The 60,955-nt window shown below is 42.8% G+C and overlaps 1 protein-coding gene across 3 annotated transcripts; it reads left to right on the forward strand.

The window, feature by feature from the left end:
* The first annotated feature begins 29,126 nt into the window (after window positions 1-29,126).
* On the forward strand, window positions 29,127-51,263 carry MCM3 (minichromosome maintenance complex component 3). 3 transcript variants are annotated; one of them, XM_036317729.1, is made up of 17 exons: window positions 29,127-29,381; window positions 30,591-30,729; window positions 31,316-31,524; window positions 32,246-32,376; window positions 34,267-34,505; window positions 34,970-35,078; window positions 35,871-36,024; window positions 36,286-36,417; window positions 36,907-37,115; window positions 39,900-40,074; window positions 40,418-40,544; window positions 41,364-41,514; window positions 46,138-46,278; window positions 47,185-47,288; window positions 48,245-48,333; window positions 48,762-48,831; window positions 50,510-51,263. In XM_036317729.1, exons 2-17 carry the CDS (start codon window positions 30,596-30,598, stop codon window positions 50,706-50,708), a joined length of 2,373 nt encoding a protein of 790 aa, XP_036173622.1. In that variant the 5' UTR covers window positions 29,127-29,381; window positions 30,591-30,595; the 3' UTR covers window positions 50,709-51,263. The 3 variants fall into 3 exon arrangements, with proteins under 3 accessions (XP_036173622.1, XP_036173621.1, XP_036173623.1); XM_036317728.1 differs by having other exon boundaries at window positions 30,617-30,729; XM_036317730.1 differs by lacking the exon at window positions 30,591-30,729.
* Window positions 51,264-60,955: the final 9,692 nt, after the last annotated feature.

The raw sequence follows: 60,955 nt of genomic DNA on the forward strand, positions 1-60,955 counted from the left end.
GTACCCTCCTAAACTGTATAATTGAATGAGGCAAAATAGACTATAAGTAAACAAACAAAATAAACAGAAAGTAATTTCAAGTGATAAGTGTTGCAGAGACAAAACATGGAAAAACATTAGAAAGCTATGAAAGAACAACAGAGGGACCTAAATTAGATAGAGTGGAGGGTGGGGGCAGGGTGTACTCAAGGAAAGTCTCTGAGGAAGGGACATTTAAACAGATAAATGTCTGTTTGATAAGTGGATAGGAGTTAGGGAGCCAGGATAAGATGGCAGGAAGAACATTATAAGGAACAGCATCTATAAAGGCCCCAAGGTAGGAAGGAAGGAGCTCAGTGAATATGAGGGCCTGAAAGAACTGAAAGAAACCAGGGAGGCAAAGGAGAGTTGGGAAAGATGAGCCCCTTCTAACCAACTAGACCTTGGATGCCTTACGCCTGGGGTTTTTCCCATTTTATCATTTGTGTATCATTTTATCTTTTTTATATTAGACTTAAATGGTTTGAGGACTGAGCATAGTACTTAGCATACAGTAGATACATCAGTAGGTTGAAGGATTTGACCACTTGTCACAACTAAAGTGACATAGGAAATTAGAATAAAATATGAAATAATGCATAATCAAGCAAAGCTGTCTGAAGACTCTGGAAGATCCTGGGCACTCTCACTCTCAGATGCCCTTCTACTCCCACACAATTAAAAAATGGACCTAGGGTGGACTGGAAGGGGTCGAGGGGGGACAAAGTGGGATATATGTAATACTTTCAACAATAAAGAATTATTAAAAACAAAACAAAACAAAAAAAATAGAAAACAATAAACCTAGATCAAACATTAATTGTATGTTATCACCTCAGAATAGAGTTGAGTTGAAGTTAATTGCTTTCCATAATATTAAATTTATGAACATTTAAAGATACAAACATTAACTTTTATTTTGTAAAGTTTGTTTTAAGTCCATTTTTTTTTCACCTCTCAAACACCCTTTTAGACTTTAAAGAACCATAGATCCTGAGCACTTTGCCTAATGGGCAAAGGCCCTGTAATCAAGGGCTGAATTCAGCAGAACAAACAACAAATGCTACAGGAGTCAGGGAAGAGAGACATCAACAGGAGCAGGAAGGCTCACGGGCTGTCTATCTAGCTGATTTGCCTGGCCAACAACTGCAGCTCCTAGAAAACAGAGGAAGTAAGAGGCCCTGTTAGTCTGGGCCTAACCTGGACCCTAAAGCAGAGATTAGTAGGTCAATTTGAAGCACTAGGGGTCTTGGGAAGAAGTAACCATGTCTTTTAAAAGTATGCGGTACCCGACAACGGGCAGATTTTATGAAGGCAAACGTCAAACCATTCAGGAAAAAAGCATAGGTCTGCTTACCTGGCCTGAGACACTGCACAAGAAGAGAACTATCCAACCATAACACTGAGGAGACAATGGACAATGGGAAGGTGGGCAGCTGAGTAGGTCGAAAAGCAAATTCAGTAATGAGGTCAGAGTTGAAAAGGCCACACTGGGAAACGGAGGGCATAGATAGAAAGAGTCTTAGTCTGTTCAGACTGCCAGAACAAGATGCCACAGACTGGGTGGCTCAAACAACAGACATTATTTCTCACAGTTGTGGAGGCTGAGAAGTCCAAGATCAAGGTGCCGACAAGTTGGGTTTCATTCTGAGGCCTCTTTTCTTGGCTTTACTGTAGGTGGCTGTCATCTCACTGTGTGTTCACATGACCACTTTGTGGGCACAGGAGAGAAAGAGAGGAGAGTGCACATGCTAGCTCTCTGGTACATCTTCTTTTAAGGGCACACATCCCAGCATGAGGCACCCACTATCAAGACCTCATCTAACCTTAACTCCCAAAGGCCCAATCCCCAAATACTGTCGTACTGGTGTTTAGGGCTTCAACACGTGAATTTTGAGGGAACATAATTCATGTCTATAGCTGAAGGATACACCTCAAAGAGAAACAAGGGACTGAGCCAAGGGTTGAGAAAAATAAACACAATCCTTTTTTTTTTAAAGGTGCTGTAATAGAGTAGGATCTTCCTAGACAGTGCTGGGCTAAATCCCAGCCTTGGACATGTTACTTAATATCTCTGAGCCTCAGTTTCCACCGCTGTAAAATGCGAATAGAAATGCTCGTGTTCTAGGGTTGTTGTAAAACTTAACAGGACAGAGGGTTTAAGGTAGCTGGCACAGAGAAAAGACCTTTCAAAGGTTTTGATGGAGCATGGAAGGTACAGGTATGTTGCTCAGGAGCAGAAGTTGTGATGGTAACTTGTGACGGAAAAAAACTGTTGCATGCTGAACGCACTGTTTCATGGGTACTGGTCTCACTGAGTGGGGGGTGGAACCCAGTAACTTCTCCAGTACCTTCCAGCTTCTGTAAATCCACATATCTATGAGGAACCAGATCTATTCATCTCATCTGCTTTGTTGTTACTATCAATTTCTGCTCAGCACTCTTACAAACATTATCTCCTTTAATCTTCACTACACTCTGACAACCAAATAATAATAATCATAGCTGTTATTATTCCAATTTTATAGATGTGCAAACTGAAGCTCAAAGAATTGGATAACATAGTCCAAGGTCAGACTGCTAGAGAATGACAGAATCTGGGTTTGCATCCAGGACTTCCTGGCTTCCAGCTCAGAACACCAGCTTCCCTGCTCCCACTTCAGTGGAGCTGCGTGTGGGTCATACAAATACCAGGAGGAAGATGGTAAGAGAACACTAGGCATTGAATGAGCTTGTGTCTCCAAGCTTGGACAAATCCTGGCTGGGCTATCAATAGAATTTATATACGAGAAGACTGTTGGCAGTTTTTCAGGGACTATGGAGCCAGGGGGAGATGCCAGAAGACTGTAGATGGTACACACTGTTCCAATTTGTGAAAAGGGGACGAAAGTTGATTCTGTAAACCGTTGATGCCAGTCCTGGGCAGAGTTCTTGAAGGGCAATTTGTGAACATAAAAAAGAGAAGGAAATAGAAGTTATTAGGCTCTAACAAATATTCACTGAGAAGACATTGTTCCAGATGAACCTCACTCTCCTTTTGGATAAGGTATAAGACTGGCGTGTTTTTATTTAGACGATGCATTTTGCTCATTATGATGAGCAAGTTAGAAACGTGTAGACCGGAGGTGTATAGACGGATGGGTTCATAACGAGTTGAACATTTATTTTTTCAAATTAAGAAACAATTTTAAATTTTGTTTCCATAAATGTATCAATTTTTGGTTATTCACTTTTTAAAAATGAGACAACTGTGGATTTACATACAGTTGCAAGAAGTAAATGAGAGAGAAATCCTCTGTCCAGTTTGACCAACTTTCCTTACTAGTTATATTTTGCAAAACTATAGTATAATGGTACAATCAGGATAGCCATATTGATATAATCCACTGATTTTATTCAGATTTCCTCAGTTTTACTTGTACTCACTGTGTGTGAATTAAATTCCATACGGTTTTATCAACTAAGTAGAACTGCCTATTCGTCCACCACATCAAGGTACTAAACAGCTCCAACTGAAAGATCATTTTTAATGTAGGAGATAAAAGTTTAACTAAGCCTTGAAGGACAAAGGAGGGGGAAAATATTTCAGGTGAGAGAAGAGCAAAATGAGAATCAGCGGCATGAATGAATATTGGATGTGGGGAGGGCATCAGTGCTATTAAAGGGAAGGACTGTTAAATTATAGAAGAGGTAATTAGGTTAGGTAGGTAAGATGTATAGCCATATTATAAAAGGCCTTGACCATCAGGGACCTTATCACTCATATTAAAAATAGTATACCACCTAACTCTTAGAAGGCACTCAGAAAGTCATCCCTGCGCCCAATGGTACCAAGAGGCATCGTGTCTTGTGCTTGTTGTTCTTTCCACCTAAAAACTCTTCTCTGGATACTCAGGTCTGGATCCATCTCATTAGTCAAGTCTAGCTTAAAGGTCGCCTCCGCAGGGAAGCCTGTCCTGCTCACCCATCCTAGGGTGCCCACCCTGCTCTCTCTATCCCAGGTCCTGTTTTATTTCTTTCATAGCCCTTATTATTTTGTTAAACTTAGGTTTACTCGTTCATTGTTTCTTCCCCCCCACATACATTTTATGAGAAAAGAGATCTTGACTGTTTTGCTTACTGCTGTATCCCTCTGCTGAGAAAAGCACTAGCACACAGTAGGTGCTTACTAATTGTTGAATGAAGAAACAGGTTGCCTGCAGAAGTTATGGCATATACCGTTTTTTGAAGCGTCCTTAGGCTTGTCATCCTTCTTCCTATTTTTCCTTCCTATTCTCTCTTACCTTGTGGATTCAGAACAAGCAAATATGAAATGGGGGAGATTTCATCATTACTACTGTGTATGTTTCCTGAATTTCACTTCAAACCATACGAAAATCAGATGCTGAGTAGTGAAAGGATAGAAGGTTATTCTTTGTTAATATGTGATCAGGCTAAAAAACAAACAAACAAACAAAACCAGACCATTCACTGATTTAAAGATTTGTGCCCATCTTAAGTATCAGGCAGCCATCAAGAGACCCTATCTTCAAAGAACTTAGAGCTTAGTGTGGGAGACAGGGATGCAAAATTATAGTAAGTGCAAAAAGCACCATGATGGAGGCATGGACTGGGTGCCACTCTGAGAGCCATTTAACATCTGAGTCAGGAAGGGATTAATAGAGGAGAGACCATTGAGATTGGGACTGGAAACAAGAGTGGGTATTTACCAGGTAATCAATCAGAACTAGAAAAACACCGGGCAGCTTCACATATTCTGGAAGATACCTCTCCGCAGCAGTTTTTCCCTCCACCCCTCCTTTTCTTCCTAAAATTCAATAGTTTTTTTTGAGATACCTAAGGGAAGATTCACCTTCCTGACCTCAAGGTGTTCTAAGGTACAGACACCAGAGCTCCCACTATGGAATCAGACCCTGGGTTCAAATCCCAGTTCCGCCAGCTCATTAGCTTTGTGAACTGTAAAAGCAACTCAACCTCTCTATTCTCTCAGCTTTCTCATCCATAATTTGGGGATAAGAACAGTACTGTACTAACCTCGTAGGATTGCCTTGTATACAGTAAGTACTCAATAAATATGGCTGTTATTATTTGTAACAAACTATTAAGAGTTATGGGCCTAGGGAAGAGGGAAAGAAAAAAGCACAGGATCCCAATGCTAATCACAACCATATTCTTTCCTAAGTGTTTTGATATTCTCTTATTAGGTCCTTCTCATTCATACCGAAGTAATATAATTTTCTGTGGCCAGATTCATTTATTTTTCTGGTTAATCAATTTGTATAGGTTTTATATCAATTGAAGGCTTCATCTTGGTTTCCCAAAACATTTTCTCATGCTTGGGAGAGGCAGATCAAGGTCCCAAGGAGTCCCTATGAAGTATGAGGGTGAAAATGAAGATCACCTGCTGGGAAGTGGTGCCCCCAGGTGGTTAGACCTGGGGTAGCAGAGGCCCTCACACAAATGCCTGCAGGGAACGGGCAGGAAGCAATGTGTGAACCTTGCTCAGTAAAAACTTTATCTACTGTGTCTAATAACTGTCTTTTGCTGATATGTGGAAAATATAGGTTCAGTGTTTATGGCAACTATGAATCTTTTTCTTTTTAAAAAAATATTTTTATTGATTTCAGAGAGGAAGAAAGAGGAAGAGAGATAGAAACATCAATGATGAGAGAGAATCATTGATTGGCTGCCTCCTGCACGTCCCCCGCCCCCACTGGGGCTCGAGTCCACAACCCAGGCATGCGCCCTGACTGGGAATCGAACTGTGAACTCCTGATTCATGGGTCCACACTCAAACACTGAGCCATACCAGCAGGTCTCTCTTCATTTTTAATTTTTTTTATTTTTAATTTTTTTTTTAATTAAATCTTTATTGTTCATATTACATTTGTTCCTCTTTTTCCCCCCCCATAACTCCCCTCCTCCCAGTTCCCACCCCACCCTCCGCCCTCACTCCCCACCCACTGTCCTCATCCATAGGTGCACGATTTTTGTCCAGTCTCTTCCCGCATCTCCCACACCCCTTTCCCCCCCAGGAATAGTCAGTCCATTCCCTTTCTATGTCCCTGATTCTATTATAATCACCAGTTCATTCTGTTCATCAGATTATTTATTCACTTGATTCTTAGATTCACTTGTTGATAGATGCATATTTGTTGTTCATAATTTGTATCTTTACCTTTTTCTTCCTCTTCCTCTTCTTAAAGGATACCTTTCAGCATTTCATATAATCCTGGTTTGGTGGTGATGAACTCCTTTAGCTTTTCCTTATCTGTGAAGCTCTTTATCTGACCTTCAATTCTGAATGATAGCTTTGCTGGATAAAGTAATCTTGGTTGTAGGTTCTTGGTATTCATCACTTTGAATATTTCTTGCCACTCCCTTCTGGCCTGCAAAGTTTCTGTTGAGAAATCAGCTGACAGTCGTATGGGTATTCCCTTGTAGGTAACTGAGTTTCTTTCTCTTGCTGTTTTTAAGATTTTAAGATTCTCTCTTTATCTTTTGCTCTTGGCATTTTAATGATGATGTGTCTTGGTGTGGTCCTCTTTGGATTCCTTTTGTTTGGGGTTCTCCGTGCTTCTTGGAGAACCTGTAAGTCCATTTCTTTCACCAGGTGGGGGAAGTTTTCTGTCATTATTTCTTCAAATAGGTTTTCAATATCTTGCTCTCTCTCATCTTCTGGCACCCCTATAATTCTGATGTTGGTACGCTTGAAGCTGTCCCAGAGGCTCCTTACACTATCCTCGCATTTTTGGATTCTTTTTTCATTTTGCTTTTCCGGTTGGGTGTTTTTTGCTTCCTCGCATTTCAAATCATTGACTTGATTCTTGCGCTCCTCTGGTCTGCTGTCGGGAGTCTGTATAATATTCGTTATTTCAGTCCGTGTATGCTTAATTTCTAGTTGGTTCCCCAATATAAGATCGAGGGTCTCATTAGTTTTCTTGTAGATCTCATTAAGTTTATCGGCGGCTTCTAAACAGTTCTTGAGAGACCTTAAAAGTGTGGTTCTGAACTCTATATCTTCCATTGACAATTTTGTCCTGTATCTTTGTCTCCGCATTTTGTTATGCTTCCTTGGTGCACCCCCTAGTGGTCTTTGTTCGCAGTCTTATAGTTAAATCTTGATTGTTGTAGCTAATTCCAGGGAGGGTTTGACCTCCAGGCCAAGTGGCTATGAGAATCAGCTGTGTCAGCAGTGAGAGAACTTCTGTCCTCTAGGGAGGTGCTAATCTAGCCTTTGCCTGAGGCTATCTGGCAAATGCCTCTGTGCAGGGCTTGGGCGGGGCGGGTCGCACAGGATCAACAGGGTGGGCCGGAGAGAGCAGTTATGGCGGCTCTCAGTCCTGTCCCCAGGGGCTCTGCCTCTCTGAGTCCCAGCACCCGCTGCAAACCTCGGAGAGAAAGCTGCACTCGCTCTGACCGAAGCCAGACAGTCCCGCTTCTCCCGTTTGAGTCTGGGTCCCTAAAGACTCGCCCGGATCTGGAGCTCAGAGTCTGCGACTCCCTCCCGATTGAAAACGCCAACCGCGCCCTCCGCCGCCAGCCCGCTCCGCGCACTCCGCACCTCAGAATTTGACTTCAGCACTGCGCCTCCTCTGAGTGTCCGTATGCGTTTCTCTTTCCTCCTAGTTGTAGGACTTCCACTCAGCCAGCGTTCCTGTGGTTCTGGGTGATGTCCCTTCCGTTTTTTGGTTTCACTTTTGAAGTAGTTGTTCAAAGCAGCAAACTCCGGCGTTAACCTATGTCGCCATCTTGGTTCTCTCTCTCTTCATTTTTTAAAGGTGTATGTTGGAGGATGGTGTTAGCTAGGAGCCCTCATTTTTTATAGAAAGTGACTCATTGGCAGCAGAAGGACTTCCTCATAGGTAGGCAATGGGATGGGGAGAAAAAAAGCTGGAAACTCCCTTCACCTCTATCTCTCCTCATGGGGTCCAAGGTGACCAGACTGTAACCACTTAGAAAAACTTTAAATGATTTGTGAAAAGACCTGACATCTCAGATGGTAACTTGAGTTAATAACTAAGGAGGAAGTGGACTCCCTAGGCAATGAATTATGAATATGTTAGGAGGACATATTACTCAAGAGTTATCATGAAGATGTCTTCTGTCAAAGGAAGCCATAAGGCAAAGAAAGCAGAAGAGACACTCATGGTTTCTCTTGATCAGTGGGGGTTGGCTAAGTTGTCATTTCCAAGTGGAAGATGCTGAATAGTTCAGTAAGAGGATTTTTCCAGACAGATGGGTGGGGAATATACTCTTACTGTAGGTCCGGTACATGAAAATTCATGCACTGGAGGGGGGGGTCCCTCAGCCCAGCCTGCCCCCTCTCACAGTCCGGGAGCCCTCAGGGTCGGGAGGCTACCTGGCAATCAGGGGAAGGTGACGCCCCTGCTGCTGCCACTGCCGGCAACCCAAGCCTTGGCCGGCCCTGGTTACCTGAGCCTTGGGCGGCCCTGGGTGGCTGGGCAGCTGCCATCTGAGGCTTGCCTGTGCCTCGGGCTGGCCCTGCGCGGCTGGGGGGCTGAGGGGATTGGGGGACTCCGGAGACAGGTGCACAGCTGAGGGGACTGGGCACTGCCATCTTGTGGCTGTGGGCACTGCTATCTTTGAAGGCGTGGCAGTCAATTAGTATATCCCTTCTTATTGGCTGTTGGTGCCACCATCTTTGAGGGCGTGGCAGTCAATTAGCATATTCCCTCCTTATTGGCTGTAAGCGCTGCCATATTTGAGGGCAGGGAAGTCAAATAGCATATTCCCTCCTTGTTAGCTGTGGGCGCCACCATGTTTGCGATGGCGCGAGGGTCAATTAGCATATCCCCTCTTTATTAGATAGGATAATGAGGCCACAGTAAGCCCCAATGTGTAACAGTAACTAATAAACTCTTTCCAACCCAGATAGAGTTTTAGAAAATACGTTTAATTACTACATGAAAGGAATCATCTAAATCATTAAAGTGCCAAAGTGTTTAGTCCTGCCTAAGTCAAGAATCAGCTACCAATGGCAAGCACAGACTTTTCAGTTAGAAACAGCTACCTAGGGAGGAATGACTAAATACCACTTATTCTTTCTCCAAGATCCTGATCTAACCCACACGGCATTCAGTGTCTCTCATGGCTGTCTCATTTTATACCCATGCCTATCACAATTCCTAGCACATAAGATTCAGTAAATACTGGTGGAATGCACTGGTGAGTTCATAATGTTTACCATGTTAAATTTATGAGCCCACCTTAAAAACAAGCTCTGGGATGCAGTTTCAGCCACCTTGGCTAACATCTTGTGGGATTTGGCATCTAAATTAACCTCAGGAAGTTAGATCAGCAAGGGACCTTTAGGCTCAGTGCAATCTATTTGTTTAACAAGGAGAACACTTGAGACACAGCATTCTCTTAGGACAGTAACTTTCCTAAGGTTACATGATCTATGCAGCCAGGATATGAACACTCCTAGTCCTGCCTAGGATACACACCAGCTCTTAAAGAGAAGCCAAAGGGCACATGAAATTATAGAAGTAGATTTTCATTAAGGAAAAAAAGTTAGGAAAGGCATTGCAGTGGTGTGTGGAGAAGTTCTTTGCAGCCTCTTAGTTCTAGCATCAGGCAACTTGTAAGGGCATTCTAAGTGACTTGGCCATGTCGAACTCTGAGGTCTAGAACTATCCAGTGCTAATGATGAATCTATTTTGCCTTATGGTTGTTCATTCTGAAAACTCTAAGGAACAACTAATCTTTCCTTTTTTTTTTTAACTTTTGTAAGGTAGGTCCTTCTTCATAATAAAGAAGTTGAAATCCAGAGTGAATTTTTTAACTGAAAGCCAGGTGCCTGAAATTGAAAAGCATCTTGTCTTTTGTCAACAACAAAACAAAACAAAACAAAACACCAACTAACCATCTCTTTACGTGCTTCCTTGTGAGGGCAGCACATGATCACGGCAAGTAAAATTGACTGGTGAAGTAGTTTGGTTTCTCTGGGCACTCCATGATTTTAGTGCGTGGGAGGGGACTTCCAGTAGAATTTCACCGATGTGTGTGCTGGTGAGGAGAGAAAGCCAGGGGAAATTAAAAGTCCTCTAGAAGGAGTCATTAAGGAGAGGAAGGCAATCATGGAGAAAAGAAGGCAAACTAATACCACACTAAGAACCTAGTCTTGTTTGCTCTGAGCCATTTCATCCTGACTCTTGTGCTGTAGACTGAATCTGTAAGAAAACGGACAGAAGTTGCTGATGTGTGGTTTACACAGATGTAATTACATTCGTATCCTTGGCCAATTCATAATGGTAGGCATGATATTCATCAGCTAACTCAACCCCGAGCTTCCTGGTGCTCACACCTGCCTGGGAGATAAGTATTTCATTGACCATCATTGGGAAAGGCATATATACCCACACATCACTCTGCCCAACTCTGCTTAATGGCACCCTTGACTCTCAACGCATGCCCCATGGATCCAGCTTGGAAGTGGGGGGGCTGCAGCTTCTTGCACAAACCACTGTGCAAATGGGAGCCACAAGCTGAGAAAGCGGCTGCCCTGGTCTGGGCCATGTGGGGGCACATGAATCTATCTGTCCTCCATACCTAAGAACCCAGAGGGTCATCCAATTTCTGCTTATTCAGCCACAAATGTCTGCCCACAGGACCTGGGCTCTCCCTATACCATCTCATCTTTGGCAGGCCCTCTGAGAGGGTAGACTTCACCCCACAGATGAAAGCAAGCTTTCTGGATGTCTCAGGAGACATTTTACTCTATCTACAAAAAGCTGGGCCCGCAACTTCAAAGGAAAGTCACCCACATGAAATTGGTTCTCTGTGCCTCAGAAAGTGGCCAATGGACTGGACCAGCCGGCCTCCGCCTTCCGTGAGGTATGGATGCCATCTGTGCTATATTTCAGCACCTCCAGGAAAACCAGCCTGACAAAGAAGGGGTCATGAAGAGGTTCTGGACCAAATGTGGCTTCCCAGTGAGTGCTGGGGCTGCTGGAGACACACACATTGAGGTGCCCAGCCCTAAAAGTCAGGAAAAGAACTATCCAAATGGGTGTCAGTATTTTTCAGTAATTCCTCAAGCCATGGCTGGTCCTGACCTTCATTTCATCCAAATGCTTGTCAGCTTCCCAGGATTCGGCCATAATCCACATGAATTGGAGGCAAGTCGGCTTGGCCATAGGGGAGATACAAGCACTCTCTCACCCCCATCCAAAAAAAAACCAATAGGGGCCCTGTCCTCATCGGTGAGGGAGCATACCCCCTCCACCAGTGGCTGACAGCCCCAGTCCACCAACCCCTCACTGCTGAGGAGCTGCAGTTCAACCAGAGGCTCTCGACTGTGGGGGCACCGCTGAGCAGGCCTTCAGGCAGTTGAGAGGCCAGTGGCAGTGTCTCTAGGACAAAGCACTATGTTGGGCAAAGCGCATCTGTGAGGTGGCCACTGGCTGCTGCTTGCTCCACTAACGGTGTGTCGACTGAGGTGAGGCCTTTTGCCTGGAGTGGGCCCAGAGCTTCCAACCTTGCTGTGGCATGGAGCAGAACCAGCCTGCCGAGCGGCAGGAGGTGCGAAGGCAGCTGGGGTTGTGGGTGGGCCAAGCCATCATCAGTTGGCACCTGTCATTCCAGGCCCAGCCAACTGGGGATGATGACTATCCATCCTGCTTTTTCACTTGAATTTCTCCTTCAGGCGTTCTTTCTTCTTTCCATGTTAACCCTTCCTTCTCCCCTCCAGAGAATAAAGCACTGAGGTTAATGTTTCTAACATTTTAAGCTTGCTGTATCTTTCTATAAAGTGTCTGAAAAGGGCACGCAAGCTGGCCATCCTCAACAGAAGGGGAACAAATTGTCTGGATCCGTGGTCGGCAAACTGCGGCTCTTTGGTCCCTTGAGTGTGGCTCTTCCACAAAATACCACGTGGGGGTGCGCACAAACAGTGCGATTGAAACTTCGTGGCCCATGCACAGAAGTCGGTATTTTGTGGAAGAGCCACACTCAAGGGGCCAAAGAGCCACATGTGGCTCGCGAGCCGCAGTTTTCCGAGGCTCAGTTTGCTGACCACTGATCTGGATGGTCAGAGAGGCCTGTAAGAAACGGACTACAGGTGTGTGGCTGCTTTACAGTCCGAACATTTTATAGTGGCAGATCTAAGCATCTTAGTTCTATTTTAAGTATCTTGAGTGCCAATTTTATCACCCATAAAGTCATATGCATTTTCATAAACATCTACATTTACACTTGTGTACACACACACACACACACACACACACACACAAACACGTCTGTCCTTCTCTGAACTAACCCTGTTCAAATACTAATAACCTGTATTAGTTTCCTATTGCTACTGTAACAAATTGCCACAAAATTAGTGGCTTTGCCCGGAGGATGTGGCTCAGTGATTGAGTGGCGACCCATGAACCAAGAGGTCACAGTTCGATTCCCGGTCAGGGTACATGCCTGGATTGCAGGCTCAATCCCCAGTTGAGTTGTGCAGGCGGCAGCTGATCAATGATTCTCTTTCTCATCATTGATGTTTCTCTCTCCCTCTCCCTTCTTCTCTCTCTCAAACCAATAAAAACATATTTTTAAAAATTTATTATCTTGAAGTTTTGGAGGTCTCAAATCCGTTTCAGTGTGCTAATGTCAAGATGTGGGCAAGGCTATGTTCATTCTGAAGGCTCTAAGGGAGACTTTGTTCCTTGCCTTTTCTAAAGGCAAATACCTTTCTTGGCTTTCTCAGCCCTTCTCCCCAGCCCACCCTCACCCATCCAGCTGAGGCCAGAGCTTGCAAGACTGAGAGGCAAACTGTGACCTGAAATTTTGTAGGGTGGAGAAGGAGCCTTGGCTCCTCCATCTTTAGAAGTGTAACCAGACAATCCCAAACCCAGTTGTGATTCTGCACGTACCTATTTTGTGCCTCTCCCTTTGTCCACTTTTCTTTCCTTCCCTCACACAATTTCAAATAAAAGTGAAAAACCTTACGTGTGTGTGTGTGTGTGTGTGTGTGTGTGTGTAGGGGGCATAGGAGGATTTTAGGATGAAAGATTAGATACCACAATGAGAAAGCTCTACTTGTTAAAAAGTGTAATTAAAAAAAATTTGGGGCCTGACTGGTTTGGCTCAGTGGATAGAGCGTCAGCCTGTGGACTGAAGGGTCCCGGGTTCAATTCCAGTCAAGGGCATGTACCTTGGTTGTGGGCACATCCCCAGTGGGGAGTGTGCAGGAGGCAGCTGATCAATGTTTCTCTCTCATCGATGTTTCTAACTCTCTATCCCTTTCCTTTCCTCTCTGTAAAAAAAATCAATAAAACATATTAAAAAATTTGGGGGCAAAATCCAACATCCACTTATGATTTTTAAAAATATGGGGCTAGAGGAAACATACCTCAACGAAATAAAGGCCATATATGACAAACCCACATCTAACTCATCCTCAATAGTGAAAAGCTGAAAGCTTTTTCTTTACAATCAGGAACAAGAAAAGGATGTCCACTCTCACCATTTTTATTCTACATAGTATTGGAAGTCCTAGTCACAGCATTCAGATAAGAAAAAGAAATAAAAGGCATCCATATTGAAAAGGAAAAAGTAACACTGTCATTATTTGCAGATGATATAATATCATATATAGAGAATGCTAAAGATTCCACCAAAAAACTATTAGGACTAATAAATGAATTAAGTAAAGTAACAGGATATCAAATGAATATTCAGAAATCAGTTGCATTTTTATACAGTAATAACAAACTATCAGAAAGCGAAATTAAGAAAATAATCCTATTTACAATTGCATAAAAATACATAGGAATAAATTTAGCCAAGAAGGTAAAAAACCTGTACTCAGAACACTATAAAGACATTGAAGAAATAAATGAAAAAGACATAAGTAAGTGGAAGGATATACTCTGCTCATGGATAAGACGAATTAGCACTGTTAAAATGTCCACACTACCCCAAACAATCTGTAGATTCAAAGCAATTCCTATCAAAATACCAACAGCATTTTTCACAAAATTAGAACAAATTATCCTAAAATGTATATAGAACCACAAAAGACCCTGAATAATCAAAGGAATCTTGAGAAAGAAGAACAAAATTGGAGGTATCATGCTACCTGATATCAAACTATGCTACAAGGCTATAGGAATCAAAACATCATGGTACTGACATAAAACCAGATACAGAGATCAATGGAACAGAATACACAGCCCAAAATAAAACCATATCTATATGGTTAATTAACCTGTGAACAAAGGAAGCAAGAATATACAAAGGAGTAAAGATAATATCTTCAATAAATGATGTTGGGAAAACTGGACAGATAACATACAAAAAAAATAAAATGAAACCATCTTCTTTCACCAAAGAATAAACTCAAAATGGATTAAAGACTTAAGTGTAAGATCTGAAACCACAAAACTAGAATATAGGCAGTAAACTCTCCAACATTGCTCTTAATAATATTTTTTTGAATGTCTCCTTGAGCAAGAGAAACAAAAGAAAATAATCAAATAGACTACATCAAACTAAAAAGTTTTTGCACAGATAAGGAAACTATCAACAAAACGAAAAGACAACCTTCTGAATGGGAGAAGATATTCCCCAACGATACATCTGATAAGGGGCTTTGAGGGCTGAGGCAAGTTGCTGCGACAGCTGAGCTCCTTGCATGAATTTCGTCCATCGGGCCTCTAGTATGGTAATAACTAGGTATTGTGTCAGATGGGTACTAGACTTTTTGGGATGATAAAACTTTGTAAGATACATAAATGCCTAATCACTATAATGAACACCTTAAACTAATATAATGCTGTATGTCTACTGTAACTGAAAAAAGTTTTGGTTAGTTTTTTTATTTCCTTTAATATTTATGGGTCACCTTGGTGGAGGTGATAGGTAATTTATAAATTCTTTTTAGTGTTAATGATAATAAGGCAGAGAAGATAGCATTATTTTGGTTAGGGAACACCGTTGCGATAGAGCAGGTGTTTAATTATTTGCTAATTTGGGGGTGAGAAGAATTTGTGCCTGAGCTTGTTTCAGGCTTGAGGAGAGAGAAAGGCTGTTCTTAGGGCCCAAAGAATCCTAAGCAGCTGGAATCAGTGACCAGTAGAGAGGGGCTGGGACACAAACCTTGGATCAGAAGAGTAAAACCACATCTCAGGCCCATCATTTCCTTGCCCCTGCACTTTGCTATGGGGCTGAGAAAAAATGAAAAATAAGAAAAAACCCCAAATACTAGCTTTCATGTGAAGATCTTATTATTAAAATCCTAAATTCCTTTGTCTTTTATTTGCCGTTATCTACCCCTTTCATCTATTTAATTTCCAAATTTCTCCTAAAAGAAAAATGAGGAGAACAGAGAAGCAAAAATCCCAGTTTCAGGGGAGAAATCTCCCCAAGGTCCTGGGGAAGCAGGATATGGCAGAGGCAGGAGGTCTCAGTCCTGGCTCCGGTGGCCTAGAGATGACTCTAGGAGGGCTACTCTCTCATGGACATCATCAACAATGTCCTTAAGAATGGCCACCACCTCCTGGCCTCGGATGTAGCTGTTTCCAACCACCACAGACCAGCACCATACCCACAGGGTTGCCATAGGAGCATTGTGTTGGTCTATGTGGCACTGCAGCTGGGCAGCTGATTCCCCAGCCAGTTGCTGACCAGGCACTTGTTCTCTGCCATTTCAATTGCAACAATTGCAGCAGCAGTCTGGTGGCGCCTGAGGGTCCTGGCTTTGGGCTGGAACTGGTACACTTGGCCTGCTGAGCTGCAGGGGATACTGTAGACACCCCGGGAGCCTCTGGGACTAATGATGGAGTCTCTCTCTGAGGCTGGTTTCCATCTGGAGATTCTGGCCTCCTCTGGACTTTTGTTGGAGAAAAAAGAGCAAAATTCTAACTGCTCTCCTGATCCTATTCTTTCCAGGTCCCATGGAAAAGATTACCACGATGCCCAGTTATCACCTACAATTAAGGCAAGAGCCAGGTACAAGCCAGTGGAAGGGTCACTGGACTCGGGTTCTAGTGTCAGCCTTAGCATTAACTGGGAGTGTTACCTTCTGCAAATTACTTTCTTCTGGATTCATTTTCTTATCTGTAAAATGCAAGGGCCAAAGATGGTCTCCAGGTGTCCTTTCCAACTCTAACATCTGTAGTGAAACCAAGCTTTCTTAAATTTCCAAGAACCCTGAGGGGAACCCAACCTTGGTTTTATCATTTATGACTTCCTTCTCCTCTCAGTTCTGTGGCATCAAGGCTTTGGTAGAACACATTGGGCCACTTACCTGTCCCAGTCCCTTGGACATCCTGGCTTATGTCCATCTCAGTTGTCTTGTCCACCTGGGCTTTCAGGACTGAGGCCCCTGGACAGCTCTAGTGCTTCTATTTTCAACTTAAAATGATCCTCTGTTTCTATCTCCCCCTCTGGTTCTCGTGCCTCCTGCTGCTCCTGGGGAGAAATCCTTCTGCTCACCCACCTTCTTGCTCCTTGCCTTTTTTTCCTTCCCTGGGTCAGCCAGTGGTGGTGGTTGAGATTACAAGGCTGGGTCGGCTCCCGGAGGTGGTCTGCGCTGCTGCCGCCCGTGAACTGCTTTGTAGAAGGGGCAGCCTTGAGGGGCTCTCTCAGAGTGTGGGATGGCCAGGTGGGCATTCTTGCAGGCCACCTCATGGGGCTTGAACTTGGTTTGACACTGATATGCACGTCGGACACATCCCTGCTCCTGAGGGCACCTGGCCACATCTTCACAGACTGAAATGTTGTGTTGAAGTGCCTTGAGGCACCTCTTGATGGCAGGCTTCTCCGTGATGGTGAGCGGGTGCTTAGATCTCCACTGGAGCCCAGTGGACTCCCGATGGATCCTCTATGGTGCCTCAGATGGTTCCACTGGTTCCTGGTCTGGGACCATGAAGGCTGAGGCCATCAGTGCATGTTCTAGACATGTCCTATCAAAGAGAAACAGCATTGGATACTTGTTAGGTTGGAAAGACAGATTTTATTCAGGTTACTGCAGTAGGGAAGAGAGACTCCAAGATAAAGTGAACTCAACACCAACTAAGACAAAGGTGACTAAGGTTTTATAAGGGGCAAAAGGGAGTTAGCCCATTTAGAGATAACTAACAGTGGCTTAGGGGAGAACAAAAAGGGGCTAGGAAGACTTTGGGGACCTTGAAAGGGCTAGGGAGAGATGGAAAATTACTGAAAACAGTTTGGCTACAAAGCACATTTTGTGGTTTTGGCAGAATTGTGGTTTCTTGAGTAAAGACTCAGCACCAGGGCTGGGGTCACTTTTAGGGACACAGGGACTGGGGTCATCTTTAGGGACACAGATTAGTATAGGAGGAAGCCAGGCTAAAGTTTGGTCAAGTCTCTTGGCACAGTGTTCAGGCAAGTCTTTTGGGTCGCGCCGGAGATAATAATTCACAGTTCATTCCTGGTGCATAGTCTCCCTACTGGAGGCTGTGGGCCAGTAAGACTGGGATTCCTTTTCTTCCTTTGCACCCCAGTCGGTGATGGGAGGGTGAGGGTGGACCACACCTAGGCCAGCTTAACATGAAGCGCCCTGTGCTCTGTTTCTATGTCTACTGCAGAGTGTGGCTGGAATGGCAATAGGTGAGGGACAATGTTATTGAGGAAAGGACTCCCAGTGCTGCGAAACTTGCTGTGGCCGCGGCTTTGGTGTTCCTTTAGCTGCTGGAGCTTATCATGGATGTGCCTGGTACAACAGATGATGCTATGGAGGTTCCAAGATGGCAGAGCTCGCTAATGTCATAGGCCCTTGTGCTCTGCCCTGCTTTGCTCAGGTTAGAGCCTATGGCAGGGAGGGGCAGAACCAGAGAGTTGTGAGGGTCATCCACCCGGGCTGACCCTCCAGAGACTGCAGACCTGCCCAGGAGCCAACAAGACTGGCTATCAGTTTCCTTGGCCAGCCACAGCCACTCCAATCTGTGACAGGGAGAGATACAGATGCACTTGTTGTTTTGTTCCCTCTTGAAACAATGGTGGGCTTCTTCTAAGTGAGCCACAGGTGGCTTTGCCCACTTGTGTCTGTCTCACCAAGTGTGCAAATGTCTGACCTTCGTTTACACGCCCTGCCTCACTTCAGCAAGGCTCCAGAACAGCTCACCGCTAACAGGCCAGCAGGTCTCCCATGCTGGATGTCCAATGAGCAAGCAGGCTCAAGGTGGGGCCAGTCATCCAAACAGACCATTTGCATAAATGTCTTTGCTGGAAAATCGCTTCAATGGCAGCCAAATCGAATAGACCAGTTCCCACAGCACAGTTAACAGAAATATCTTGGGGGGCCAGATTGCTATCTCCGTTAAGATAGTACCACCCACACCTGTAAGCACCTGCTGGTTTCTCTTGAAAAGACAGGGTTGCTATCAGACCAGGGCTGGCTTTGGAAGGCCAGGACTGGGCGTGAGAAGGTGGCTGCGGCTCCCACACTTCAGCCTGGGACAAGGGAGGAAGGGCATGAATCCTCTTGACAATAGCTCCCTGCCAGAGTTCCCATAAAGTAAAAAAGTCAGGTTGACACAGCACTCTGTGAAGTGCAGAGGCTGGTTTGAGTGTCCCAGCTAAGTTGTAGTGATAGAAAAGGCTTAAATATTTCAAACTGTGAGGGCCTGAAAAAGGATCCAAGAAGGTGGTAAAGCAAAAGAGAAAGGCTTGGGGGGGGGGGGCCTTAAATAAGACGCCAGGAGGAAATGATTTAAGATATGAAGCTGTGTATTCAACGTTAACTCAACAGATATTCATTAGGGCTTACTTTATTTCAGGCATTGTGCTAAGCATTCAGGTAAAGAAGTAGAATAAGACATGGTCCAGTGGGGGAGACAGACATGGAAACAATAATTGCAATACAATAAAAGGAGCAATAGAAAAATGTCAAAGCAAAGAAATGAGGTCATTCCATTCTGCTTTCTTCTACAAGGATACGCTGGGGGTGAGCAGTCAGTTGGTAGCTCTGAACCAAAACTTTCTCCTCTCCCCTTCTCTTCTCCCTTTTCCTCTTCCACAGCTGCCCAATGACCCCCAATGCACTCACTGGCCCATTAAGAGAACACAGTAAAATGAGTTGTTGACCCCTGTCCTAAGGAAACAGAACTTCCCAGTGGAACTGGGCTGTCCAGCTCCTTAGTCCTCTGCTGAAAGAAGGACTCATTATGTTAGATTGTTATTTTGTGGACAGATGTTTCCTAAGTGACAGAAAATCAAATTCAAGTCCTAAGATCTAAACCAGTCAGAGAGAAATAGTCCAACACAGAAAAAAGATGAAAAATATATAAATGTTTGGTCTACTGTATTTCTTTTGAATTTGGATTTTTATTTATGAAAGGTAATAGTTTAAAACTCTCATCAGTTTCAGAAGATATAGTTTGAAACCCAAGAACTTGCCACCTAAATTTTATGTTAACATTTTGTCATGTTTGCTTCAAATCTTTTAAAATACTTACATTCAGCTATAGATCTCCCTTTACCTTTGCCCCTCCTCCAGAAGAAACCACTATCCTGAAGTTGGGTTGCACCATTCATTTTAATACATATTGTTATAGTTGATATTTTGTATGTTAATACATAGTAATAATTTATTAATTTACTAGAGTCCTGGTACACGAATTTGTGCACCAATGGGGTCCCTCGGCCTGGACTGCGGGATCGGGCCGAAATTGGCTCTCTGACATCCCCCCGAGGGGTCCCGGATTGCAAGAGGGTGCAGGCCCGGCTGAGGGACCCCACTGGTGCACAAATTCGTGCACTGGGCCTCTAGGAAATTAATAAATTATTACTATTAACACCTTTTGAAACTTTATATAAAACTGCATATCTTTTGCTATCCCACTTTTGCACTCAGTATTCTCTCTCTCTCTCTCTCTCTCTATATATATATATATATATATATATATCTATCTATATATATATAATTGATTTCAGAGAGGAAGGGAGAGGGAGAGAGAGATAGAAACATCAATGAAGAGAGGGAATCATTGATTGGCTGCCTCCTGAATGCCCCACACGGGGATCGAACTCACAACCAGGGCATATACTCTGACTGGGAATCGAACTGTGACCTCCTGGTTCATAAGTCGACACTCAACCACTGAGTCACACCGGCCAGGCACTCACTCAGTATTCTCTTGACATATGAGGCTACATTCAATTTCTGTATTCCATTGTAAGAATAAATCAGTGTATTTCTTATTTCTTTCTGTCATATTTCTTATGTTTTCTATTTATCATGTTTTCCTTTGATTTTTTTCCATCTCTTTTCCTATCTTCTGTGTAGTGATAGTATTTTGTTTTTCTTTTCCATCTACTACTTTAGGAATAATACATTCTACTTCAATTTTTATAGTCATTATCCTTAAATTTTTAAGATGAATAACTGCCTTCAAAATACTCATTTTCCTTATGAATAAACAAAGATCTTAGAATATTTAACTTTGATCTACTTTAGCCATTTGTCACGTTATTATTGTCTAAAGCTGAACCGTTTAATATGGTCATCATTAGCCACAAAGTGGCTAATTAAATTTAATTAATGTTAAATAAAATTAAAAATTCATTTTATTGGTTACATTTTAAGTGCTTAATAGCCACATGTGTGCCAAAACCGGTTTGGCTCAGTGGATAGAGCGTCGGCCTGTGCACTGAAAGGTCCCAGGTTCGATTCCGGTCAAGGGCATGTACCTGGGTTGCGGGCACATCCCCAGTAGGAGATGTGCAGGAGGCAGCTGATCGATGTTTCTCTCTCATCGATGTTTCTAGCTCTCTATCCCTCTCCCTTCCTCTCTGTAAAAAATCAATAAAATATATATATTTTTAAAAAATAGCCACATGTGGCTAATGGCTACTATCCTGGCCAGAGCAGATATAGAAAATTGCCATCATTGTACAAAGTATTATTAGACAAAGCTAGTTATTTCCAGTTAGTTTTTACTTCCCTCCAAATTAGTCATTATTAGTAGTATTGATTTTTAGAGTCAACACTTTAGATTTGTCTTCTGTGTTTATCAATTTCTTTGCTCACCATTGTTTTTTCCTTACTTCTATATTTAATTTCCTTTTTCCGAAATGTATACTTCAGGAATCTGCTATGGACTGAATTATATATCCCCCAAACTTATATGTTGATGCCCTAACCTTCAATGTGGCTGTATTTGGAGATAGTGTCTTTTGGAAGTAATTAAGGTCAAGGTTCATTATGATTCTTTAACCTGAGAATTCTTGTCTTCGATCAATTCTGAAAAATTCTTAGGTATTATTTGTCTTATTTCCTTTATTTTTATCCATGTGGAATTCCCATTATATTTACTTGAACCTTTTTATTCTATCATTCATTGCATTTAACTTCTTTTACATTTTCCCCACTCTGCTGCATTATGACACTTTCTTCAGCTCCTTCTTCTATCTTAATAATTCTCTTTTCAAATGTATCTATTCTGCTTTTAACCAGTTCATTAATTTATCCTTTCAAAAACTGTATTTTTCAATTCTAAAAGTCTGATTTGTTCAAATTTACCTTTCTTTCCAGGATCTTGTGTAGTATTTCTTTACCTTTTAAAGAAAAACAAAAAGAACAAAAACACTTCTTTTTTTGTGTGTTGAGTATATTGATGCTGGAATCTAACTGAATTTCTCAGGAGTTCAGTTGTCTAGACTATGAAATGGGGCTTTATATGAAATGGCCTCTAAGGTGACTTCCAGCACTAAAATTCCAGTATGCACCCTGATATTAATTTTTTTAATGAGCATTGCTGGCTGACTTTGCAATTCTAATTAATGAAGGTGGCATTAGAACATGGCAGTGCATAAAGAATGGTTATTTTCAAAGCCATCATCCCCAGACCTCTGGGGCTGTGAGCCAACACCTTCTCTGTGTGTGAGTGTGTGTGTGTGTGTGTGTGTGTGTGTGTGTGTGTGTGATCTTCCTGGATCAGCACAGAGAAGCAGGTGGCTAACCAGATGAACACAGGACAGGAAAAATATCCATCTGGGTTTGGTTTCAGATCAGAGATATTTTTTTGGATGCTTATCAAAGAATCCAGTGAAAGAGTAGAGAGAACGGGTAAAGACTAAACCTCTCAGCTGGTCATAGAGTTTTGTTTTGATCTTTATAGTACTTAAAACACAAAATTAGAGTGTTAACAGTTTTTCTACACTCTCTAAAACCAACATATTAGAGTGCTGAAAGAAGAATAATATAGCTTGTACTTCTTCTTATCTAAAGATTCCCACAATTGAGCTACAGGAATGTAGAAAGGTGTTGAAGTGAACTGTGGGTATGAGCTGGAGTGGGGGATGGAGGAGGTGATCTCAGTATATTCCTATAAAGGGCAAGTAAGTGATGAATGCAACCATTTTTGGAGCTTGTATCCCAAGGTGCCTCACAAGCATCTTTGAAGTTCGACTCCCACTTTGTCAAATATTCAGTGGTAGAGGATGCAATGAGATCCCGTCTTCCTAAACCCTGGTCTTCTGGTCTATCAAACTAATTGTGAAAGCTGTAAACAGGAACTGCAGTTTCTTAGTCAAATGGCACAGAGCCAATTAAAATTAATATTCAGTCTACTTCAAAGAGACTTGGCTCTCCTCCAACAATGACAGCTGACCAGATATAGCCATCATGCTTTTATGATTTATTTATTTATTTTTGCTTAGATTTTCAGAATAAACTTGATTGACGTATAATTTATATATGCCTGCCGACCTGATCAACCCCAACCTTCCCCCGCCTTCCAGCCTTATCACCCCTAACTGCCCGCCCCTGCCGGACTGATTGCCCCCAACTGACCCCTCCCGCCGTCAGCAATAATACTTTGCTTTATTGAGGTACAGTTTATATATATTGTTTTAAAGTTCAGCAAATAAAATTTTCCTTTATTTTCCATACTGTCCTGGACAAAGTTTTGGAACTAAATGTCAAAGTTATATCCTCCTGACTATTGGTATTTTGAGAGAATAGGTTATCTTTTAAATTTCTATTCCTCTGTTGTCATAACTGAAAAAAAACCTGTTTATTTGAAATTAAGATCGCAATAAAGATCATTAACATCTACATGTGTTTTGTAAGCCCTTGAGGCATTGTGTGTGAGGCACATGATTTATTCTATATACAAATATGTAATTCTTACCTCCCTCATTCCTAGCTCCATCCAAATAGCTTCTAGATCTGTCCATTTTTCTCTGAAATGTCTTACTCTCAACATTTTCTTTTTGTCTTTACTTTGAACACCCTTTCCAGACATCATTTCTTTTTTTATCTAATTTAAGTAAGCCATTCTAAATAATCCATCCTCTGGTCAGATTAATCTTTCTAAAGCACAACTGATATTGTCTCTCTTTTGCTCACAAGTCATCCATGGCTCCCTTTTGCCTCCTAAATCAAGCACAGTCTTCTCACTCTGCTGTTCAGTCTCCTTTACAGTCAGGCACAGTACACGCACTGCTTCCAGTCCTACCCTGCACTCACCTCTTGACCCATCATTTCAGCTACCTTAGTTTCCCTAGGAGTTGGTCATTGTTGCCTTTACATTTTCTTACAATGTCATGGCTGCCCCACCTCCCTAGAAAAATACTGGCCACATTTTGATCCTTACATCAAATCCTTTTTTTAGCTTTACCTCACTACTCCTGTGTAAATTTACATCTCCAATTTTTAATGCAGGTGGCACTTTGTTCCATGTCTAGAACACACATTGCTTTTTCTCATGATTATTTGTACTTGCACCTTATTTTCCATATTTGACTGTAAACTTTTGACCTTTTACCCCCCTAAACACTGAAATAAAATACAGTCAGTATAATTTATAGTGTGAGTAAATACCAGCATCACAAAGCCCTGTTGGTTGCACAAAGACGGGTATTTTAAATATTTTGAAACTTCATGTGTAGTTTACTTGAAGGATAAGGTAAATAAAAACTGATTATAAATAATATCTAATTTACTGTCATTTACCTAGCTCACACATAATTGATTAAATGAATGAATAAAAAAATGTTACAGGACACATACAAATGCTAGCCCATCTGTAAGTCAGCAGAAGGTATTCATCATGTCCAGAGAAAGGTCTCTTTACACCTTAAACAGAAGCATGAGTAAGAAAATCTACAATGCACTAAGGTAAGATACAACAGACTGTTTTTTAAAAATCAATTAAAGTATTTTAAAATATAAAATATCTGTTTACTTAATATTTAAGTATAGTCATTGTTTTTATTTTTATTTAAAAAAATATTTTTATTGATTTCAGAGAGGAAGGGAGACGGAGAGAGAGAGAGATAGAAAACCACTGAGCCACGCCAATGGGCTATATTCATTTGTTTTTTAAATGCTATTGGATGTGGCCATATAGACCTGGGTTCAAATCCTGCCTCTGTCCCTTATTGGTATAGGATTCTGTCGTCTTTTAAACTCTAGTCTCCTCATCTGTAAAATGAGGATTAAAAATAACCACATTGCAAGGTATTATAAAGAGTAAATAAGATTATATGGTAAAGTGCATAGCATACTATCTGGCATATAGTATATGTTTAATAAATGGCTGTTGTTATTTCAAGTCAAATCGTAGCTACTTCAAAAGATAGATTTTTTATATTCTGAAGTCGTGATAATATGGTAGCCATTAGCCACATATGCTGACTGAACACCTGAAATGTGCCTCATCTGAATTGAGATGGAGTAAGTATAAAAAACACAGTAGATTTTTAAGACTTAGTACAAAAAAGTAAATATTTAATTAATACTTATAAAATATTGGTTACATGTAAAAATGACATTTTGGACATATCAGGTAAAGTAAAATATATTGTTAAATGAATTTAATGTGTTTCTTTTTACTTTTTAAAATGTAGATACTAGAAAATTATATAAGAGACTTGTATTATTTCCATTGCCAGCATTGATCTAGAGCAGTGATAGCGAACCTTTTGAGCTCAGCATGTCAGCATTTTGAAAAACCCTAATTTAACTCTGGTGCCGTGTCACATATAGAAATTTTTTGATATTTGCAACCATAGTAAAACAAAGATTTATATTTTTTATATTTATTTTATATATTTAAATGCCATTTAACAAAGAAAAATCAACCAAAAAAAATGAGTTCGCGTGTCACCTCTGACACGCATGTCATAGGTTCGCCATCACTGATCTAGAGTCTCTGGTCAAAGACAGAATTAGGTATACAGATGGTCAACTAATGCTTGCTTGATTGACTGATATGGCTAAATCTTTTCATTTCATGACATAGGCACAATATAAAGAATTAAGGGACTATACTTTTTAAAATGCACACTCACATCTAGACAGATTTAGAGAATGAAGTTATTAGAAAATCTCATAGACTGCATTCATATACACTCATTACGGTTTTGGAAACTTCCTGCTGCAAATCTGTGGCTCTAAGCACCGAAACAGAGTTCTTCAATCAGAGCCTCAGTGAAACTGTGCAACGAAGAGTGGGGATGACTTTCCAGTGACTAAGAAACTAGATTGCTGAAATTAGCCTTGGCAAATGACAATGAATCACAAGCAGTTGGTAGGCCCAACTGTGTTGTCAAATTTCATGGACAAATCAGTGTCACCAATGCTCTCTGGCTTCTGGATTTTCCTACCTTTTGTAGCATAACTAACCCAAAAGCTTCTAGGAAGCAAAAGGCAGGGCAGAAGCTATGGGACTATCCCATCTTAATAAGACACACTGGTTAACTCCAGGGACCATTCGACTTTCCGTTAAACACCTACCAAATGCCCCTGATTATAGTCAACACTGGCAGATTTGGAGCCAGACAACCTATGAAGGTATTATTCCTTTAGCCAGATGGATTTGTAGCAAACAAGGTCGCTCAAAAGAGTGCAAGGATTGGTTCTATCATCAACTTTTGAAAAGGAGTGGGAAGGGCTTGAATTTGATTGTCTGAATTGTTCAGTAATGCACCAGGGTGCTTCTCTTTTTTCTCCCTAATATCTTGTGACCCCTCTCCAATCACTAATACTACCACCACCACTACCATTTATTTTTTTAAAATATATTTTATTGAAATTTTACAGAGAGGAAGGGAGAGGGATAGAGAGTTAGAAACATTGATGAGAAACATCGATCAGCTGCCTCCTGCACACCCCCCATTGGGGATGTGCCCACAACCAAGGTACATGCCCTTGACCGAAATTGAACTTGGGACCTTTCAGTCCACAGGCTGACCCTCTATCCACTGAGCCAAACCAGTTAGGGCAACTACTACCATTTATTTAGTGCTTACTAGATGCCAGGAACTTTTCTCAATATTTTATATCTATTATTACCTCACTGAATACTCAAACCATTCTTTGAACTAAATAATACTTCTAGCTTCATTTTAAAGGTGAGGAAACTGAGGTCCAGAATGATTAAGTAAGTTGTTCCCAGTCATACAGCTCGTAACTAGAGCAGCCAGAAAGAGAGAGGAAGTCTGCTTGTCTTGGTGCTCATGACCCCAGACTACAGCATCAGGAGAGGATTCTGACTAGTCCACATCACAGAAGAGAACAGATCTGCATGGCCAGGGCAAGCCTGGACCTGCAGGTTATGCCTTAAACTGCTCTGGCACTAGAGATAGAGTTTTTGAAGTCCAAGCTTTTGTGGCCTTTGAGTGTCAAAGGACTATAATGGATTATGGTGCTTTCCTGAGTGCTGAAAGCTAGTTATGAATCATAGGCTATTTAGGATATTGTTTGAAAAGTTTTGTAACATATAATACTGTTCATTGGTATATTATGTATTTATATATATATTTATTAGTGAGTATAAATAATATTTATGAAATTTTTTAAATTATATTGTGCTTTTGGGTACTTTTTGTTCAAGGACACAGAAAAGTGGAAGTATTACATACATTTTGCAATTTCTTTCCTGCAAACTTCTGCCCTCCAGGGAGCCCCCTGGTGTTTATTCAGCTTTGGAGATTGCCTTAGGTCTGTCAAGGCCTAGGGAGAGAAAATGGGGGAAAGCAAGAATGTGAACAAAAAAGAAAACCATTGATACACCACTTTATCGGATTACATGTGCTTCTTCATTGTGAATAAGAAGCAGAAGAGAGCCATTGGTTAAACTCAGCTGGACTTGGTATGAGATATGAACAAATGGCTCTAACTTTTAAAAAGCAACAATCTGATTGATTATTCTCCCCGCAGTTTGAAGGAGCAGGAGATAACAAAGAAAACATCCTTTCTGTACTCAAACATCTCATGCCCCTAAGAAAAGAAGAGAGAAGCACCAATTAAATATCTGCATGTCCTTTATGGTTAAAGATGATGATATTAAGGAGTTCGTAAGTAGAATTGTCATTACAGTTTTCAAATTTGCCAAAGGCTCATGGAATGTTTGAATGGGATAGATTATTAGGAATATTCTAATTTTCTCATATTTTATATGAGGAAACTGAAGTGTGTTAGAGACAAATATTTGGTTTTCATACTCCCACTCCACTTTCTATTGCAAGTTTACTTGAGTTTTCTTTGAATTAAGCTTCCTGATTCTTTCAGTGTTAATTTCAAGCAGTTTCCAGACCATAGAATATTGTCAATATTGCCTTTAATATATCCACAATATGAGTTATGATCAAGTGATAAAGACACTCTTAAGTTATAACTAGAGGCCCGATGCACGAAATTGGTGCAAGGGGCTCGGCCCTCGCTGCCAAGACTTTGTCCGGAGGGTCGTCCGGAAGGTCCTCCGGTCTAATTAGCATATTACGCTTTTATTATTATAGGTTAAATGCAGAATCCCCATTCTCGAATTTTATTTTTTATTTTATTTTGCCTGTTAAAGAAAAGCAGGCAATCATGAGAAGCTGGTCTTTTTTCTCTAAGAATCAATTTACCTGTCCACTAGGATGACACAAAACTATAAACTGTATAATAACTAAAAATACATATACACATACAAATAGATGGCATATTTTTTTTTTGTTGTTCAGGCAGATTATACTTAGAATCCTTGTCAGGGTACCATCTGCCTTGGAGACCTTCAAACAAGCTAATAAGTAGCTTGGCCAAAATTTCAGATATAGAATGACCAGGTGTCTAGTATTGGGCAATCTGGTATTTTTGTTTCCTGTTCCATAAAATTAAAAACATGCTGGGGCAATGAGACTGTTCTTTATTGTGCACTGGTGGTTACATGGGTGTATGCATACTAAAAATTCATTGAGTTGTACACCTAAGATTTATGCATTTTACTGCATATAAATTATAACTCAAAAATAAAACTGAAGACTATAAAGAAACTGCAAAAGACTAAAAACAAAACTTGGAAATGCATTTGATCTTTTTAATTTAATTTCAGATTTGCTTTAATTACTGATTGGTACTTAAGAGTGACTTGGCACAATTTTTTTTTGTTTCTCCTTGTGTTTATCTTTCAATAAATTGTTATTTTAAAAGATCCCGTGATGTTATAAAGGCGAGAAAGCCTCAACTTACCCGTTTGCAAGATGGTGTAGTAATTATGTCCAACATTTTGTATAACACACGAGGCCATCTCTGGGGCTGCGGGATACGTATCGAAAATTTTTCTTCACACTCCTCCGCCGCCTCATATTTTTATGGGTTACTTCAGGTAACGGTGTTCAGATAGCGAGTGGGTCGCTGAATTAAATGACTTTTCCCAAAGATGCTATGATTTTATTTTTAATCCCAGATTCTCAAAATTCACTTTATTTCTTCTGGATGCTTCTTAAGCAAGATATCCAACACACCTGACTTGAATATATACTTAAAAACTATTTGCTTTTATGTTTCACCTCCTTGCGTTATAAACCCCTATTCGCTGATGTTTAGTGTTTGAATCCAACCGCCAGGCTCGGTTTGTTCCCCTTTAAGCGAGTGAGGATACAGCTGATTGAAAAAAAAAAAAAAAAAAAAAAAGCCCTGGAAACATCCGGGAACTGGGGGAAGACTACTACTCCCAGAATGCATCGCTTCCAGGTCTTCCGTCTTCGGCTGCCCAATGACCAGGACCTACAAGACTCCTTTCGGCCCCATTGGTCAGTTTTCCCGTCAGAGAGGGCGGAACAAGGCGGGGATAAAGCCCGGATGATCCATTTCCCGCCGCCGCGAGGCGCCCCTAGTAAACGCGAAGAAGAAGCAGCTCTCTATTGGATAGCATTTAGTCTGGGTAAGAGGAATCAGCCAATCAGAATGTGCCCATCCTCCCAGAGACCCCGCCCCTTCCTCGTGGTAACTTTTGGTGGCGGGAAAACTTCGGAAGTTTCGCGCCGGGGCGGGGTCATCCTAGAACCTACGCGGGGCTCGGGTAGAACTGACAAGCATGGCGGGGACCGTGGTACTGGACGATGTGGAGCTGCGGGAGGCGCAGAGAGATTACCTGGACTTCTTGGATGACGAGGTGAGAGAGGCTCGGGTCCCGAGGTTCTTGAGCGTGGAGCCTGGGGAGGCGGACGGGCCGTGGGAGGCCACGCCGGGCAGCGCCGGGGCCGGGACCTAGAGGCCCGCCTGGCCTGCAGATGCCGCGGCCGAGCCGGCGGGCGCAGTATTCCACATATTCTCGCGGTGGAGTCAGCCTTCAGGTGGTTCTCTCCTGGTGAACCTTAGCGAGCGGCCCTGTAACTTTCTCCTAAGTACAAGCGATGGCTGGGTCGCGCGAAATTTGACAGGCTTCCTTCGGGGACAAACAAGATGGCAAAGGCCACATGGACTTTTTGGGAGTCACTCCCGGCTCTCTTGATTTGGGGAGGTTGGTGGTGGGGGGGAAGCATCGCTACCGTAAGGTATTGATCGCAGCGTTTAGGGTCCCCAGGCTTAGAGAGTGACTTCCTGCTGGGCGGGAGACTCCCTAATTCGGCAGTATTCTTTTTCAGTACTGAGTGAGATGCCAAGGGAAGGTGGTGGTTATTCAGGTAAAGGGTCTTGTGTGCAACCCACGATCGGAAGCCGTAGGATGTTGGTAAAGCATCTCGAAGGGCGGCTGATGCTGGGCCTGTAAACACATAGCTAAGGCTCCCAACTCCTTTAGGTCCGGGTCTGAGAACTCTTTCTGTATTATACAGATGGTCGGGAAAGAAAACATTTTAATCCTGTATGTGACTTTAAAATGAACATTCATTTTAACATGAGTGTTAAAGGCCCATTTCATTTACACCTTGACAAGGTTTGTATTTATTGCACTTGAAAGGTTGAGAAGTGACTGCGTACGGAAAGCTGTTGTTCATAGGAATGACAGCAGGGACTGTGAGGAAGTAATAACCCCACACTGTCTGCTTTGGGTGAAGGTGGAATCGGAGGCTAGCGAGCGAAGATATGGGAGGAATGGGCCTTCGGCTCTGCTGCAGAGATGGGCATTTATCTTGCTGTGAGAGCTGCCTCTATTGAAAAACGTTTTTGAATTGTGGCTGTTGTTATACACTGAGTGGCCAGATTATTATGACCACCCCATCAGTACAATGAAGTGAATTAGTTATGCAAATAATAATAATAATAATAACAACAACAACAGTAAAACCTTGAGAGTATTTGCTTAGGAAGTTTTCGATATTCAGTATTTTTGAAAGTGTCGATGAAGTACTGATGGGGTGGTCATAATAATCGGGCCACTCAGTGTATATGGTGGTGGCTCTTTTGCAGGAAGACCAGGGAATTTATCAGAGCAAAGTTCGGGAGCTGATCAGTGACAACCAATACCGGCTGATTGTTAACGTGAATGATCTGCGCAGAAAAAATGAGAAGAGGGCTAATCGGTGAGTGGCAAGGGTTTCCAAGGGGATATCCTGGCTCTGGGTGAGAATGGCTCCCTTCTCTCTTCCCCACATTGGAACTGGCTTCCCAGGAGAGGACCTGGGTGAGATATTTTTTTACCTTGAAGCCCTCTTTGCCTCACCTGCTCCTACGTTGTTGTTTTTTAAATCCTCACCGGAGGACATGCTTACTGATCTTTAGAGGGAGGGGGAGGAAGAGAGAAACACTGATCAGTTGCCTTCCCATACACACCCGACCAGGGATCAAAACTCCAACTTAGGTATGTGCACTGACCTGGAATCGAACCCACAACCTCTCGGTGTACGCTCCAGCCAACTGAGCCACACCGGCCGGGGCCCTGCTCCTATCTTTCTCTTCCAAAAGTAGGTGGTAGGCATTTTCCTCTCAAGAGCCCCCCCTTCCATGTTTAGTCGAGTATCCTGAGTCTTGTAGGATGGGAGGAGAAAGTAGGAGCCAGATTTTCCTCCTTGGCCTTCATCGTTTCAGAACGTCCACTTCTGTTTTGAGGGTCAGCTTTTTTTGAGTTCTGCTCTCTGCCTAATTATTCTTTGTCTTGTCCATATGCAGCCTCCTGAACAATGCCTTTGAGGAGCTGGTTGCCTTCCAGCGGGCCTTAAAGGATTTTGTAGCCTCCATTGATGCTACCTACGCCAAGCAGTATGAGGAGTTCTACATAGGATTGGAGGGCAGCTTTGGCTCCAAGCATGTCTCCCCCCGGACTCTCACCTCCGTCTTCCTCAGCTGTGTCGTCTGTGTGGAGGGCATTGTCACCAAGTGTGAGTGTGTTAAAGTAAGGGTCTGAGGGGATGGAGGTGGACTGACAGGGCTGGGAAAGCAGGAGAGGTGGAGTAGAGCTGGTAGCTTGTGGTACCAGAAAGCTGGAGCATTTAGGTTACCAGGTGAAAGCTGGAGGAGCTCCGAGTAATTAGGAGGACCTTGAGTGGCCACCTGTGCTCGTAGGATGCTGATTCTGCTGAGAGGGGAGGAGTCTTGGCTCTTGGCAATCTCCTCTTTCTAACCCTGAACTCCTGCTATCTCATTTGGGATCGGTTGAATTTAAAGTTTTACATGGGTATGGTGATGTTCTGTATAGAAATGTAAAGATGAATACATGACACGTGTTACTGAAACAGCTTAAACTAGTTGGGACATTAGTATTTGGAGTCATCATAGGCTTGCCTGGGTTAGGTCCCACCTTTATGACTGTCTAGTTCAGTGATGGCGAACCTTTTGAGCTCGGAGTGTCAGGAGTGTCAGCATTTTGAAAAACCCTAACTTAACTCTGGTGCCGTGTCATATATAGAAATTTTTTTATATTTGCAACCATAGTAAAACAAAGACTTATATTTTTGATGTTTATTTTATATATTTCAATGCCATTTAACAAAGAAAAATCAACCAAAAAAATGAGTTTGCGTGTCACCTCTGACACGCGTGTCATAGGTTCGCCATCACTGCTCTAGTTGGATGACTTCATATGCATGTTTTTCATTCCAGGCTCTCTAGTTCGTCCCAAAGTTGTCCGCAGTGTCCACTACTGTCCTGCTACAAAGAAGACCATAGAGCGACATTACTCTGATCTCACCACCCTGGTGGCCTTTCCTTCCAGCTCTGTCTACCCGACCAAGGTGAGGGGAATGAATTGATTGAACCTCTTTGGAGGTTGTAGTCAAATATGTCTTTTAATGAAAGTAATTGGGTAACATCTGAAGTCTTCTAAAAGAAAATAGGGTGAAAGTTAGGACTGAGGATTAATCTGAAGGAAAGATTGATTGTTAGCCAGAACTTAATATGGAAAGTTCACAAATTTTTTTTATAAGAATAAATATTCACTGTAGAAAATTATGGAAGGGTTGAAAGAAGGATATACTTTTATAGACTAATATGGAAAGTATCTACGCTACAACATTACTGTGTGCTCTTTGCGGGCATTTTACTACAGGTTTGAGAGAAGGTTGGCGTAAGCAATGACTTATTCTTAGTGTGCAGGTTGATCTGAATTGAGAATGACGTGAAGCTTTACTTAATGAGACAAAAGAAGATTATTACTCTTGATTACTTGATGTTTGAACTCATTCTATCAAAGAAGAGCTGTCCCCACCATTAATTTTAATTGAGAGCTACTGTATCCAAAGAATTGTTAGGCACTGTGGAGGACACACGTATAAATAAGACCCAGTTCTTGTCTTCAATATTATTAACTGGTAGAGGAATCTTAGCATTCCTCTTACTATATAAACAACTAAAACAACAATGAGTATCTTAGAATTGTTACTGCAACTTGCTTTAGAGTCATTTAGTCTATCTCCAGATGATACATTGAAGTTTGGAGGGATTAAGTGACTTGCTTATGTCTTAGTGATGATTCTAACAATGGGACCCATGTCTTTTTACTTTTAGGCCACTTGCATTGTCTAAGTAATCCTGCTCTCTAGTAATCCCCCTTTCTAGACTTTCTTCTGCAGGAAGTATTCAAGGAGTACTCTCCTACCAATTACTGTGGCCAAGCCTCTTTGCTTGAGCTGTGAAATACACCAGACCAGGCCTTTGGAGGTGTGTCTACTGTAGTGCCTAAAGCTTGGATTTTGGAGTTATGTCTGCCTTGAGTCTTGGCTCCAGTACTTATGGTGTGATCTTAGGGAACTTATTTAACTGCTCCCAGCCTCAGTTTTTATAATCTGTTAGAAAATGTGAAATATACCTGCTTTATTGAGTTGTGATGATTACATGAGATAATTCCATGAAATAATAGCACAGTGTTTTGCACATAGTAAACATTTAGTAAGTGTTGTGTGTTTTTTTTGAAAACTCAAATGGCAAGTAAGTAAAACTTTAAAAATGTCTTTACTAAAGTTTAATACACATACAGCAGCATACAACTTGATGAATACCTATAAAATCAGCATCCAGAACAGGAAACAACCTTACCAGCAATCAAAAGTCCCTCTTGAGGGCCCACACTGCCCTGTTAGTCTATCCTTATGTCCAGCAGTATAAATTATTTTTGCCTGTTTTTATATTTTATCTAAATAAATACTCTTGTGTTGGCTTCCGTTTGTGAGATTTATCCTTGTGTGTAGGTATATTTCATTGTATAGTTGACGTGTGTGAGTATACCACATTTATTTAATCATTGTGTTACTGGCATTTGGATATTGTCTAACTTGGTCATCAGAAATAGTGCTGCTGTTAACTTTGTAGAACAAGGCTTTTGTTGGGTATTACATAGGAGTGGAAATATTGCATCACGGTGAAAGTATATATTCAGCTTTAGTAGGGGAAGGTTCTTAATTTAGATGTTACATGGCTGTGGTCCATTCAGACTAGAGATTGCCTCTTTCATCTAGATGGTTTGTTATTAGATAAGGTTGGAAAAGCTGGAGAAGATATTTGGCTTTTTTACTTCTGGATGTTAAAATCATGAAGTCATCAAATTATACTTGTTTCCCACCACAAATTAGTGTGGTATTTCTAAGACAGAGCTGAGATAACTGTGCTTTTCTGTGTGCCTTTTCCAGGATGAGGAGAACAATCCCCTTGAGACAGAATATGGCCTTTCTGTCTACAAGGACCACCAAACCATCACTATCCAGGAAATGCCAGAGAAGGCCCCAGCTGGCCAGCTTCCTCGCTCTGTGGATGTCATTCTGGATAATGACCTGGTGGATAAAGTGAAGCCTGGTGACAGAATCCAGGTGGTGGGGACCTACCGTTGCCTTCCCGGAAAGAAGGGAGGCTACACCTCTGGGACCTTCAGGTCAGTCATGAAGTGTTTGGAATGCTGCTGGCAGCTTCCATATTTGGTAGTATTCTTTCTCCAGTTTGCCATGTTCCAGAGAGTTATAACAGGTGGAGCACACTATCTGCCTGGGAGATGGGATACCTGTTTTCTATAATATAAAACTGGTAATACTATCTCATGCTAAATGTGGGAGATATGATTATAACCTCATGGCTTACCTGGGAGTATCTCACATTTTCCCACCTCATCGCCTTCCTATATACACTTCTACTTGAAACTCTGTGGGTTAGCAGGAGATGCTTTCCTGAGTTGAGGCATTGCCAGATGTTTAGGTCATAATGAAGAGAGAATCAATTATTTAATTCAGAACAGCTTTCTTTTTTAAAAAAATTTGATATTCTATATTATTAACTTAAAAAGGCTCTGATGTGAGGAATTGAAAATAGCAAGCTTTCTCTTAATTTTCCTCTTTGTCCTAGGACCGTTCTGATTGCCTGCAATGTGAAGCAAATGAGCAAGGACATTCAGCCTTCATTCTCTGCTGAGGATATAGCCAAGATCAAGAAGTTCAGCAAAACCCGCTCCAAGGTCTGGGTGTCCTTCGGGGCTTGGCGGGTGGGGATGGAATTGTACGGGTTGTGTTTGGGCAAGGCCATCTTTGTACTGGACCAGGAGGAAGGTTGAGGTTTTTCCTCTGAAGTATTTGGTGCTAGCTTCTAGTTTTGACCCAATCAGTGAGCAACAGGGTGTTTTTGCTGTTTGTTCTTTAATATTTCTGTTGTGCTACCTGCTGGGCTGCTAAGTGAACCTAATATAAATAAAGAATAGGATTTAGAATATCAGTGTGCCAGTGAGTCTTTACTGAAGACATTAGTGATACATTGCTACTTAAATTTAAAATAGTGGTTTTATTTGTTTTCGTTCTCAAAAACATTTTTCTTTTTAAAGGAAATGTTAACATTTAGAATTGAACAAAATATAATGCATGTGTGACATAGGTTACTGCTGAAACACAATACATATTTTTATTGAACCTAAAATGTTTTGAAACTGGAAACACTTTTTCTGGCTTAAAAATTATGATCATTTATGATTAGTGTGAATGGAGAGTATAAAGATAAGCAGATTTCAGTTTTGATGAAGGATCACTTTTTTTCTTAAAGATTAAACCTCTAAGCAAGATTTGGAACCTAGGCTTCCTCTGTAACTGATTGAAAATGATCTGATCAATGAGATTTGTCTTAGAGAGGAAGATTTTACTATCAGAAACAGTATTTGTATTTGTGTTTGTGTATATCTTCAAGCATTTTCAATAGACTACATTGAAAAGTGGAGCTCAGCACAATCCCATGGAATCTCATTAGACTTTCACACCCGTAGGATATCTTTGACCAGCTGGCCAAGTCGTTGGCCCCCAGTATCCATGGGCATGACTATGTCAAGAAAGCAATCCTCTGCCTGCTCTTGGGAGGGGTGGAGCGTGACCTGGAAAATGGCAGCCACATCCGTGGGGACATCAATATTCTGCTTATAGGTATGGTGCTGGGGATTTGTTCTAGATGCCTGGTCTTCCCTAGTGGAGTGTGGTTGAGGACTCTATAACCTTTACCTGGCTGTATTTCAGTCCCCTGAAAGGTCTCCTGGTTTATATATATAAAATATATTTTCTGCAAATGATAAAGGGAAAGTGAAGGAAATAATGTTAATAACCTATGACTGTATATTTGTTATGTCAAGAGCTGTTCTAAAACTCAGACTTTCTTAGAGAGTCACCACTGCCGCTATCCAATTACAGGAGACCCATCGGTTGCCAAGTCTCAGCTGCTGCGGTATGTGCTCTGCACTGCGCCTCGGGCGATCCCTACCACTGGCCGGGGCTCCTCTGGCGTGGGTCTGACGGCTGCTGTCACCACAGACCAGGAAACAGGTAAGGGTCCTTGGCAGATGTCTGGCAGTGAGACCCAACATGTAGAGAACTGAGTGTCGGACAACAGTGGGTGAGTTATTTAAGTTTGGGTGACCCTCTATTGACAAGAATGTCTCCTAGAAGGCTATTTAAAAGAGTTTTTGAGGAGAAAGCAAATTGGAAGGGAAATAAGAATGAAGATGTACTGTTTCCTAAATTAGAGGAAGGGGTTTGAAGACTAGTGAAAAGAGAACAGATCTAGTTGGGAAATTACTTGAGGATGAGGATGAAGAGAGAAGAATCTATAAAGGAAGTTGGTTGGAGTCTTGCTGCTTAGGGGTCAAAGTGGGACAAGGAATTACCCACCAGGGATTCCTTAAGTCTCTAGGTGCTGACGTCACTATATTCTCATATGGGACAGTGAGAGAGTCCCAGGAGGGGGTTGAAATCTCTCCCTCTGTCCCCTACAACTTGGATTATAGCATGTATATTTGTCTCCCTACTTCCCAGGGGAACGCCGTCTGGAAGCGGGGGCCATGGTCCTGGCTGACCGTGGTGTGGTTTGCATTGATGAATTTGACAAGATGTCTGATATGGACCGCACGGCCATCCACGAAGTGATGGAGCAGGGTCGAGTCACTATCGCCAAGGCTGGCATCCACGCTCGACTGAATGCCCGCTGCAGTGTTTTGGCAGCAGCCAACCCCGTCTATGGCAGGGTCAGTGGAATCAGGCACTTAACCATTGTCCTCACCTTCATTTAGTTTTGCTGGATAAGTGGACTGAGAAGTTTAGTTTAGGTAACTCAGGGAAACAACAGGCCAAAGACCAAAGTAAGCTTATCATCTTTAGGCCCTCTTGTTGCTGTCCTTGGTTTAGGGCCATGGTTCCTCACGCACTCATACACATCAGAATCCCCTGGAAAGTTACTTACTTAAAGTAACTTTTCAGAAATATAAAGACGAAAACAAAAATGACCTGCAGTCTCACCTCCCAGGTAACCTGTATTGACATTAAAATGAAAGCACTATGTACATGTGGTTGGAGGATTTATGTACGGAACAGAGAGGTACAACATGGAAATTTCTTTCCCAAGAGATAGCCACTAACAGCTCCCGAGTGTTTTCAGGAAACAAAAATTAAGCATGTACCAACAATGCACTATCTCCATCTTAAAGATTAATCTATCTTTGGGTTTTAGATGTAATCTTATATTTATTCTGCTTGGGGTTTGCTGAGTTCGCCTTTTTTTTTTTTCTTTTAAATAGTCTAGCACAGTGGTTCTCGACCTTCCTAATGCCCTGACCCTTTAATACAGTTCCTCATGTTGTGGTGACCTCCAATTTCATTGTTACAAATTGAACATAATTAAAGCATAGTGATTAATCACAAAAACAATATGCAATTATATATGTGTTTTCCAATGGTCTTAGGCGACCCCTGTGAAAGGGTCGTTCGACCCTCAGGTTGAGAACCGCTGGTCTAGCATTTCATTGTATGGATTTACAGTAAATTTTTTTCACTGGTCTCCGTTTGATGGGCATTTGCTGCTATCTCTTTGTGAATGAAGCTGCAACAAAATCCCTTCATGTGCGTTTTGTTATACATTTGGGAATATGCTTGTACGATAAATACCTAGCAATGGAATTACTAGATTGAGTTAAATGCATTTTTATTTTGGTAGAGATTGCCAAATTGCCCTCCTTAAAGATTGTGTCATAATAATATTATTAACTAATACTTATAAATGCTTTATATTCATCAACTCCTTTCATCCTCACAATAACCCCTGTGAGGTGTAGGTAGTGTCCTTATTTTACAGATGAGAGAATGGAGGCATAAAAGTTTAAGTAACTTGCTCAAGAGTCACAAACTAGAAAATGGCAAAGCCGGCATTTGAAGCAGAGCCTTTGCTGTGCTTGGCAGTTTATCCCAGTGTGTGGGAATACATGTTTTGGTGGTGTTTTTTAAACATACAGTTGCCTGATTTCTAGCTTAGCGTTTCTGAATCCAAATCTCTGAGTTAGGGCTTTTGGTAACTGTGGTTTAGAAAAGGTTCCACAGGTTGGTTCTAATTCATAGTGTGCATTGAAACCATAGGTTTTTAGATGAATGCTAATGTGTGTTTACATTATTCTGAAGAATTGAAATATAGGGGGAAATGGCAAGTCCTGAAATGTGAACATGGTCATCAGAATGATTATTAATCTTACCCCAAGATTGTTAGGCTCTCTGAAGTATATGTGGGAGGATTGGCATCAGCCTGGTGGGTCCTGAATTGAAAGATAAGAATACAGGGATTCTTGACTCCCAGGTGAAAACTCCTATGACTCTTTCTTCTTCTTTTTTTTAAAATTGATTTCAGAGAGGGAGAGAGAGCTAGAAACATCAATGATAAGAGAGAATCATTGATTAGCTGCCTCCTGCACGCCCCACCCTGGGGCTGGAGCCTGCAACCCAGGAATGTGCCCTGACTGGGAATCGAACCATGACCTCCTGGTTCATAGGTCGACGCTCAACTGCTGAGCCATGCCAGCCGGGCTCCTATGATTCTTAAAACATAATTTAGATTATTGATAATTTTCATTTTACTCATTTGTGGGGAGCCAGCACGGCCATGGCATACTCAGCCCCAGGACGCCTTATGTGCCATGCCAGCTCAACCTGGTTCAGTGACCCTGAGTGGGGAGGGGGGCGGTGAAAGGATTGAGAAAAGACAGACAAGAGAATGAAAGCTGGGTCTCGGTGGGACGCTGCTCCCTGATGAGGAGACAGCGCCCACAAGCCGTGTCTTTATTTTATAGCAGATGCCACGAGACAAAGTAGGGGCGTGATCACGTTGTTTACAGCATTCTTGTGAGTTTCAACCTCACTCAACTACATGCACCCAAACTCTTTCACAAGGCACGTGGGGCTACGTGTTTGGACCATAGGTTCAAGCTTACAACCACAGCCGTTGGCTATGATTGTGCTGGGAGGGCCCTGCCCTCCAGCTGGGACTTGCACGTGGCAATGAGAGGACCCTGTCCTTTCATTAGTCCGAGGCTTGGACCTGGCCAAAACACCGTAACCTTGCCCCACACTCATTGCTTTCTGAGTAAGGGACTCCAAAGGTTCTCAGTTTCTCTGGTTTAGCCAACTTGTCTTCAGGGTTGGTCCTGCCTTGGGAATGAGACGAGCAGAATAAAGCTTGGGGAGAAGGAGGCTGGTTTTGGGTTCCACACACAGCCTGATGGAGGCACCTACGCTAGGAGGTGGGGCTCTGTTTGCTGGGAAGGGAGAAGGTGGGGCCTGGAGTCACTCAGGTCAGCTGAGCTTCAGTTAGAGAAGGGCTGTGGGTAAAGATGAATTACTATTTTAATAGTGTTAAAATTTTCTACTTCACTGCTTCTGGTCTTTTTCTCTAAGGCCTAGTCTTTCATTCTCACTCCCAGAATCCATCCAGCCTCCTTGTCCTTTCTGTTGATTGTTGCCTCCACTTTTCTTTTCTCTTGTGTTCCCAGTATGATCAGTACAAGACCCCTATGGAGAACATTGGGCTGCAGGACTCACTGCTATCCCGATTTGACTTACTCTTCATCATGCTGGACCAGATGGACCCTGAGCAGGATCGGGAGATCTCTGACCATGTCCTTAGGATGCACCGTTACAGGACACCAGGGGAGCAGGATGGAGATGGTGAGATCACGAGAAGAGTAAGGGAGAGAAGGGAGCCTAAATTGATCTCCTTATCTGATGCCCAATCCAGGTGGTGGGGTGTGTCTGGGTTGATGTCAAAGATGCCATTCCTGGCCTGGCCACCTCCCCTTACTGCTCACTGGAGGTTATCCTGAGGTGTGTCTTTTGCCCATTTCTGGGCCTGGGAACACCTCTGAGCATCTTCTGTGGGCCAGGTGGTTCCACCTTCCTTACTTTTGGCCTCCGCATGTCTGTTTCCTTGGGAGTCCTTCTCTTCCTTCCTGTGCAGTTCCCCTGGTTAAGCTCTTTCTTACTCTCCTTTCTCTCCCCTTGGGTTTTCTAGCTATGCCATTGGGTAGTGCCGTGGAAATGTTGGCCACAGATGATCCCAACTTTAGCCAAGACGACCAGCAGGACACCCAGATTTATGAGAAGCATGACAACCTTCTGCACGGACATAGGAAGAAAAAGTGAGCATTTCTCAGACCTGTCCCTTGAGGGAACCTGAGATTTGTGTCATATTAGAACATGTGTATATTTAATATTGTATCATATTAGGGCGTGTGTATATATTTATGCTGTCCAGGCTAAGAGTATGCTGGAATCATAACCATGTGGACCTGTTTTCTTCTGGATCCACAGAGACTCCCCTTTTCCTGGCCAGTTGCCTCGTAAATGTTTGTGGGTGATTAAGCTTAGCTTCTGATCTTTTCCTAAAATAGAAGATTGATGACATGCCTAACTGATTGTGGGTGTGATGTCATCTTGTGAAGGATTGCGCGTCAGGTAGCTATTTATGTTGAGTTCGTGGTGAAGGGTCAGGAGATGGCAAGCACTGGAGGCTTTGCAAGTCGATTTGGATAAAGGAAACTTGCGACCAGATGCTCAAAGCATGAAATGTGAGCTCTTACTCCTCTATTTTTGGCCGCGGTGCAGTAGGAAACAACATCATCTTCAAACCTGTTGGTTTAAGAACATAAAATTTCAAGTCAGAAAACTGAATTTGGGTCTACTTAAGCTTCTCTGTGCCATACTTTTCCCATGTATGAAATAGGGCAAATAATACCTAAACTTCTTAACTCACAATTAATACCTAAGTGATACCTGTAGAATTAAGTAAAAATATGTGAAAGGGCCTTGGACATGCTCCATATGAGATTTATGATAATGGGTTCTAGGCTGTCTCTGCTTTGCCACTTGACCTTGACTTCTCTGAGGAGAGGCAGAGCCATTGTCTCAGGCACGTGCTGAGTGTGGCAAGGTGGGGAGTTCATTGTGTGTGGGTCTAGGGAGAAGATGGTGAGTGCGGCTTTCATGAAGAAGTACATCCACGTGGCCAAAATCATCAAGCCCATCCTAACGCAGGAGTCGGCCACCTACATCGCAGAGGAGTACTCACGCCTGCGCAGCCAGGACAGCATGAGCTCCGACACCGCCAGGGTGAGTCCCCAAGGGCAAGAGGGCCCTGGGAATCCCTTAAGCATGTGGCTGGGAAGACTCCTTACTGTCTGGGGCTCTGAAGCCATTTTAACGTAGTGATTCTTTACCTTTTTCTTCTGGTCTTGACACAATGGTAATAATTTTTTTTTACAAAGGAAAATGAAATAATAACCCGAGATAATATGTATCTGATCAGTTCAGATGATGTTGGCCTCCAGAATCTGTGATCTATTTAGCAAACATGAGCCACTTCTGGGAACTGAATGAGTCTATTCTTATAGGCAGTGTTAAAATAAGAGCTCAGATCTGGGCTGGGGAGGCAGAAAGGCAGGTAGAAAGATCATGCATACATATTTATAAATATATACCACAATGTGGTACTTGAAGATGACTGCATGTGAGATTGTTGGAGACAGATGAAGAAGCATCAACTTTTCCCTTAGACATTCCAGAAGGTTATGAATATCAGGAAAGGATTCCCAGAGTGTGATATTTGAGCTGTACTTTGACAGATGACTTGCAGTTGGACAACTGTGATGATTTTCCAAAGCTATTTCTAGAAACCTTACATACCAGCCCATGAGTTTAAGTCTTTTGGGGCAGTTTAGTTCATACAGGATTTTACCAAGAAACCCAAGTCCAAAACCCTCATTCTGCAATACAGATATAGACTCTTGGATTCTATGTGATCCCAGATCATCTACTTCAGCCTCACCCAGGACAGGAATTCTGTTTTCTAGAATTCCTTCTGGAACTTCATTGACACCCCAGGGAGAACATGCCTAGTATATCACTGCATTGAAATGTTACGATAGTCTTCTACTTATCAAGCTTAAACCTGCTTCACTGTGATGCCTACCCATGGGTCTCAGTGTTGTTTTCTGGAGATTTTGTATGACTTGTCTTCTTCAATTAAACAACTCCCTTTCTTTTTAAGTTTCTCACATATGAATACACTCCAGTGTGTCAAAGGCCTCTCACTGCACATGATATACCAACCAGAGCTATAATGGAGCAATAAACTCCAAACTCTGGTAGCTTTCTAAATCATGAAAAGTTTTGGTTAACTTATATAAATATAAATACATTTGTTTTTGAATGTCAGATTGGGTTTAAATGATAATTTTAAAGACTTGAAAGTAGAAGTGACCACATACTTCACTGGTGCATCATACAGCAGGAGGTGTGGTAGTACAGCCCTTCGTCTTGGCCCGAGGTTTCCAGCTAATTTTTGGATCTTTCACCTCTCTGCTCACAGTTTTGTTATTCATAAAATAAGGAGAAAGTTGGATAAAGTCAGGGATGCTTAACGAGAAGGGCACATCAGAAGCACTTGGAACTTAAAAAAAGTACAGGTGTCTAGTCCTGTGTGCTAAGGAACACAGACATTCTGGTTCCTTAGGCCAGGGGCCCTGTTCAGACAATAACAGTTAAAAAAGGTGAAGGCACCCCAGTTTTGCATGCACCCTCCTCTCCTTTGAGAACCGTTTGATAAGAACTTGTCAGAGTTCTGCTCCTCTGGACTTAGTGAGTTCATCCAACTTTTAAAAATGTGTCCTCTTTCACACCCCTCATTAGCATGGCCTTGGACAAGTTATTTGAGTCCCATTTTTGTCACCTATAAAACTTTTTCTAGTAATGAAGAGCATTAATGACACAAATAATGTAAATGCAAAGTTATTGGTGCATTAAGCCTGCAGTAAGGGACTCTTTCTCTCTTCACTTTGGTACTCCTTCTAGGCTTTTCTTTTTTTTTTTTTTATTTAATATATTTTATTGATTTTTTACAGAGAGGAAGGGAGAGGGATAGAGAGTTAGAAACATCGATGAGAGAGAAACATCGATCAGCTGCCTCTTGCACACACCCTACTGGGGACATGCCCACAACCAATGTACATGCCCTTGACCGGAATTGAACCTGGGACCTTTCAGTTCGCAGGCCAACACTCTATCCACTGAGCCAACCAGTTAGGGATAGGCTTTTCTTTTCTTTTCTTTTCTTTTCTTTATTTTTAATAAATCTTTATTGCTCAGATTATTGCAGTTGTTCCTCTTCCCCCCCCCCCATAGCTCCCCTCCACCCAGTTCCCACTCCACCCTCTGCCTTTACCCCCCCCCCACTGTCCTCATCCATAGGTGTACGATTTTTGTCCAGTCTTCCCACACCCCCAAACCCCTTTCCCCCCCCGAGAATTGTCAGTCCACTCCCTTTCTATGCCCCTGATTCTATTATATTCACCAGTTTACTCTGTTCATCAGATTTTTTATTCACTTGATTTTTAGATCCACTTGTTGATAGATATGTATTTGTTGTTTATAATTTTTATCTTTACCTTTTTCTTTTTCCTCTTCTTAAAGAATATCTTTCAGCATTTCATATAATACTGGTTTGGTGGTGATGAACTCCTTTAGCTTTTTCTTATCAGTGAAGCTCTTTATCTGACCGTCAATTCTGAATGATAGCTTTGCTGGATAAAGTAATCTTGGTTGTAGGTTCTTGCTATTCATCACTTTGAATATTTCTTGCCACTCCCTTCTGGCCTGCATAGTTTCTGTTGAGAAATCAGCTGACAGTCGTATGGGTATTCCCTTGTAGATAACTGACTTTTTTTCTCTTGCTGCTTTTAAGATTCTCTCTATCTTTATGATGTGTCTTGGTGTGGTCCTCTTTGGATTCCTTTTGTTTGGGGGTTCTCTGCACTTCCTGGACTTGTAAGTCTATTTCTTTCACCAGATAGGGGAAGTTTTCTGTCATTATTTCTTCAAATAGGTTTTCAATATCTTGCTCTCTCCTTCTGGCACCCCTATAATTTGGATGTTGGGACTCTTGAAGTTGTCCTAGAGGCTCCTTACACTATCTTGATGTTTTTGGATTCTTTTTTCTTTTTGCTTTTCCGGTTGGGTGTTTTTTACTTCTTCGTATTTCAAATCTTTGACTTGATTCTTGGGATTCTCTTGTTTGCTGTTGGATCTCTGTATATTATTCTTTATTTCAGTTAGTGTATGCTTAATTTCTAGTTGGTCCTTTTTCATCTCCTCGAGGGTCTCACTAAATTTATCGGTGGTTTCTAGAAAATTCTTGAAAAACCTTATAAACGTGGCCTTGAACTCTCTATCCAGTCATTTGCTTTCCTCCATTTCTGTCATTTGTGATCTGTTTCTTTGTCTCCACATTTTGGCTGCTTCCCTGTGTTGATAGAGTGGCTTTCTGTGCTAGGTGTCCTCTAGGGCCCAGTGGCTCAGCCTCCCCAATTACCTGAGGTGGATACTCTTGGTGCACCCCCTTGTGGGCTTTTTGCACAGTCTTGTTGTAATTAAGCCTTGATTGTTGTAGGTATCACTGGGAGGAATTGACCTCCAGGCCAATTGTCTGTGAGAATCAGCTGTGTCTACAGTGGGAGAACTTCTGTGCTGAAGACACCGTTCTGGGGCAAGATTTGCTTCAGTGGGGCTTTGGTGCTCACTGAGTCTGCCCCCTGAGTGTGTCCCTTATGGATCTGAGGAGTTGTAATCTGGATGGTCCCACTCTGACCACTGGGTACACAGGCTCTTGGATCTCTAAGGAGGTGCTAATTTAGCCTCTGCCTGAGGCTACCCAGCAGGAGCTATGGAGAGATCTGCAGGTTCCTCTTCCTTGTTTGGGTTTTGGAGGTGCTCAGATGAGGCCCAGCTGTGAAGCAGTGCAAGCTGCTGTGGTTCCTTGGGCCTTCTTTTGGATGTTCTGGGTCTTTCTGACCCAGCTGCAGTTTGTTAGGTAATTTTAGTTCTCAAAGGGCCAGCCCATTCATATGCAAAAGCCTCTGTGCACAGCTTGGGAGGGGTGAGGTCTCAGGGAATCAACAGGGCGGAGCAAACAGCTATAGCTGATCCTCAGCTCTGCCCTAAGAGGCCCCTGGGTCTCAGTGTCCTGGTAATCACTGCAAGCACCTCTGAGAGAAAGCCGCCCTCGAGTTCCGCCCGCTGCCAGACAGTCCAGTTTCTCCCCGTATGAGTCTGGGTCCCCAGAGACTCGCCCGGAACTGGAGTCAGGGCCATCGAGAGCTTGTGCCTCCCTCCCGATTGCAAAAGACACCGGCATCTTCCGTTGCCAGCCCCTTTCCGCATGAGCTCGAGTCTCCGTACCTCTGTACTTCCGCATCTCCTCTGAGTCTCAGTGCTTTTCTCTTTCCTTCTAGTTGTAGAATTTCCACTCAGCCAGCCTTCCTGTGGTTCTGGATAATGTCTGTTTTGTCTTTTAGTTGTATTTTTGAAGTGGTTGTGCGAGGCAGCAATTTCAAGTGTTTACCTATGCCGCCATCTTGGTTTCTCCTCTAGGCTTTTCTTTTCTTTTCTTTTCTTTTCTGTTTTTTTACTTTTCCAGCTACAAGATGCCTAATTTTCTTCTTTCCTGTTCACCTACTCCTCCCTCCCTCAGCTCTCTCTCACACATATTTCCATGATAATTTTCATCTTTCTGAATTTCATATGGTAGTTGTAGAGAATACAGAGCTCTGAATCCTTTGCTTGGACCTCCTAGAGCTTTTCTGATAGTGTCATTATTTCCTTATCGGTGCGGTGGGAATGATGGGCATGCCTAAAGAATATGTGTAATTCTGGACAAGGAATTCTCGTTTTCTCCCCCAGACCTCCCCAGTTACAGCCCGGACCCTGGAAACCCTGATTCGGTTGGCCACGGCCCATGCCAAGGCCCGCATGAGCAAGACTGTGGACCTGCAGGATGCAGAGGAAGCTGTGGAGTTGGTCCAGTACGCTTACTTCAAAAAGGTGAGGATTCAGGTGCTTGGCTGAGAGATCCTTCTGAAGAAACCATTGGTGCTTGACTTCACAGCCTCCCCTGGCCGTCAACTGTGTTTGGGTCATCAGCAGAAAGTAGCATCTATCTGTCAGTGCTCAGTTGGCCTCTGTCCTTTCTCTGGAACCTGCAGCACCAGTGGTTCCCAATCTAGCTGCATGTGAGAAGCAGCTAGGGAGTTTTAAAATACCGATGCTAGAGCCCAGAGGGATTCTGGTTTCATTGATGTGCTATACCTTCTCTACTTCCTTTGCCCCTTAAAAAGGTAGATGTTTCCAAAGGATTGACCTTGATAATCTTCCTCTTGTATACTTTTCCCATTGGCACCTCAAAAACTAATGTCACAAGTTGAATTCTCAGACTTGCTTCTCGTATTTCTGCTTGTGACATTTCATCTCTGTCATTTTAGACACCAAGACTTGAAATCTCGACTCCCTTTTTCTCATTGCCTCCGCCCCTCAATCGAACTGTAGCTTTTTAGTCGTGGGTCTGATAAACATTTCTTGGCTATTTCTCTTTTGAGGGTGGGCGTAGTCTTAAATTTAAATTGAACACCTGATTTATAAAGAAGTGAATTGTTTCCCACTTAACCATTATGGGCTGGACTATTTTCTCATTCATTTCTTTATTCGGTAAACACTCATTAAGTACCTACTATGTGAAAAGAATTGAACACACCACTCGGCATTTCTAAGGATGAGTAGCAGCCTGTCCCCTGATCCTGGGACTTGGGGACAAGAGAGGCTAGGTGGGTCCTTAGGCCCATGGGCATCATTTCTGCTGATGGTGCAGAAAGGACTCTTATTCAGAGTTCTTTATTCCGTTCCCTGGCATCAGTGCCCCCTCCCACCACCCATCCATACTTGGCTTGGTCCTAGGTTCTGGAGAAGGAGAAGAAACGTAAAAAGCAAAATGAGGATGAATCAGAGGCAGAAGATGAAGAGGAGAGAAGCCAGGAAGACCAAGAACAGAAGAGGAAGAGGTAAAGTTGGGCAAAGAGAAATGGAGCAAAAGACTTCAGTTGAGGCTGGGGGAGGGGGAAGGGTGAATCAAGTCAGTAGACATCAGGTTCTTCAGGGGAAGGGTTCCTGGACCTGCACACCTTGAGGGTGAAGGTAACTGGGACAAAGGAGAGAATGAGCGAGCCCTCGCTGTCTTTAGTGTGATGCTTTGTCCTCTTTCCTGCGAAGGAAATGCTGAATAGCAGTAACTCACTTGAAGGTTTTTGAATGTATGTTTCAGAATTTTCCCCTCAAGATTATTTATTCTTCTCGGTCCTGTGGTTGAATTTGTGAGGGTGGGTGATAGGGAAAAAGCATTAGGAAGCAGAAAAAGTAACAGTTTATATAGGCCTGGGCTTTTTAAATCCTCACTTGATCATATGTGTATTTTTTTCTACCCATTGATTCTAGAGCAGGGATCCTCAAACTTTTTAAACAGGGGGCCAGTTCACTGTCCTTCAGACAGTTGGAGGTCTGGACTATAGTTTAAAGAAAACTGAACAAATTCCTATGCACACTGCACATATCTTATTTTGAAGTAAAAAACCAAAACGGGAACAAATACAATATTTGTATTTGCATGTGGCCCGCGGGCCGTAGTTTGAGGACCCCTGTCCTAGAGAGAGAGAGAGAGAGAAGTTGAGGGAGAGAGTGAGAGGAAAAGAGAGAGAGAGGAAGAGAAACATTGATGTGAGAGAGAAACCAACCAGTTGCCTCCTGTACTCATCCTGACTAGGATTGAACCTACAACCTGTGCCTGTGCCCTGACTGGGAATTGGTCCTGTGACCATGAAGTGCATGGGGATGACGCTAACCACTGAGAACACCGGCCAGGGTGTTTGACTTTGTTTGTCAAAGGTTCTGGTTCCTTTTCCCTATGATCAGAGATACAGGCAGGGCTCCCTAAAGCTTTTCTTAACTGCGATGGGTCTTTTAGGAGGAAGACTCGTCATCGCTCAGATGCTGGGGATGGGGACTCATATGACCCCTATGACTTCAGTGACACAGAGAAGGAAATGCCTCAAGGTAAGAGAGCATCCCTATTGATAGTATTTTTAGTTGCTCTGTGCACTGCATTTTGTGGGGACTCCCATATGGTTCTGCTTGGGACCCTGTGTCCAAGAGGTTTGTCCCAAGAGAGCCTCAGACGCTCAGTGAACCTGGAAAATTAGCTCTGGCAGTTTGCTTCTCTCTTTGATGAGCTGTGCTCTTTGCCAACCTGGCGTAAACATTCCAGATCATGTGTATTGAGGTCTCCTGCCTGACACATGCTTATATTGTTCGTTCATTGGAGAGTTCCCTTTATCCTAATTGTCCTGCCTGGCCCCGGAATAACTCTAGGAAATAGTGTTCAGCAGGCTCAGTGAGGGTGGGGAGCAGAGATCACTTCTCTGGTGTGTATGCAAATGGCTTCCTTGTTGTCCTCACCCTCTGCCACCATTTATCTTCTAAAGTGCAAACTCCAAAGTCAGTGGACTCACAGGAGACCAAGGAATCCCCGGAGGTGGAGTTGAGTGAATCCAGGTGAGTAGGGAAGGGATTTTATGTGTGCCGCTGAGGCAAGGATTTCTTCTAGGGGAGATGATATGAAACAAGCTGCGTGTCAACAGAGCTTAAAACCAGAGGCCCAGGGATTTCTAAAAACATTTATATTTTGATTATACTTTCAAACTTTAAAAAGTTGCAAAAATAGTTTGTAAAGAACTCTTGTATACCCTTTGTTCAGAATTCCTAGGTGTTTGCACTTTACCATTTGCTTTCTAAACAATTCTCTCTGTGGGAATTTTAAACCTGAAGACCCAGTGAAGTCAGGAGGAAGAGTCTTAGAGCAAGGACAGAGTTTGTGTCTTTGACACTTGGCTCTTCTCAGTAGGAGATTTATGTAGATGTAGATATAGGTATAGGTATGTTTACATATAAAAATATAAATATATATTCCTATTTGTAATTTATAGATACAACTCCCTGAAACTCTAGTGGTATATCTCTTCAACTCAAATTGACAATTCATTGTTTTGAGTTGAAGAGTTTTACCACCAGAGTTTTAGAAATAGTTTTATGGAGAAATTTTTTTACTGGGCACCTAAAAAACTCCATGGTTAAGTTTTGCTTTTTTCTTTTAGTACCTTAAACACACACAACACAATATGTTTACTGAAGAAGTTGGAAAACATTGAAACGTATTTAGGAAAAAACATTAAAATCAATTGTAATTCCGCTCATGAGAGAAAACAATTGAACTATATCTGAAAGCACTTTTGAATCAGCTCATACAGATCTCTTTTTAATGACTGCAGGGTTTCCATAGTATGGATGGGTAAAATGTTGACATTTAGGTTCCTACTGTTTACAGTAAAACAGTAAATCTGCTGTTTACAGTAAAACATCCTCATTTATCTGTGCACTTGTGCAAGTGTAGCTAGCTGTAATGTTAATTTCTAGAAATGGACTTCCTGGGTCAAAGGATATGTATGTACTTTAAAATTTTAGTGCTTGTTGCTAAATTGCCACCCAAAGATCCCATCCCAGTTTACATTTCTACCAACAGTATATGGGAACGCCAATTTCCCACACCCTCAAAGGCCTCTTATTTTAAAACTAGAGGCCTGGTGCTCGAAATTCGTACACTGGGGGAGGCAGGTGGGGGGTGGTCCCCACAGCCCGGCCTGCGCTCTCTCGCAGTCCAGGACCCCTTGCTCCTTACTGCCCACCTGCACGCTGCTCCTTACCGCTCGGCTCACCGCTCCTTAGCACTACCACGGAGGAGGGAGAGGCTCCTGCCACCACCACTTCACTCACCAGCCACGAGCCCGGCTTCTGACTGAGGGGAGTGCACTGACCACCAGGGGGCAGCTCCTGCGTTGAGTGTCTGCCCCCTGGTGGTCAGTGCGCATCATAGCAACCGGCCTTTCCACAGTTCAGTGGATTTGCATATTAGGCTTTTATTATATAGGATGCTTTTGTTTCTCAGTGCTCAAATCAAAGGTTTCAGGAAGCTCTATATTACAACAGTTTAGTTTTAAAGGGAGAAACGTGTGTGGAGTAGTCATCAAAGGCACATGTACATGCATGCATGTTTTTGTGTGTGTGGGGGGGGACTGCTATACTGTACTAACCCTTGGGCTTTCCCAACATAGATCTTGCATGAAAGCATTTGGGTTTGTTTACTCCTCCTTCACCCATTTTTTCCTGTTTGGGGCAGGTTGAAGGCATTCAAGGTGGCCCTCTTGGAGGTGTTCCGGGAAGCTCACGCCCAGTCAGTGGGCATGAATCGCCTCACAGAATCCATCAACCAGGACAAAGACGAGCCCTTCTCTCCAGAGGAGATCCAGGCAGCGCTGACCAAAATGCAGGATGACAACCAGGTCATGGTGTCTGAAGGCATCATTTTCCTCATCTGAGGAGGCCTGTGTCTGAACTTTGAGGTTCTGCCAAGAAAGCTCTCGCCCCACCCCACCCTCACCCCTATCTTGGTCTTTGCCTTTATTCTCTGAATAACAGTGTTTAATTAAACTGACGTTGAGGGTCACGTGCTAAAGCTGAAACCGGACTTGGTGGAAGCTTTGGAATGAAAGCTGCTGTGCGGTAAAGCAAGAGTCAAGTGGGAAAGGACCAAGACGATGGGCTCTCATTGTCAAAGACAGGATCATATTCCCCACTTCCCTCCCAAAGCAAAGCCACCTGTTGTTTGCTGTAAATAGCATATGACTTCTGAGTGCTTTGGGGCACAGCTGGGTTTTGTTTATCCTCTCTGTTGGTTGGCTTTTATTTCCTCTGAGCACTTTGGTCTAGAGTGGGCTTTGTTTTACACTGGTGGGGAGATGCTCTGAAGCAAGGCATGAAGGCCAAGGAAGCTTTGTTTGAAGGAGCACCAGTTTAAATAACCTCTGACCTAAATATCCAAGACTTTGAATAAACTTAGCTATTTTTGTACTGTGTACATGGCTTTAACACTGTGTGCTGTTACACCTTTAATTTTGTTTTCCTTAAACGCTCTGCCCTACAAGATTTGCTGCTCCCACATTTGCACCAAGCCACCACAAGGTGGCAGCAGGCTGCTGTGTACTCTTTGGGGCTTAAGTCTTTAGGTAGTTTTCTTCTTCAGCGACACCAGCCTTTATCAGTTAAGATTGTGCAAACCAAACCCTGCTGATTTGAAATAGATAAATGGCCACAGGAGGCCAGTGAGTGAAAGTCCAGGAGCAGAATTGACCCTCTACCAGGCTTTTCCGAGCCTGAATTAAATCCCCTTCATGAAGAGACAATACCTGATTTATCAGATACCGCTAAATCATGTCAGGTTTGTTTTTTTTTAAGTATCTTTTATTGATTTTTTTATAGAGAGGAAGGGAGAGAGATAGAGAGTTAGAAACACCGATGAGAGAGAAACATTGATCAGCTGCCTCCTGCACACCCCGTACTGGGGATGTGCCCACAACCAAGGTACATGCCCTTGACTAGAATCAAACCTGGGACCCTTCAGTCCGCAGGCCGACCCTCTATCCACTGAGCCAAACCAGTTAGAGCTATCATGTCAGTTTTGCCCATAGAGATTTTCTAATAGGATTCTTGTGAAACCACTTATACCTGGGTGTCCAGCCCTTGGGATTTGTTAGTCTTTTGCACAGAAGTTTGTAGAGGGGCCAGGGCAGTACTTCTACTATTGTAGGGTCTGAATCACTTCTGAAAAACATTTAAGGTTAATTCAATAAATAAAATGTGTGACTATGGGGCCCCGGGTCCCATGGATTGGAAGCTGCTCTCGAGAAGAGGGGCTTTGCTGGTTCTCAGCTGTGAGATTGGTGAGGGACTTCTTCCTTTGTGCTGGGAGGAGCCCTCTCCCTGAAGCCACGAAGCAGAAGATTCTCTGCAGGGAAGACAAAACTGTTGGGGAGTTCAGTGTCATCTTTGTGACTTATTTTCAAAGACGTGAATGCCCAGTCCTGATGGGAGTGTTTTAGAGTTCCAAAGGGGAAAGGGCAGTGGTACCAGGGGGGAGTTTAACCTTGAGCTCTGGCAATGAGTAATGTGCTGTGTGCAAAAGTAAACTTTTAGCCCTCGCCAGTTTGGCTCAGTGGATAGAGCGTTAGCCTGCGAAATGAAGGGTCCTGGGTTTGAGTCCGGTCAAGGGTACATAACTTGGTTGCAGGCTCCTCCCCAGCCTGGGCTCTGGTTGGGGCTCGTGCAGGAGGCAACCAATCTGTGTTTCTCTCACATCCCTATTTCTCTTTCTTTCTCTTTCCTACTCTCTAAAAGTCAATAGAAAAATATCCTCAGATGAGGACTTAAAAAACAAAAGTAGGTTTTCATTCTCTTGAGCCCTACAGGCTGAGAAGATGTGTGCCTAATGTGTCGGCATTCTAAAAACGGGAAGCATAATTATACAGGGGTGGGCAAAAGTAGGCTTGCAGTTAATATATCAAATGAGGGCACACAAAATAGCTACAGGAATTGAGGGGCCATGAGAGAATCAGGAGGAGAGTGGAAGCTATTGATGGGGTGCTGGTATAGAAAAAGCTAGGGGCTGTCATAAGTCTCATCAGATCTGTTCCAGAAAGGCCAAACATTTTGTCAATAGAACCTTGCTCTCATTCACTCCTGAGAAAATGAAGCACAGTGTGGAAGAGGAACTAGGTGCACTCAGCGTTTTGGTGATGGCTGTGATACCTTGCTGACAGCTGCATTCTTGGCAAGCTAACAAAAGAATAAAAGGTAGACTGTTTTTGGCAGCCACAACAGATATTAGTTGTATTAAAATAACTTGCTTGTAGGGACTCTCAGTGACTCTCCAAAATTTTGTATTATTTCCCAACTTAGAAAAGCATAAAAGAAGTTAGTAAGCACTGAAAGGTTAGATCAAGAGCTCTGGATTCCTGCTGGGGCAACCTGACGGCAGCTCAGGCCTGGCCTTCCCACGGGTTGGTGCCCTCCACGGCAGTGTTGCAATGGCACTGGTGACCCAGATTCATCAGGGAAAATACATGCTGCCTTCCAAAGGAGAAGCCTTTAGTTTAGCTTTCTGTCTGAAATAGTTAAAATGATCTGTGGGAATTAGAGAAATAAGATGTGCCTTGAAAAATCATACCGCCTCATTCCTTAACTCTCCTGGGTAGATGAAGTGTCCTTATGAATGGTTAGTTTTCAGAAAAGACAATTTGGTTATTGTCACTGGGATTGAGTCTGTTCTCTATTACCAAATAACTTCCATTAAGTTTTGTGCTGCGTGTTATTTCATCTGTAAAATGGGGTAATTACTGCCTGTGGGTGCTTGTGAGACATACTGAGCAGGTGGATAAGTGCCTGCTGGCATGGAACTATTCCCAGATATTTTCTTTTGTTCTTGTTTTTTAAATCTTTATTGTTGAAAGTATTACATATGCCCCCTATATCTGCCCATTGACCCCCTCCAGCCCGACCCCTGCCCCAGGCCTTCCCCACACTATTGTCTGTGTCTATAGGTTATGCATATACTAGTATGCATACAAGTTCTTTGGTTGATCTCTTCCCGCCCACCCTCCCTCTGAGATTCCACCTGATATTTTCACTAAAACAAAATGATTCATTTTGATAGCGGTTTTGTTTTTTGTTTTTTAAAAAAAGATCCTTTGATTAAAACCCTATTGAGTTCCTGAACTCTGTTCCCTTCCCTGCCCTTCATGGCCTGTGTGGCTCTGACTCATGTGCTTCTGGCAATAGGTTCTGCAGCCTTCTCCCAAGGCCTGAAATCTGCCCAATGTGGGCAGGGCCACCTTCGTCATCATAACAGCCCTGTGAGGTAGGGTCATTAAGACAACTTGAAGGAGATAAAGGTGAGCCACTTCCTTAGAAGGAAGTGCTTGGTTTCTTTATATGGAAAAGGAGGTGGTTGGATGAGATGATCTCTGAGGTCCTGGCTGGTAATGCTATGACTGGACACCCAGAGTCTGTCGTGCCCACAGACACGTTAGCCCTGGCACCGATTGGAGCCAGGTCAGAATGAGTTTTCTATCATCTCATTAAGTATCTTTTTCAGGGCACTGATTGTGCACTTCTCTATTCTGTGGGTAGAACTGCAGGAGGTTTCCAATTATCTCAAGAGATTTAAATTCCTAGGAAAACGTTAGAACAAAATTAACTTTTGTCCAACTCCACTTGGATTTGCTAAAATTTAAACATGGTTCACTTTCTTTTTCAGGTCCAATGCCTCGGTGATGAGGACTGGTTTCTGCCTGTTCCATTATTAACCAGCATGTAATCCTAGCTCATTCTCAGTCTTTACTCAAAAAAAGAGAATTAAGGTGCTCAATTCTTTTCCTAAATATTTTTACTAGTAAATCCTGAGTAAAAATATCCTCCTACAGCCTGCAGGAGGTCATTAGTCTCTGCTGAGATTGACCATCCTGCTAATAATTCTCCCGGCAGGTACTTCTTGTAGCAAGCTAAGCCTTCCTACCTTTAAGTACCAATATTTAACCTTGACATAGAAAGGTCAGCTCATGCCATCTTGCACTATATGTGTTCCTATTCTAGTCATCTAGGTGGATGCAGCCCTGAATTAGAGCTATTATAAAGCTTGATTATACAGGGTGGGGCAAAAGTAAGTTCACAGTTGTTTGTATGGAAAATAATAAAGTAATTAATGAATAATACAAGAAGCTGTGTTTCATGTACTCAAAACTGTAAACCTACTTTTGTCCCACCCTGTACATCCCCAAACAGCCTAAAGTTGCATTTACTATGTGCATAAGTTCTATCTTTTAAAGTACTGCTGTGCCTAATAAAACATAACATGGACTGTTTAGGAAAATAGAGAACAAAAGAATCTTACCACCCTGACATAAGTACTATTGTTTCTTTCTGGTGAACTTTAAAACCAGTTTTAAAAGTGACACTTTAGCCCTAGCCAGTTTGGCTCAGTGGATAGAGCGTCGGCCTGCGGACTGAAGGATCCCAGGTTCGATTCTGGCCAAGGGCATGTGCCCAGGTTGCAGGCTCGATCCCCAGTAGGGGGTGTGCAGGAGGCAGCCAATCAATGATTCTCTCTCATCATTGATGTTTCTATCTCTCCCTCTCCTTTCCTCTCTAAAATCAATAAAGATATATATTAAAAAAAATAAAAATAAAAAATAAAAGTGACACTTTACAATTCAGCCATGTATCAACAAGTAATAGATTAGGCATTTGAGACTGAGATTAATAAACAATAGTCTGTAGGAGTCTAGGGGCTAAGAATGTTTCCCAAATGTTGAACTTCAAGTCAGAATTCTGAAAACCCATACTGCAGAAGAAATGCAAGCATTCACATGTCATACTTCCCTCTAATGGACAATAAAAAAGCAAACAGATCAGAATTAACATAGGGATGCTGTATAAAGGTGCAAATTCCCACGCACACTTTGACCCCCAGAAACAATTCCATGCACCTTGTGATTGGGTGGGTGAGCAGGTGTGGTCCTGCTAGTAGCCATCATTTAAGTCCTAAGCATCCTATAAATCACCTCATTAAATCTTCCCTGTAATTTTATGAGGTGGGTTTTATTTTCCCAACTTTATAGAAGAGGAAATAGTCGTAGGTAAGATAATTTTCCTAGGGTTTCATAGCTATTCGGGGTTATCTGGATCCAAACTCAGGGTTATCTTTATTCTTAACTATCGTGTTCTAACCACTGCATTGTGCTGTTTCCTTTATAGGACTTCAAAGTGCTGAGATTGTTTGGGGAGCTGGAGGTAGTCAGAGCTACATCGATGAGTGAGCCTGGGGTGATAAGGTCTGTGGTTGCCAGTGTGCAGAGGTGAAACCAAAGACCTCCCATAGTGGGTAATGCTCCCTGCGTAATCTCAGCGATTTGCCCTAAAGGCCAAGAAACTTACTTGGCAATGACAGGCTATCATCCCACAAAGGGTGTGCTTGGTGGGCACCATAGTTACCAGGAAACTACACTCTTGGAACCTGTTTAAATGTTTAAAATAAAAAACAATTCAAATATAATTTTTCTTATTACAAAAACTATCTTTTCATGAGAGAAGCACTAGAAAATAACCATAAGAAGTAAATAGAAACACCTATAATCTGGCTACCAGAGAAAAGATATCTTGGTTTTTCTCCTGATACATTTATGTACGTGTGTATATGGTTGGCACCTGCTTATTTACTTCCTTGGGATAATTTCCTAGGAGTGTACTTGCTAGACCAAAAATATGAACATTATTCAAGTTTTAGGTACATTTTCCTAAATTCCAAAATTATATCCCCACATGTACATGTAAGGATGCTCTCTGTCCAACATCCTTGCTAACACTTGATATCATCTCTATCTCCATCTCTTCCTTTTTACAATTGCCAGAGTTGGTCTGGTTAAGATTTTAAGTTTATTTTTAAGATCTCATACCACATCTCACACGGTACCTTCATTAGTACGTGCAGAGTTGTGGAAGTGGTTTACACATTCTTCCTATGGTGAACACAGCAGGTGCAGAACAGGCAACTTCCCACCACATGTAATCTTCAAGAGCTGGAGGTGACACGTTGGTGGAGTTGTCTTCAAAACCATCTGGCCAGATCTTGTCTCTATTTGTCTTTTAATACATAGATAAATGTGCATAAGAGCATTTAAAAGGCTAGAAAGGGTTCAGAATAACATGGTTTCATTTCTCATCCTATATAATAAATAAAGAGCTAATATGCAAATGGTTGTCGCACCCCCATGCCCTCATGCCCTCGCGCCCCCACATCCTTGTGCCCTCGCGCCCTTACGCTGGGGCCAAGGGACTTAAAGCTGCGCCCCCCACCCTGGTGCCAGGCCAGGGGACCTGAGGCCGTGCCCCCCCGCCCTGGCGCCAGGCTGGGAGACCTGATGCTGTGCCCTGCCCCCACCTGGCAGGGCTTGACGAGGGACCTGAAGCTCTACACCCCCCGCCCCCCGCCTGCCTGGTGGGGCTTGACGGGGGTGTGGCTGGCCGGGTCTGGGTCTTGTGTGATTTCGAGGTGCACACGGGTGGGCAGGGACTTGACTCTGGGTCCTGCGGCGCGCCCCAGACTCTGACAGGAGGGAGATTTTCATATACATTTTACTAATTTTCTTTCATCTCTGACACTTCTATTATAGAGAAAGGGCAAATAGCAATATTAAAATATTTCCTCTAATTAATTCCCTTTTAATGTGCACAAATTTCATGCACTGGGCCACTAGTGTTAACATAAGAAACATTCAAACCTGTAAAGAATGTTTGTGAGTTTATTTGAGCCAAACTGTGGACAGTTGCCAGGAAGCAGAATCTCAACATATTGAGATAATGTTCCAGAGAATGGCAGTTTTATTTTTTAAAAATATATTTTTATTGATTTCAGAGAGGAAGGGAGAGGAAGAGAGAGAGAGAAACATCAATGATGAGAGAGAATCACTGATTGGCTGCCTTCTGCACACCCCCTACTGGGGATTGAGCCCACAACCTGAGCATATACCCTTGACCAAAATTGAACCCAGGACCCTTCAGTCCACAGGCTGACACTCTATCCACTGAGCCAAACCAGCTAGGGCCAGAGAATGGGGCCCCTTTTCACCAAAAATCACAACCTTCAGAGAACAGTCCGAGCCATCTAGGTGTCCTGACTCCAGTCCAGACAACGTAGAGTCCGTTGCTCGCTCTGTAAGTCTGATCTCTGACAACCATCACCTTTCCACCACCCCCTGTGCATCTTTGTTTCAAATATTCTCCAGCCTGCATCTGGGGGAAGTTGTTGCTTCTCCTCTGGGCTTGTCAGCTCAGCTGTTTAATAGCTGTGTGGCTTTGGACAGGTTCCAGGCACTCTTTACATCTCCATTTCTTCATCTGTGAAATGGAGAGACTTGTCTTTTTCTCATGGGGTTGTTGTGAGAATTAAATACAATAATGTCTATGAAAATGTTTTGTGAGCTGTGTGGCTTCATCTACAATGTAAGGCTACTGATATTATAATCATTTTCTTCCCTTGGCAGCACTTTGTTAGAGAGAAATATGGCCCTGGAAGACTTAGAGAGAGGGACCCCCTTGTCTGCAGATGGAGACTAGAGGTAATCAAAAGGCCCCCGGTCCAGGCTAGGAAAGCCATTCAGACCCCATCATCAGCTGAGAGGGCTGGGCCAGATTATCTCTAAAGACCTGTGCAGCTCCTGAAATCTATGATGGAGCAAAGGTGACAGAAGTCTACTCTGCCATAATGGTTAACTTGGGTGCCAGGTGACAGGGTGCTTTGGACCTGTAGGGTGTGAGAGGTGTCATGGGATAAAAAAGTCAGCGGTGGCATTCTCCTCTGGGTAATTTGCTCAGCACAAAACTGCGTAATGGACATAAATGTGTGCAATCTACAGGAAGCTTTCTCTCCCACGTAAGTAAGTGCTGGGGCCTGTGCTGCCAAGAACCTTCTCACAGTCATTATTTTTTCCTCGAAGGCCTTTCCCAGCCACCTGAGTGATCTCCCCTGGGGTCAGATGCAGCGGAGAGCAGTGGGATGAGCCCGGATAAGTGGGGTGCACCTCTCTTTGTTGACTCAGCATAATGAGTCAGACCCCTGCAGGAGTGAAAGTGACCCACTTCTCAGAGGAGTGGAGTCTCCGTGCTCTCTCTCTGGTCCTCCCCCACCCCCACACATGCACCCACAGACTCTCAGAAGTAACCAGACAGAGGAAGGAGAGGGATTTGAACTTCTAGCAGAAGTATAGTATAGGAAGGGAAGTCTATGGGGGAAACTAATAGAAGCTAAGTGTTATTTCGTAGGATTTGTTATGCAGACTTAAGTTGGTGCCCACTCCATTGATAAGAGTTCTCCCTCTCCTGTTATTAATCTTATCATCCTTTCTAATAGCAGAGAAGGAGATACCTTTACAAATGGAAATTTATGTTACCTTTACAAAGGGGAAGGCATGCCCTGCTTTTAGGCAAAAAGGGGGAGGGCAGCCTTCCCCGAGTCTGCAGTTTCTCATTGCCTTTAGCTTAAAATTGTCCCTTATGCCCAAGAGGTGTATGTTGTGGTAGCATACTCTGATCCTCTTATTAGCAAGAAACCAGGTGGAAGAAGAAATTAACAAGTATCCATATCAAATAAGTCAAATTAATTGAATAAATATTTTCTGAGCATCAGCTGTGGGTAGGATAACTGTCTGGGGATGTAGGCGTGGTAGGTACATAAACTCAAAGTGGAGTTTGAGCCAGAGAGCAGATTAGGAATAAGCACATGAACACTTAAAAAGCAAGCACACACACAAATAGTCATTCGAGTGGACAGCAGGAAAGGCATTGCTAAGTGAGGTGTCATGAGAGTTAGCGGAGAGTTCAGGAGAGGCAGAGACGCAGTGAGCTGCCAGTCAGAGGAGATGGGTTTTCAGGAAGAGGCCAGGCATTTGGATGGAACCTAAATGAGGAGAGAGAACAGAAATGGTCATTCCAGGGAAAAGGAACTGGTTTGGAGAGGATGAGGGCTCAGAAATACAAAGCATTTTGTGGAGCACGTGCTGAAGAATAAGTTTATGTGAAAGGTTTGGGATGGTAACTTTCTTTAATAAACTGGGCTGGGGCCACGCATTAGAGTTGGGCCAACGTGCAAGGGACTGGTCGTTTCATCTAGAGGCGAGAATGGAGTGTGAGGTCATCTTTCTGGGGCTAGACTGGCCACCCCAGTTCACCACCCTGGAACTTGGCAGGTTGTCAGTATGAAGACAGGTCAGGAGCAAATGTAGCTGATCAGCAATTCCTGAGTGGCCAGGCAGAAACAAGCTTAGAGAGATTTTGGTGAGAGGAAGCCAGGAAATTCAGCAGTGTTTGACAGACCCTCCCACAGGCTTTCCCCAGGCATCTGCACCCGGTAATGTTGACTAATTCCATCCCTCTTGATGCAGGAAATCAGCATGGCTGCTGAGTAAGTGAAGGTCTGCACGGAACCTTGACTTGCCTGCCACTAGCCTGTGGGTAGCTCGGTTAGGCCAAACCAAAGTGACTGCTGCTGAATTTTGACATGGAAACAACCCCACTTTCCTATTGTTGCCTTCACCCCTGCCCTTGCCAGGGAACCCTCCAGTGGGAGAACAGGTATGGCTCTCAGCTGTGAGAGTTAAGGCTCCCGTTCCTTATTCCAATCACTTTTAGGGATACTTGACTCTCAGTTCCTCAGTTTCCGAAAATGCCATGCATCTAGGGAGCCTCACTGAGAAGGTTTGAGTAGCCTAAGCAGAGGAAGAATGCTTATGCTCGAGGAGAAAAAGAGCTGCAAGGGGCTTGAAGGTTGGGAATGAAAGCTTTTGAGGCCATTCTGACTTAATGTTCATAACCCTTATTCGGAAGGGTCTGATCCTAACATAAATAAGTGTTCAGGGAAATTAAAAGTGTTTTCATAGTATTTGGAGATAACACTGGGGTAAAGTAAATTATATACAAATAGCTTTTGATAGTGATTAAGATAGTGAATGACAGTCTTTTTTTTTTTTGCATTTAATACCTTATAAATATCCAAACCAAATACTGTTTTACTGGATATTTTAATGAGGAGTCAGAGCTCTGATCAAAAGTAAAAATAAACAGAAAAGCCTATAAGATCATTTAATGTCTCTATCAGTGAGTTTAGACTAGGATATGCCATAGTAGCAATCTCTAAATTGCAATGGTCTTCAAGAACAAAGGCTTATTTCTTGATGGTGCT

Source organism: Myotis myotis, unplaced genomic scaffold (assembly GCF_014108235.1).
Source record: "Myotis myotis isolate mMyoMyo1 unplaced genomic scaffold, mMyoMyo1.p scaffold_m19_p_7, whole genome shotgun sequence".
Lineage (NCBI taxonomy): Eukaryota > Metazoa > Chordata > Mammalia > Chiroptera > Vespertilionidae > Myotis > Myotis myotis.

What these genes read in the sequence shown, in the direction of transcription:
- MCM3 (XM_036317728.1), top strand. Translation starts at nt 29,304, where the DNA reads ATGGCGGGGACCGTGGTACTGGACGATGTGGAGCTGCGGGAGGCGCAG. An exon ending in CACGGACATAGGAAGAAAAA is followed by an intron (nt 40,545 to 41,363) that starts GTGAGCATTTCT and finishes GTGTGGGTCTAG; the next exon opens with GGAGAAGATGGTGAGTGCGG. An exon ending in GTGGAGTTGAGTGAATCCAG is followed by an intron (nt 48,832 to 50,509) that starts GTGAGTAGGGAA and finishes TGTTTGGGGCAG; the next exon opens with GTTGAAGGCATTCAAGGTGG.